General features: G+C 33.7%; 4 protein-coding genes across 4 annotated transcripts in view; 3 read left to right on the top strand and 1 right to left on the bottom strand.

Moving 5' to 3' along the window:
* The window catches only part of LOC133318465 (transcription factor MYC2-like), a 3512-nt gene extending 1941 nt beyond the window's left edge, over positions 1-1571 (top strand). The window contains exons 2-4 of the mRNA XM_061520472.1: positions 1-150; positions 652-1224; positions 1319-1571. The exon at positions 1-150 is cut by the window's left edge and continues 81 nt beyond it. Coding sequence (XP_061376456.1) covers positions 1-150; positions 652-655 — 154 coding nt within the window. The 3' untranslated portion in view covers positions 656-1224; positions 1319-1571. The remainder of the gene's footprint in view (positions 151-651; positions 1225-1318) is intronic.
* A 17769-nt stretch (positions 1572-19340) lies between these two features.
* LOC133318433 (transcription factor MYC2-like) lies at positions 19341-19904 on the top strand. Its single transcript, XM_061520430.1, has one exon. The coding sequence runs from the start codon at positions 19341-19343 to the stop codon at positions 19902-19904; it is 564 nt and encodes a 187-aa protein (XP_061376414.1).
* A 12202-nt stretch (positions 19905-32106) lies between these two features.
* LOC133318428 (cellulose synthase A catalytic subunit 1 [UDP-forming]-like) lies at positions 32107-38919 on the bottom strand. The gene is made up of 14 exons (XM_061520424.1): positions 38773-38919; positions 37797-37992; positions 37530-37708; positions 36811-36928; positions 36538-36724; positions 35908-36174; positions 35460-35805; positions 35119-35256; positions 34910-35035; positions 34384-34596; positions 33979-34243; positions 33566-33762; positions 33131-33481; positions 32107-32998 (listed from the first exon to the last, which is right to left on the bottom strand). The coding sequence occupies exons 1-14, from the start codon at positions 38851-38853 to the stop codon at positions 32414-32416; spliced, it is 3249 nt and encodes a 1082-aa protein (XP_061376408.1). The 5' UTR covers positions 38854-38919; the 3' UTR covers positions 32107-32413.
* A 5643-nt stretch (positions 38920-44562) lies between these two features.
* On the top strand, positions 44563-47240 carry LOC133318458 (uncharacterized). Its single transcript, XM_061520461.1, has 3 exons — positions 44563-44828; positions 45949-46180; positions 46691-47240. The coding sequence occupies exons 1-3, from the start codon at positions 44695-44697 to the stop codon at positions 46991-46993; spliced, it is 669 nt and encodes a 222-aa protein (XP_061376445.1). The 5' UTR covers positions 44563-44694; the 3' UTR covers positions 46994-47240.
* The last annotated feature ends 4145 nt before the right edge of the window (positions 47241-51385 follow it).

The raw sequence follows: 51385 nt of genomic DNA, 5'->3' as shown, positions 1-51385 counted from the left end.
ACCACTACGAGGCAAAGAGAAGATAAGTGATTTAAAATGGTCATGGCCATTATTGACATACAGTTCTGACAAAAGCACTGATAAAACGTCATATTCATGTTCATACGATTATTCTGGCTCGTCCAGAATTTCTTATTCAGTTCATAATATGTAAGTTTGTGGAATTCTGTATTTGAGTTCTATGCACACGATAACTGAACTTATCAATGAGATCAAGCATAAGACTAGTTAAATATTTGGACTGTGGAGTATTTAAGTGTGATCTTCATAATGTTGTATGAGTTAGAAAAAGAAAATCTCATTCACATTTTATCTTGTAAATATTATCGGCAAAAAAATTTATTTATTGCTTTATTTGTAATAGTTTTTGAAATAATGAAGATATACTATACAATGTGACGCCCCAATTAGACGTCACACCAATGAGGGTGACGCCTAATTGGGGCGTCACATGTGCGGCCCTATATATTCTCCTTGCACTCTTTTCACTCTTCACACCTCTTCTCTCACTCTTCATACCTCTTCCCTATATATTCCCCTTCCACTCTTTAATTTAGTATTTTCATTTTATTTCTTATTCTATTTAAGAATGAGTTCACATCCTAATTTTGTTCGTGTTGTGTTATATTACAATGGGTGTCATGTTTGAAGGTGAAAAAAGGCCGACACGTATCCAACGCAACGCAACCATTGGCAAACTGCATAAGAGAATTCGGCAGAAGTTAAGTCTTCAAGGCAACCAATGTATCACTCAGATCACGACAATGTTATGGCAATGTGATAAATACATTAGTTTACAAGTGGTTGACGATAAAGACGTGGAGATGACAATGGAAGAATTTTTCAACCAGTAAAGGAAAGATTTTTTGGAGTTGTATGTCGACATCGCCACAGCGGATAATGTTCCATTACTGGTGAGGTCAGTTGATTTAAATTCTCCCCGTCTTCAATTAACGTCTGCCACTCATGCGTCTCCAGTTGGTAACCTTTCTGAGGGAGATGAAAATGATTCGACTTGGGAAATGCATGACGAAGAAGACGACGATGATGATGAAAATATCGCAATGGAAGAACGTCTTCTGGCGGAGGATGCTAGTGCTTCAGAAGGAGATGAAGGTGGTGAGATGGGTGCGTCTCAAATCCCAGTCTACCATGAACCAGTGGTCGCGCAAATGCCGCAATTACATGACGTTGCCTCTGCCCCATTAGGAAATCATTATGAAGGTAATTGATATAATTTGTATATACCTAAATTGATACCTGATTTAATACCTGATTTAGGAAGTTTGTATTAAAAAGTTGTAATTATCATATGCAGGTGACGAAGCTGTTATTCCTTTTTGGGAAGTAATTTCGCATTATTCGTACATTGATTGGAGTTATCGGAGCGAATAAGAATCATGCACTGATGGTACGGTTTCAGGATCGGGTTCAATAAAAGGTCCGTGGCTACTGGGTGACAAGTTATTTGTGAACCAAGAATTTGCAACAAAAAAAGATGTCCAAATGGAACTTAAGCACAACCTCATTAGGGAACATCAAGAAGCAATTGTAATTGCGAGCAATGCTCTAATTTATTATCAAAAATATTAAGCATAGACCCTACGTTTTTACTACAATCGTAATTAATGAAATAATATTAATACGTAGTACAATAATTTATTTGTAATTAAATAATAATAAAACGTCAGACACAAATTAAATCATACTGACATAAACCTTAAACCCTAAGTCACTCATAATTTCATAAATATGTACTAATAATAACACCTAAGTGACTAGAAATTTATCAATACACTCCCGCATTCATAACATCATACAAAATTTACGAAGTTACTATCACTACTTTTTAAATCACTAATTAATACGCTAAACCCCAATGCATAAATAAATAATAATAATAATAACTACGTAACAAAAAAATTACTAAATCAATTCAACATTCATAGCATGGTACAAAATTTCTAAGTGACTATCCTTATGTTCTAAGTCTCTAATATACGATAAATCCTAACATGTTCGCAAGGTAGCACTGTAATTTAAATGTATACATAGCAAGTATTACGAACTTACCTAAGTGTGCAGAGCTTCACTACAAAAATTTCTGCGTTCGATTGAGAGCACAATCCGTGGTTAGAGAGAGGTTAGAGAGAGGTAAGAGTAAGAGTGAAAAGTGAAATGATAAAAATGAGGGTATTTATAGGGCTCAAGTGTGACGCCCCATTGAGGCGTCTCCCCTTAGGGTGTAACGCCTGAAAGGGGCGTCTCATGTGACGCCCAAAAGGGACGTCACATTGTGTAATAAATATGTACATTTTTTGAAGAGTGTAATAAATACGTAAATATTTTATTAAAAAGCAATAAATAAATTTTTTTGCCAAATATTACCATCAAGATTAAAAAGTTTACCAAGACAAAAGCCTATAAGGCATTAAGGCCTCATGAGCTACGTCTTATTTACTAAATTAGAAGAAAAGAAAAAATATTAGCCCACAAGGCTAGATCATGGAAAACTTTTTTTTCTCTATAAAACTGCAGGTAAAAAATTAGTTCTAAATTTTCAAATTAGAACCAATCTGGTCTTGATGTCATTTAGGTAATTATGGACAGGCTTGTCAAGTCTGAACATTTTGTAATAAGATCAGCATACATTTTGGATAGGCTAACAAAGCTATACATCCATGAACTAACATAATTTCTTACAAATTAATTTCTAGATTTTTTTTTTGTCCGAGCATTTTATACTGGGGTGATTCACCCAACAACACCATTTTCTCTAACAACTCTTTGGAATTAAGTTATGTGTTACTTTAATCAAATGAGTAGACATAAAATCATACAAACCTTGTTGGAGGGAGTTCAGATAGGTATTTACTCTTCATAGAGTTCACTAAGTATGACAAAACAATAGTCACTATTTTAGAGCTTGCTTTTTAAGTGTAAATTTATTTTTAAGTTGAAGTTAAACATAAGAATTTATTAAGTTAAAACTTATTTGATAATTACACAAATTTTCTAGTTTTAAAATTATTTTAAAGTTCCAAGTTAAAAATAAATTATGTAATGTAGTAAATTATAACTTTAAAAAATGGTGTAAATATTAAAAAAAAATTCCTCTAAGAGCTTCTGTTTTTTTTGTATGAATCATAAAATTATTTTTTTTATAATATGAATTTTTATAAAATATTTGGCTAAACTTCTCTTTAAGAAAAAGAAACTAAAAATAATTAAAAGCCATCTACGGATAATATGTATGTTTGAAGCGAGGGAAAGACCAATCTACGACCTAAGTTAGATCATAAAATCTAAGGTTAAGTTGATTATATATTAGTAGATTAAAAAATAAAAGTAAATAAACTAAGGGCTTTGCAACTCTTCTGTTACTGCAAAATTTTGGAGTTTGCGGCTGACCCAAAAATTTGGTGGGTCCCACCATTTTAAAAAATAAAATAAAGATAAAAATAAAGAAAAAATATCAATGAGTGTGTGGCAGTAGAAAATCACTTATGCATTCACAGCAGAAGTAATTTCCCCTTAAACTAATGCTTTCACGAATTCAATAACACGGAACTTTGCAAAGAGGCACCCAATGGCACCTTCCTTTCTTTGAATTAAGTTCACAAATCATTGATACTACATGGACAACGTATAATAAAGGCACACATTTTTCTTTAAAAAAAAACATTGGTAAGGAGGCACCCAATTGAACTGTCAGAAAGAATATATCTTTTGTATATCTGTAATATTTATTTTCTTATTTCTTTAGGATTTGTATCAGGTCTGGGCTAAGTCCATTAGTGTGTCTATATATTGTACATCGTATATCAGTTCAATACACACAGTTTTATTTCAATGTTTCTCTCTTCTCTTGTTATTTAACATGGTATCAAGAGCCGAAGGAACCTTGAATTTTTTTTTCTGGTGAACCCACTGTTCATCGTCTTTTAAATGTATTTTTTTTCCGGAACTGTCTCGTGGTCAGTTTCCGGACGTTTCTTTCCGCATTCAAGCCTCTGCTCCGTCAACCACCACCGTCTGATAGATTTTTTCGGCGACCCACATACCTGCGTGCTCGTCTCGGCAGCGCGGTCACAACGGCACCGGTCGCACCTCCAAACAACGTCACACGCGCCCTCACGCGTGTGCGAAAGCTACGGCACTCTCTCCAAATAGGTGGCGCGTGGCAGCGCATGGAGCCTCCTCTCCGGCCGTGGCTGGTTGCGATCTTCTCGTCTCACTGCGACGGTTCTAGATCTGGCCTTGTTTTTGTGTTTGGACCTCATTTTGCGTTGACGCACAGATCCCTCTTCTACCGGTTAGTTGTCTGTCTTTCTGATTATTTTCTTAATCTTGATTATGGATTCCCCTTTCTCTTCTGTTTCTGGGTCTCCGGCTGGCCAAAAGTCAGAGTCTACTATTTTTTCAAATTATATTCTTGCTTCGCTGAGTGTGAATAAATTGGATGGGTCCAACTATGATACTTGGTCGTCCGATCTGCGACTTTGGTTGGATGGGCAGGATTATACATCCCATCTCACTACTAAGGCTGAGTCTGTGGCGGCTAATGAGCGCATACGATGGAAGATGATTGATGCTCAGTTGTGTAGTCTCATTAAAGCTACTCTTCATCTGTCAATTAAGCAGATTTTTCGACCTGCCAATACCTGTGAAGCTATTTGGAGTCAGGCAAAGACATTGTACACCAATGATACACAACGAATCTATGGTGTATGTCAGAAATTGATGACTACCTTTGCTCCTCGGGACTTCAATTGTCCTATGACTGAATATTTGGGGAAAGCTCAGAGTTTGCTTCATGATCTTAACGAACTTCTGCCCCTCACTGGTGATGTTACTAAGGAACAGGAACAACGTAATACACTTTTTATGTTGTTCATTTTATATGGTTTACCTGACCATTTGTCTTCCAATCGGGATCAAATTTTGGGATCTTCTACAGTCCCTACGCTGGATTCTGTGATGTCTACCTTGCTTAGGATTTCACCTAAGCCCTCTACGTTACCAGCACCTCCTCTGACGCATATACCTCTAGTAGATATTGTTGACTCTTCTGCTCTTGCCGCTCAAGGTTATGGTCGTGGATGTAAATTCTCTAAGGGAAAGCTATTGTGCACTCATTGTCATCAGACCAATTATATTGTTGACTGTTGTTGGAAGCTTCATGGAAGGCCACCTTAACCTCCTTGGAATACTCATGTTGCTCAGGTTTCCTCTAGTATCTCTGCTCCAGGGTTACCTTCCACTACACAACCTTCAACTGCTTTTCTTAATGAATTTGTGACTTAGTGGTCTGAGAAGCAAACATCAGGTCCTACTGCATCCATTTCTCCCACTGGTAATTCTTTTGCTGGAATCTCTCAGTTACACTCTTTAGGCCCTTGGACTCTTGATTCCGGGGCTTCTGATCACATTTCTGGTAATAAGTCCCTATTCACTTCCATTTGTACCACTGGTTCTTTTCCCACTATTACTATGGCTAATGGGTCTCTGGTCCAATCACGTGGGATTGGCACGGTTCTTCTTTTACCTCATTTATCTTTGGATCATGTTCTCTATGTTCCAGATTCTCCTTTTAACTTACTTTCTGTTAGTCGTTTAATAAAATTCATTGACTGTGTTGTTTCTTTTACTAAAACCTCTGTCATCTTTCAGGATCGGAGTTCGGAGAAGGAGATTACTAAAGGATGTGAGTCTCAGGGCCTCTATCAACTATTTCCTTCTTCTTCAGCCTGCTCCACTATGGATTCTCCTCTTACTATACATGCTCGTCTGGGTCATCCTAGTCTTGTAAAGCTTCAGAAGATGGTTCTACATTTATCATCTCTTTCTAATTTAAATTGTGAGTCCTGTCAGTTTGGGAAACATACTCGTAGTACGTTTCCGAGTCGTCAAGTTGTCTCTCCTTTTTCTGTGGTCCACTCTGATATTTGGGGACCGAGTCGTCATTCTTCTACTTTAGGATTTAAGTATTTTGTTACTTTTATTGATGATTATTCCAGATGTACTTGGTTATTTTTAAAGAAAAATCGGTCTGAGTTATTTTCTATTTTTTAGTTATTCTACAATGAAATAAAAACTTAATTTGGTATTCTTATTCGTACTTTTCGTAGTGATAATGCATGTGAGTATTTATCTCATCACTTTCAACAATTCTTTTCATCTTATGGCATTCTTCATCAAACATCTTGCCTTCATACACCACAACAAAATAGTGTAGCCGAGCGCAAGAACTGTCATCTTGTTGAAACCACTCCTGCTTTGTTAATTGATGGCAATGTTCCATACACATTCTGGGGTGATGTTATACTTATTGCATGTTATCTCATTAATCGCATGCTATCATTTGTTCTTAATCATCAGGTACCTCACTCTATTTTATTTTCCCATCAAGTTTTATATCCTTTGACTCCACATGTGTTTGGTTCTACGTGTTTTGTTCATCACCTTGGTCCAGGTTTGGATAAATTAGCTCCCAAGTCTCATAAATGTGTTTTTCTGGGTTATCCTCGGTCTCAAATGGGTTGCCGTTGCTACTCTTCAACTTTACGTCGATACTTTATCTCGACAGATTTCCCTTTTTTTGAATTAGTTCCCTTTTTGGATCCTCTACTACTCCTGTGGACATTGATTCTTTTCAGTCATCTCTCCCAGTTGACTCTTTTGAATACCTTTCGCCTTTGCCAGTCCATATTTCTGACTCTCCTTCTATCACCTCTTCTCCTGATGAGATCCAACATAGTTCATCAGATGTTTATGTGGTCTCACATTCGAATGTATTTCCTCCCTCAGCTTCGGTCCCACCTTCGGATTGCTCTTCGTAAGGGTACTCGTGATACTCGCCCCCAGCCAGGTATACAGTTAATATTAGTTACTATCGTCTTTTTCCATCATATTATGCATGTCTTTCCTCTTTGTCCTCTGTGTCTATTCCTAAGACTACAGGTGACACACTTTCATATTTGGGATGGAGACTAGCTATGATTGATGAAATGAGTGCCCTTCATCATAATGGTACATGTGATCTGGTTCCTCTTCCATATGAAAAATCTGTGGTTGGTTGCAGATGGATTTATGCTGTTAAGGTTGGACTTGATGGTCAAGTGGATCGTCTTAAAGCTCGCTTGGTGGCAATGGATTTCACTAAAGTTTTGGATTGAACTTTGTTGATACTTTTTCTCCTGTGGCGAAAATGTCTATTGTTTGCCTCTTTATTGCCATGGCTGCTATTTGCCATTGGCCTATCTATCAACTTGATATTAAGAATGCTTTTCTTCATGGTGATCTTGAGGAGGAAATTTATATGGAGCAACCTCCTGGATTTGTTGCTCAAGGGGAGTCAGGTCTTGTTTGTTGTCTTTGCAAGTCTGTATATGGTCTAAAGCAATCCCCAAGAGCTTGGTTTGGTAAATTTAGCAGTGTTGTTCAACAATTTGGCATGACTCTGGTGAAGCTAATCATTCTCTCTTTTATCGTCATTCAGCTTCTGGATCTATTTACCTAGTGGTATATGTGGATGATATTGTCATCACAGGTAGTGCTAGTAATGAGATCACTCAGTTGAAACAACCTTTATGTCACCATTTTCAGACTAAGGATCTTGGGAAACTTCGATATTTTTTTGGAATCGAGGTGATCCAATCTAAAGGTGGAGTTGTAATATCTCAGAGGAAATATGCTCTAGATATTCTTGAAGAAACTGTTTTGTTAATTCTAAGTCTGTTGATACTCTTATGGATTCAAGTATCAAGCTTCTACCAAATCAGAGGGAGCCCTTTTCAGATCCCGTGCAGTATAGAAGATTGGTTGAAAAATTGAGCTATCTCACAGTCACTCAGCCTGATATTTCATTTGCAGTTAGTGTGGTAAGTATATTTCTTAATTCTCCATGTCAAGAACATTGGAATGCTGTCATTCGTATTCTTAAGTATATCAAGGCATCTCCAGGAAAAGGCCTTGAATATGAAGATAAAGGTCATGATAAAGTTGTTAGGTACTGTGATGCTGATTGGGCTGGTTGTCCAGCTGATAGGAGATCTACTTCTGGGTATTGTGTCTTGGTTGGAGGCAACTTGATTTCCTGGAAAAGTAAGAAACAAAATATAGTTGCCAGATCAAGTGCTGAAGCAGAATACCGCTCCATGGCGACTACTACTTGTGAGCTCATATGGCTTAAACAACTTCTCAGAGAGCTTAAGTTTGGAGACACTGGAGATGCAACTCTCATTTGTGATAACCAAGCTGCTCTGCACATTTCGTCAAATCCAGTGTTTCATGAAAGAACCAAGCATATAAAAATAGATTGTCACTTTGTTCGAGAAAAGGTTCTTGCTAATAAAATTACAACTAGTTTTGTACCCTCTAATGATCAATTAGCATATATATTTACAAAGTCTTTGAGGGGTCCTCGAATAGAATTTATATGTAACCAGTTTGGTGCATATGATCTATACGCTCCAGCTTGAAGGGGAGTGTTAGAAAGAATATATCTTTTGTATATCAGTAATATTTATTTCCTTATTTCTTTAGGATTTGTATTAAGTCTGGACTAAGCCCATTAGTGTGTTTATATATTGTACATCTTATATTAGTTCAATACACACAGTTTTATTTCAATTTTCATCTCTTCTCTTGTTATTTAACAAGAACCTTGTTTGCTTTCATCAATTTAATCCAATAAATCATTAATATTTCATACTATGTGGGCATAAGTAAAAATATCACACAAAAATACCGCTCAACAAAACTGTTCTGGTATGGACCAACATGAAACAATAAATAAATAATAGACACGACACAGGTACGAGCTGCATGAAGTTGGTACGAGCTGCATGAATCCCTTTCATGTGCTATGAAGTGCAGGAGAATTCTGGTGGAGAATGATGATGCGGAATAGGATGAGTCTACCTAAGTGCTGGTACCTCCATCGGTGCTTAAGAGGCAGATGCATACTTAGTTTTCTGCAAATTCGGTTAAATATTTTTGGATTTGTTTTTGGTTGCTGGTATTTTTTTATACCCTATTCACTTTTGACAAGGAATTGAGAATTGAATAATGGTCTTGGTTTTTATGAATCTCTTGCCAATTGGCACTCCTCTTATTAATATCTCGTCGCTTAACTCTGCTCATTGTTAAGGTGAAAACAAACCATTATTGTTACAGATCAAAACAAAACTCCTACTCTTTTGACACTCAAATTTCGTGACAGATCAAAAACATGTCAAGTTTTCAATGGGAAGCTATGATGACATAAATCGCGGGTAGTAAAGCTGACTATTCCACTCTTAAAAAGAATTGTTACAAAATTAACAGAAAGAATCAACAAGCTAAAATCCAAAACACTGGTCCTTGACTTGACCCTGCTCATCATAATCAAAGGAAGGAATCTTCACTGCCAGTAATCAACTAATCATAGACTCATCAAAGATAAAAATAAGTGGGCAATTACCTTGGCTTTCTGAACAGGTCTGAATCCTGATTCAATGACAAGGGTCAACGGTAGAGGTCAATGATCCCAAAAATTACTAGCATGACAATTTTTCATACTTAGTAAAGGCGAAGACTCACTCTTCTAGACAGCCGATATTTTTTCAAACACAGGTCCGCTTGACTTGTCTCTGCTCATCATAATCAAAGGAATCTTCAGTACCAGTGCAGTAATCATTGACTCATCAAAGATAAAATAAGTATACCCTTGTAATATGGGTTTCTCTTTTCTCATTCCACATAACATCTCTCATGCTATAGACACAACAAGTAATAGGTCCCACCACTTGTTAAAAAAATAAAAAAATAAAAAGAAGATAGCACGAATTTCGATGCCTCACAACATGAGAAAACAATCTCCAACGACATGAGAAAATGATTTCTCATATATAATATACCTATTTAAATTAGAAATCTATGAATTCACGTCACATTAAAAATAAAAAATTACCAATAAAATATGGGTGCAAATGCAATTATGTGAATCTATTTATTTTCTTTAAACTTTTTTACAGATAACACTCAATGTGTTTCGATTTAAGTGGGTGTAATATGTGAAGTACTAAAAATCTATATTCTTTACCGACATGAATGTGGTTCCCATTTCCTTGATGGTTCACACAGTGCATGAAACTTAAAATTCAACTTGCACTCCACGGAAAAGTTCATAAACCCAATATGATTTATTTTTTTTATCACTTATATTTTTATATTTTTTTATCAATTTCTTTTTGTAATTTTTTTTAATCCAAATTCACCTTTTATCACTGTTAGTAATTAAATTAAGGGAAAATTTCAAAAGAAATATGTTGTATTGCTTTGAATCACTTACACCTTTGTGTTTTGTTTAATCATTTAATCCTCTATGGTTTTCTCCATTCGTACCTCTCTTTAACATTGTTGGAAAATTAACTAAATATACATTTTCTACCCTTCTTAGAAAAAAAAATCAAGGGAAGTGATTGGATTAGGATTTTAAAAGATTTTTTTAAGATAAAAAATCTTATATATTTTAAAAAACTATTCAGAATTGGAGAGACTTTAAAAACTTTTTTAAAAGACTCTTTTTACAATCAATATTTCATAAGATTGGATTAAAAGGATTTTAATAGAATTTATAAGATTTGAAAGGACAATATAGATTTATAAGATTTTAGAAAACCATATGAATTTTTAACAAATATTCAATATTACAAGAGTTAATAAAAAGAGTTAACAAAGAAATGCAATGATATTAATAAAAAAAAGTAAAACGTAATATAATTTTCTCAATTAGTAAAATTCATGATAAATTTTTGTTTGAAATTTTTTGCAATTGATCTTGTAAACCTTTAGGTTTTTGTTCTACGTAATGAGAGTTTTCTAACCATATATCATATGCATATTTTCATTGAGTATTCCAAAAAAATTTGGAATCTGAATTTCTGGGTTTTATTACATGAAAGTTTAGAAAATTTCTCAAATTATTTTAAATCGATACATTGAAATATTAAATTATTTTGGAGGTTTTGAAAAACAAGTTTTTAGTGATCTATTGACACAAATTGTTTGAAATCGTTTCTTATAGTGAATGAATTTCGTTTATGAATGTATTATTATGAAACATAGGGTTCATATTATGATAGTTTCAATTTTTATTTAAATCGATCTTATTTCATTGATGTAAAATGAAAATTGGTTTGGGGGGAATTTGTTCCTCTATTGTTTTTCCATTGTTTTATGTTGTTTTTAATACAAAAATCACAAAATTTCGTACCAAGAAAAATCATGACCAATAGCTTGAAAAATCATTTTTAAACTTTCAAAAATTCTAAAATATTTCTCCAAAATATGCTGTTGTTGTTTCTAGGTTGTTTTGTGATGAAAATCGCTCAAAAATCTTTTGTTTCTGAGCTCTGACGAAGCTCCTATGGCAAAACTCGGTTCGAGCGGGTCAACCCACCAAAGGAAGAAGAAGACACTCCAATAGAGAAATCTCAAGAAATCTTAGGGGTCAGGGTGAGATTGTGAGAGAGACGTCCTATTTATATTTCTCACTAAAAAGTCTCACGAAATCGACATCAATAGAAAATCCATTAAAATCGTAAGATTTTTGAATAAAACAAGATTGTTTTTCCTTTGTTTAAAATCTTGATTGAATACCAACGGATTTGGACGGACTCTAAAATAATCTTTTAAAATTCTTATCGAATACCACAAGACTTTTTTTCAATCCTTTAAAATCCTAATTGAATACAAATGGATTTTTTTATCTAAAGATAATCCATTAAAATCCTTTGAAATCTCTATCCAATACACCCCCCTAAAGTGATAAAAAAAACAAATGTTATGAAAATTTAGAAGACTTAATAAAAACTAAAAGAAAAAATAGTAAAAAAAATTAGATGTGTCAATAAAAAAAGAAAGAAAATAAATGTATAAAAAAAAAACAGAAGAAAAACAAAGAAATAGAAGAAACCAAATGATAGTAGTTCATTTAGCACATTGGAACTAAGTAGGTGATGGTGAGAGCAAGTGTTTGATCCTTCCCAATATCATATTTATAAGTGGTTTAAAGCTTTAATCCTGGATCCACCCCGAAAAGAATTGTCTCCCTAGGAGGATACGTGTGCTTTATCCAAAAAAATAGAAGAAAAACTAAGACCAAATGTATTAAAAATCACAACAGTGACAAAAAAAACTAAAATTAAAATAAAAAATAAACAGTCCAAATGAAGAAAAAAAATATCGAAGACAAAAAACTAGAAGAAAAAATTAAGATAAAAAAGAGATAGAATAAAAAGAATCACATTTATGAGTTTCCAACATATTTAGTTTTCTTTTTTCTTTTTTTGTCCTTGGTCTATTTTATTTAGATATGTTTGGTATTTTTCTATTTATTTATTTTTTCATTTTTTGTCTATTTTATTGTAATTTTTTTCTCGATTTTTTTAGTCTTTTGCCACCTCATCTACTAAAGATTTTCGTAAAAAAAATTAAAAAGAAAAGAGAGAATAAAATAGAGATATAGAAAAGATCAAACATATCTAAATAAAAATAATAAATAGACCAATGACAAAAAAATAGAAAAAAAACAAATATAATGAAAATCATAACTGTGATTTCTTTATCTTTTGTTACCACACATTTAATTTTTTTTACTATTTTTTTTGTCTTTTATTAAGTATTCTAATTTTTCATAATATTTAGTTTTATTTTTCTTTTTTTGTATCACTTTATTTTCTTTTTCTAAGAATGGTAGAATAGATATACTTAGTTAATTTTCTAACGGTATTAAAGAGGGGTGCAGACGAAAAAAACTACAAGCGATTAACTGTTTAAAAGAAATCACATAGGTGTAACTAATTCAAAGTAATACCACCCAAGTGATTTTGAACTTTTCCCTTAAATTAACTTGTTAATTTTACACTTATTTTGTTTGAGAGTAAATACCTTTTTTTGGTCCTTAACAAAAAATATAAAACCCATTTTAATCCGTGATAAAAAATGTCAATTCATGATCCTTAGTAAATCCAAATTAAACTCACGTCAGTCCTTTTATCAGTCAAGCTCGAATGGCGTTAGTAATGTTGCTCACGTGTAACGTTATATTATCTGGTGAGTCGATAAAACGACGTGGTCGAGTGTTGAATTTTCTTTTATTAAATATTCAGTAACTCATCAAAACGACGTCGTTGAACCCTACAACATCATCCCCCTCTACAGCCATATCGACCACCCTTCCCTCTGTTTCCCTAAGGTCCGAGCCGCCACCTCCGCCCTGCACTCCGTCGGCGACAACGTCCGCAACCAACGCAAGCACCTCATTGACAGGAATATTTGATCCAGTTGGAATATTTGAAATAGAAAGGTTATTTATGCTACTATAAGCCACATTCAAACGCGAGCACTATGATTCTTTTAGACAAGGATGCTTGGAACTAAGATTAGATTCGCTACTACAGAGATTCCCTTAGAGCTGAAAAAAGGAAAATAAATAGGAAGAAAGTATCCAAACTTGGGAATTTATTGATACACAAACAAATTTTGTGGTTGATGCTAATGCAATGAACAGAAAAGTTGCATAAGGTGTTTGCAGAAATATGGGGCAATAGTTACCTGTGTGGAGAGTGGCAGGGCTGCTCTAAAGATGCTCAAACCACCACATAATTTTGATGCTTGTTTCATGGATCTCCAAATGCCTGAAATGGATGGGTAACTGATCTTATTATTCTATATTTTTTAAGTTTGTTTCTGACTTTTGAATGTGTTCTGTCTTGGAGACAGAGATGTCTAGCCCAATGGATTGGTATGTTGATCTTTGATCTAGTGCCCTCTCCAAGGTATCTATGAAGGAGATACCCTTGAGTCAAGCAAATCATTGTGCACAATGAATGAATAACGGCTTTGCCAATGGGAGTGTGTGTGCGCGCACAATGACAACATAACAGTAAGAGAGAGCATAATGTACCTTTTGGTTTTACCACTTATTTATAGGATTTACCTGTGGGTCGTAGAATATGGACCCTTGATACCTCTGATAAGGGTCCAAGCCCATATGTCATGTTGTCGTATTAGGATTAGCATCCTTGATGGATTCCTTGCCATAGTTATGTTTAATTTAAATCTTAGATTGCCCCTTGTTGGGCCTGTCAATCTATGGGCCTTTTATACGGGTCCATAACAGTTGCCCCTCAGCCAGGCTACCTGGGTGTCCAGGTTGCCGGGGTGAACTCCTTTGTGCATTAGTTCAGGTTTTCTGTTGAAAACGTTTGAGTTTTTGTGAATTCTTTGCGCATATGCTCCTTGTATCTTAGGATTTTTTCAACCGGGGGTCTCATTGCCCCTTATCTCGACGGGTTGAACGCGACCCGGCAAGATGTCGTACATATTCCTTGCCCCGAGTTGGGAATGAGCTTGAGTTGTTGTGATCCAATTGGCGAGTTGCCCCCAACCATCATTCCTTATGCATATGCCCTAACATATGTTCTGAGCTTATAACTTTCTTATGGAACCAGGAATGATTTCTCTCGGTCCCTTATCTTGGCGGGTTAAGCATGAACCCAACGAGATACTGTGTACATACCAGAGGATGATGCATGAGCTTGAGTTATTCGGATCCAACTGGCAGGTTGCCTCCAAGCGCATCATCTTTTTAACTCGGCAAACATCATCGTTGTAACCTTGTTAAACATCGTTGTGTCTAGATGTCCATTTCTTGAATCTCGGAAGTTTTCAGTTCTCCTTACCGACTTTATTGTCATCGATCATTTTATTCTGACACGTGGTGCTTGTCGCATTTGTTAGAGTGCGGTAGCCGTTTTGTGCCATTTTCGCATTTCGTGCGCATTTATTGAATGTGTCGTTTCAGACGTCTAATCATTACTTTTTGGGTGTAATGACATCAGTGCCCCTAACCCTTGCCATCCGTAATCGTTGCGGTTACTATTGTGGCTATATAAGCATATGCCCTTTCCTTTCTTTGTTTTTTACTTTGGTTATTCTGGAGAAGTTCTTCTTTGCACAAATTTCTTGAGTGCTAACGTCTGCAAGTGCATTTTTGCATATTCTTGCAAGTTCATCTCCTTTATTCAAGTATTCTTGTTTTCCTTCGAACTTCTCTTATTTTCTTCTTCAGTAGTCTGCGTTTGGTCGTTTGCTTTTGGGACATTCATCATTTCTGTTTTAGATTTGTTGTTCTTCACATGTTATTTTGGTAAATCGCTTGTTGATTGCTTTTTCTTCTTGCTATGTCAGTATTTGTGTTTCTGGAGTGATGCATGTTGTTTAAACTTTTGGCATTTTAGCATATGTCACCCTCCATTGTCGTTTTTCTTTGTTATTTTGAACTTGGTGTCGTTTGAACATTTACGAAAATAAGGGGGGAAAGCCTCATTCTTCAGTTTTGCACTGTGAGGGAAAGAAGGAGGAAGGTTCCGAGTTTTTGAAGAAGGTTCCTCCTAGTGTTCTTTTTTGGCTGTGGGGGATTCCGAGGACTGAAGAAGAGGAACGCGAAGCCATGCTTCGCAGTTGTCGTGGTGGTAGATCCATAAGGAGATCTAGGTTGTCTAGTCGGGGTCTAGGTCAAAGCCGGGGTAGTGGTTCTTCCAGACGGGGTAGGAGTCATCTTTTTGCAAGTAGACATGTCTTCCAGTATTTTCCCCAAACTGGTCCTAAACCTTTCAGTGTTTCATCTATAACAAATCTTGAACCTCTATCAATCAACAGGGGTCTTCCACTGTCTTCCCACGACAAGAAAGTCGGTTCTTCCTATTCTTGTATCTTTCTAAGTTCCAAACTCATTGAACAAGGATGTGACTCTTTAGCCGAGTCTACTTTAACTAGTTGCCAGCATGGAGATGTTTCAGGATCTACCTCCGCTTCTGGTGAGGCAGATTATCCAATCACAATCTTAGACAAACCAACCTCTTCATCCTCTAGCGACTCTTCATCTAGTAGCTTTTTTGATTCAGGTATGCCACTGATCACATTGCAATCGAACTCAGCTTCTGGGAATTCGTCATAATTGAAATCATCTCTTCGATTTCTATCCTCTTGCTTTTTATTTTCAGGCACTGGACTCTTGCTTCTCTTCTGGTTTACAGGCTTCCTCTTATTACTTTTGGAACCCTGAGTTTTAATAACGTATTGGCGTAATTTCCTTTCTCTGACAAATTTTTCCACAGCATCCTTGAGATCCCAGCACTCATCAGTGGTATGCCCCGATCCATCATGGAAGGCACAGTATTTGGACTTATCCAAGCCTCCTATGTCAAATATGGGTCGGGATCTATCTTCCTTTTTCATCTTCGTCATTGCCACTTCCCTCCAAATTTGAGAGCATGAGGCATTCAAAGGTGTGTATTTTTCATACCTTCCAACCCGGTCTCTATCATCCGGTTTTTGCCTTAGGGATCTCTCTTTTTATTACTGGTTCACTATTTTTCTCTTGGGGTCGGGCTCCTCCTTCTCGGACTCGTTCTTTTACCCTATTCAGATTGCGCATTTGCTATCTCTATTTGTTCGAGTTCCGGGTACTTCTTCGAACGGGTTCTGAATTCCTCCAATGTCCTCACAGGGTTTTTATAAACCGATTTGGCCAGTCTAGATGATCCATCCAGGCCGGCCACAATGAGGTTGACGTGGACATTTTCCTGCAAACCCGACACTTGAAAGGCCGCATCTTTAAATCGGTTGAGATACCTCTGTAGGGTTTCTCCAAGTTGCTGTCGTATCTTCCCTAGTGCGAACTCGGACTTTGGGTGTTTTTTGCTTGTTGCAAAATTCAATAGAAATTTTTCTCCGAATTCTTCGAAATATCCAATGGAGTTAGCAGGCAGGGTTGAGAGCCATGTCTGTGCAGCCCCAGTCAACGTTATGGCAAATATCCCGGATATGATGGGTTCATCAATTCTGGGGATATACATGTCTGTGTCAAATGCATCTATATGGACCTGTGGATCCTGACTTCCACCATATTTCGGCAGGCGTGCCAAATCGAAGTCCTCCGTGAGTGGATCATTCAGTATTTCCCCGGTGAAGGGGCTGTTATTTTATTGCCCCCTGCTGTATTTCCTCCTGTAACCACCGGGTTCCACGTGTCCTCTGGCGGGTAGGGCATCTTGGTTAAGATGTGTCTCATCCCTATTTATCTGTACAATCGCTCCTGCTGAAGCATTCTGGACCAGAGGTTGTGTGTTCGTATTCTGGTTATTCATTCCTTGGCCTCTGGGGTTTGGGACCCCAGCAATTCCCATATTTGATGTTCCTTGGTTCTCAGTTACGACAATCCAGCCTGCGTATCCGGGTTGTGATTCCCATCTCGGCCTTAGATCCTCGTTGGTCCAGGTCCTCTCATCCCTAACAATCGTTGCTCCAGATCCTGCATTCTCCTCCTGAATTCTCTTGAAATCGTTCTGTCGTTGGAGGTTGTTACGATTCTCCATATCTTCCATCCTTCGCAAAATTACAGCGAAGGTGTTTTGAGCAAGGCGAGAATCAGGTCTGCAGCCTGTGCTCCACGGACGGCAATGTCGGCAGTATGCTGAGGGGGAGGAGGGTTATTCAGTGCTGGATCTGGATCTGCAACTCGGTTACGGGGGGCTGTCGTAGAGGCTGTGTCTGATACATCCTCGCTGACATGGACCGCATCATAGTCCACCTCGGTTTCTTGTTGTTGGAGAGGCTGATTCACCTCTTCCAAAACGGGATCCAGCGGGTGATTTGGAAGTTGTGGTTGCTGGCTATTGCTGCTTGTACGGACTGCCATCTTTAATCAGGATTGTGGGAATATCAAATTTGTCGATTTCCCACAAACGGCGCTAATGTTCTTTCTTGGAGACAGAGATATCCAGCCCAATGGACTGGTATGTTGATCTTGGATCTAATGCCCTCTCCAAGGTATCTTATGTAGGAGATACCCTTGAGTCAAGCAGATCACTGTGCACAATGAATGAATAACGGCTTTGCCAATGGGCGCACAGTGACATCATAACAGTAAGAGAGAGAACGTAACGTACCTTTAGGTTTTACCTCTTAATTATAGGATTTACCTGTGGGTCGTAGAATATGAACCCTTGATACCTTTGATAAGTGTCCAAGCCCATCTGTCATGTTGTCGTATTAGGATTAGCATACTTGATGGATTCCTTTCCATAGTTATGTTTGATTTAAATCTTAGATTGCCCCTTGTTGGACCTGTCAATTTATAAGCCCCTTATACAGGTCCATAACTTAATGCAAACGGAGGGCACCCAAGTTGCCTAAAATAATAGAACCAAGGATCAGTGACGGAACAGTGACATTTTGCCACGTTTGGACAAAAAAATTACCAGACTGCCGCGCCAATAATAAATTTTGTCAAAATGCCACGCGGCACAATTCGCTACACAGTGTAGCGAATTATGCATGCAAGTAATTCGCTACACAGTGTAGCGAAATATGCCACGTCAGAACCAAAAATGCCACATGTCAAATTTTGAGAAATTCGCTACACTATGTAGCGAATTTCTCAAAATTTACTGTTGGCGTGACAGTCTAGTAATTTTTTTGTCCAAGCGTGACACTTTGATCACTGTCCCGGTCACTGGTCCAATAAAGTTTATTTCATACTAGAGAAAGCATATGTAAAACAAGGCATAATAATTAAAAGAAAATGGTGCCAAAAATCAGGCCACTATCCTTATTTACTTTTGCTAATAACCTACTACCTAGAATATTTGAACTGACACTGATTTTCCTGGGTCCTATCCTATGGTTGCATTGTTGAACTGTCTACTCAATCTTTAACAATAGCTAAGTAATTAACAACTTCTTCTGATTTTTCTGGATCTAATTAATGGCAGCAATGTTGACCTGTAAAGGTTCGGATTTTAACCATTTTCTTCACATGGAGTGCTATGAGGTTTCTGCAATCTTTGCTTGATATTGGGATGCAATGCAGGTTGGTTAGGGAGACACCGTGGCTTGGAGTGAGGATGTTGCTGAAAACCATCGTTGCTAGTGCGGGATGCATGGTTCTTTGTCTTTGCCGTGTTTCATGGGAAGGTATGGTTGCGGAGAAACCATGATAGGAAGTGGAGTAAAGAGAAAGTTGCTCACCAAAGCTGTTATTAACGCCGTTCGAAGCTGTTATCAACGCCGTTCGAGTTTGACTCACGGAAGGACTTAACTTGGGTTTAATTTGAATTTAGTAAGGAGTTTTGTTTATCACGTACCTTTGTGATCGAAGCCCTTACATCATGTGAGGCTCGCGCTACATGTCGACATCCTGTGCTCAAACAAAACATGAGAAAATATTTTCACATAAATTAAACACTAACGAATGGAATGAGAGAGATTTTGGGTTGCCGCCAAAAATGACAGAAGACAACACTCTCTCCCTGACCCTGAGTCTTCAGCTGTTGCATGGGTCCCACCTTAAGGCGCTGATTGAGGACACCACAGACACACAGACCTGGACCTACGCTATCCTCTGGCGCTCCTCCTCTAACAGCTCCCTCTTGAATTTCCACGATGGCCACTACAACCCCAAAGCGTCGTCGTTTAAGCAGCTTCGCATTTTCGGGTCGTCTGTCACGGTCACGGTCAGCGACGAGGAGTGGTTCTTTAAGATATCGATGAGTCAATCCTTCACCGACACAGAGGACTTGCCCGGACACGCTTTCTTCAATTCGAGTCCCGTTTGGGTAACAGGCACAGATCAGTTATTGGGTTCCACGTGGCAGAGGACCAAGAGGGCCCACCACTTTGGGATTCGAACCTTCGTTGCCATACCCTCCGAGAATGGGGTTCTGGAGCTGGGCTCCACCGAGCTCATATTCTTCAACACTGCACGGCTGAACACGTTGTTCGGTTTCCTCGTTCGGACTCGGTTACTTGGCCACATTCCCCTACATCGTCTTCGGGAACAAATCCGGTAACCCCACTTTTCTCCATTTTTATATCCATTTTCTTTTATTTTCCAATGTTTAGTTCACTCTTTATATTCTTCTCTTTCTTAATTATTTTTGGCTTATTCTTGTCTTACAAGTTACAACAAACTCAAATATAAAAAAGAAATTATTTTATTTTATTTTATCTCTTATACATATATTACTGGATAATATGAAAAAAGAAAGATAAAAGTGTCATATAATTTTATATATGTATTGTAGATAAATTATTTTCTATAATATGAAAAATATTAATTTTCTATCAAGATTATTTTTAAGTACCGAAAATGTACTTATAGTTTTTGGTAAATAATCATGTGCTGATAATTTAAGTAGGTAGAATATGGCCCGTTTGAATGCTTCTAAAAAAATATTTTTTATATTTTACTTATTTTAGAAAAAATATTACAGAAAATAAAGTTATTTAAATTTTTTTAAAAAAATTATTTTGAAAAAAAAATGACTTTTAAATTTTTTTTTAAGCTAAAATTTTAGCTTAAAAATAAAACAGATTTTTTTGTTTTTTTTTTTATTTCTTCTTTTTTTGGAGCAGATATACAAAGAAACTTTTGTGAGAAGTAATTTTTTTCTAAAAAAAAAATTCAAAACAGAACATAAAGAGTACTGAAAATTTAGGGACAAGAACCAAATACCATATTTTGGCATTTTAATAGTTGAAATGACACAATTCATAAACAAAATGGTATGTTTCATGTCGCTTGGAGAGAGACCTGCTGTCACCCTACAAACCCACCCGTCCAATTGGAATATTTATTAGAGTAAATATTCTTTTTGGTCCTCCACAAATTTCACGATGCTCGCTTTAGTCCCTAGCAAATATAAAGGCACATCGTGGTCCCTCAAAAATTCAAAATGGACCCATTTTAGTCCTTTTGAAGACTAATATGGGTCTTTTTTGAATTTATGAGGGACCACAATTTCAACTAAATGGGTCCATTTTGAATTTCTTAGGGACCACGATGGGCCTTTTTATTTGTTAGGGACTAAAGCGGGTATCGTGAAATTTGCTGAGCACCAAAAAGAATATTTATTCTATTTATTATTATAAATTATTTTGTTTGATCTCTTGATATTGAATTAACAAGTTGACTTTTTTATTTATTTTTTATATTAAGATAACAAGTTGACTTTTATATTAAGTTAACAAGTTGACTTTTTATTTATTTTTTATATTAAGTTAACAAGTTGACTTAAACAGCGTGCTGTTTAAGAGTGCTGAAAGCTGGCTTCAAAGAACAGATAATGAGATAGAGAATTGTGAACACGACAGCTCATATAAGTCGTTCCGAGGCAAAGAGAAGATAAGTGATTTAAAATGGTCATGGCCATTATTGACAGATAGTTCTGACAAAAGCACCGATAGAACATCATATTCATGTTCACACGATTATTCTGGCCCGTCCAGAATTTCTTATTCAGTTCATAACATGTAAGTTTGTGGGATTATGTATTTGAGTTCTATGCACACGATAACTAAACTTATCAAGGAACAGCGATCAGATTTTCACCTCTGTGGCATTTTTTTACCAATGTGTCATGCTAACAGTGTTATTTTTCTATATGCCACGTGTTTAAATTCGCTACAGTGCACTTGGTTTGCTAATCTGGCGTATTTCTGGTGCTCACCAAGTTCACTACCGGGTGTAGCGAACTAGGTGACAATTAATGCCACCTGCCACGCCACTTGGTAGACTCATAGGAGTTTGTTGTCCATGTCAGCGAACTTCGTCCAACGGTAATTAAAAAAAGTAGTCGATGGGCCACGTGTCTAACGTGGACAAGTTCGTTGGGTGGGTAGCGAACTTGGTCCAACGGCTACTCAGCCCCAATCTATATAAACCCCATCCTGCGTGGCCCAATGACTACTTTTTTTATTACCGTTGGACATAGTTTGCTGGCATAGATAAGTTCGCTGGGTGGGTAGCGAACTTGGTCCAACGGCTACCCAGCCCCAGCCTATAAACCCCCTCCCCCACACACCTCTCCCTCTCCCTATCTCTCTCTCTCATTTACACTCTCTCTTCCTCTTCCTCTCTCACTTACACTTTCTCTCACTCTCTCTCGCGTGGAAGGGGGGATGGTGTATAAACAACTTTGAGTCTGCTATTATATATAGCAAACTATAACTGTCGGCAGCTAGTTCGTTGGCCCATGCAACAAACTTGTAGTGAGCTACCACTTGGCACCTAGTTCGCTGGCCTTTGCAGCTGAGATGTTGCCACATGGCACACCCAGTTCGCTAGCATAGGCAGCAAACTTTACCACGTGTCCTGCGAACTCGTTAGAGCATAAGGGCATTAATTGTCACCTAATTCGCTGCACTCAGTAGCGAACTTGGTGGCCACTAGAAACATATCACATCAGCAAATCAAGTTCGCTACCTACTATAGCAAACTATTGAAAAATAACATTGTTAGTGTGACATGGTAAAAAAAAAGCCACAAAAGTGGCAATCTGGTCATTGTTCCACTTATCAATGAGAGCAAATAAAACACTAGCTAAATATTTGGACTGTGGAGTATTTAAGTATGATATTTTTAATGTTTTATGAGTGAGAAAAAGAAAATCTCATTCACATTTCATCTTGTGAATATTGCCGTCAAGATTAAAAAGTTTACCAATACAAAAGCCTATATTAAGGCCTCATGAGCTACGTCCTATTCACTAAATTAAAAGAAAAAAAATATTAGGCCATAGGCTAGATCATGGAACATTTGTTTTTTTTTTTTCTATAAAACTACAGGGAAGGGTTATATTGACAAACTTTTTTTCTCACAAACTTACAAAATACACTATGTCAAGAGTGTATGACTGGTTAGACTTCGTGTATTTTGTAAACAAAAAATTTGTAAATATAACATTCCTCAAAACGGCAGGATAAAAAATTAGTTCTAAATTTTCAAATTAGAACCAATCTAGTCTTGATGTCATTTAGGTAATTATGGACAGGCTTGTCAAGTCTGCACATTTTATAATAAGACCAGCATACATTTTGAATAGGTTAACAAAATTATACATCCATGAACTAACATAATTTCTTACAGATTAATTTCTATATTTTTTTCTATCCGAGCATTGTCAGAATTATATAGGGTGATATACCCAACACCACCATTTTCTCTAACAACTCTTTGGAACTAAGTTATGTGCTACTTCAATCAAATGAATAGACATAAAATCATACAAACCTTGTTGGAGGGAATTTGGGTACGTATTTACTCTTCGTAGAGTTCACCTATAAGTATGACAACAGTCACCATTTTAGAGCTTGTTTGGAGAGGTGTTTTTAAGTGTAAACTTATTTTTTAAGTTGAAGTTAAACATAAGAACTTAATTTACCAAAAAAAAAAACATAAATACCAATAATAAAAAAAAAAGAACTTAAAAAATAAAGTTAAAATTATTTGGTAACTATATAAATTTTCTAGTTTAAAAATTATTTTAAAGTTCAAGTTAAAACTAAATTATTTAATTTAGTAAATTATAACTCTTTAAAAAAAATTGGTGTACAGAATACCAAAAAAAATGGTGTACATATTGTTGTTTACCAAAAAAAATGGTGTATATATTAAAAACATTTCTCTCAGAGCTTCTAACTTTTTTTTATGAATTTATAATAAAAAAATTTATAAAAATATATTTGGCTAAAGATGAAGATAACTAAAAATAAATATCACCTACGGAGAATATCACTGTTGTAAAACCCGGCCCGACCCGGCTGGGTCAACCCAGAACCCGGTGAACCAGTCATCAGACCGATTCGGGTCTAGCATTGGACCGGTAATGCATTGATCCGGTCAAACCCGGCCAAACTCGATGACTCGTCGACCCGATGACCCGGTCGGGTCATGCATTTAAAACAAAAAACAAAATTGTTTCATCTTATAAAAAAAAAATGTAAAACTCATTTTAAAAACTTTTTGTAATTTTATTTGCTAGTATACTCTTCTACAATGACCTCTTAGTTTTCGATACTAAAGCAATTTGTGGAATAATAAATTAGAGAATGTGAAATTGAGAGGTATGTTTATGGAGATTCTGAGTTACAATTTAAATTGACATAGTAATAGCACGAACTTTTATTTATTTATGCTTATGTTTTTGAACTTATTTAGTGAACCTTTTTTAATTCATTTTAGATATGAAAAATATAATTGAATTTATATGTTCATATTTATATATATTTTTATATATCTATATATATCCGAGTCAACCGGTCTGACCAGTTACCCAGTACCCCGACCGGGTCAATGCCCGGGTCGGGTTTAACAACACCGGAGAATATGTATATTTGAAGCGAGGGAAAGGCCAATCTACAATCTAAGTTCGGAATAAAACTTTGGTGCATTAGATGTACTCAGCTGGGTACATTTATTTTTTTTCATATTTGAAAATTTTTCATCACTTTTCCAAAAAATATTCCTTTTACATTAAATTTTTTTCTCCTTTTTAAAAAATGATGTACCTAGTTAGGTGCATCTAATGGACCAAAATTTTGTTCATAAGTTAGATCATAAAAGCTAAGGTTAAGTTGATTATATATTCGTAGATTAAAAAAAAAAAAAATTGAATTAATGCTTTCACAAATTCAATAACACAGAACTTTGCAAAGAAGCACCAAATGGCACCTTCCTTTCTTTGAATTAATTCTACAAATCATTGATACTACATGACAATGTATAATAAACGCACACATTTTTTCTTAAAAAAAAAAAAAAAAAAACATTGGTAATGAGGCACCCAATAGAACCTTGTTTGCTTTCATCAATTTAATCCAGTAAATCATTCATACTATGTGGGCATAAGTAAAACTATCACACAAAAATAACGCTCAACAAAACTGTTCTGGTATGGACCAACATGCAACAATAAATAAATAATAGACAAAACACACGCTACAAAGGTTTTTTTTTTTCATCTTTGCCATATGCATAAAACCTTTCTTTACTTGGTTCCTTGGGACAACTTTGATAGACTGAATTCTTGCTATATACACTATTGCAACCTTGAGTCTCCAATCAGAAACAATGGAGAAGAAGGTGGGAAAAGGAAAAGAAGGGGGTCAATCATTTTATACGTGTAAGAGATAAAATTATTTCCTTCAACACAAAAAACATTAATCCCATATAAAAACTGAGTTATATTTCTCTCATTTCACGTAAGAGAAATCAAGTTCCTACAGGTACATCGAAAATAATTTCCCTACTTTCACCCTACAACCCACCCTTCCAATTGGAAATTATTATTATTTATAAATTATTTTGTTTGATCTTTCGATATTGAATTAACAAGTTGGCTTTTTTATTTATTTTTAATATTAAATTAACAAGTTGACTTAAACAGCCTGCAGTCCAAGAGTGCTGAAAGCTTACCTGAAAGAACAGACAATGAGATTGAGAGCTCTGGGCACGACAGCTCATATAAGCCATTCTGAGGCAAAGAGAAGATAAGTGATTTAAAATGCTCATGGCCAGTATTGACGGACAGTTCTCACAAAAGCACTGATAGAATGTTATAATCGAGCTCATTTTCGATGTACAACGAATACATACATCTTTGTCAAAAAAAAAGGGGGAAAATAAAATATATAAGTGAAAATAATTATAAAAACAAGTGTAAAAGTATTTTTTTTTGTCATATTTAGCAAATAATATATCAAATACTTGATAGAATGGGAGTATCGAAAATATTTTCGTCAAAATTATGTTCACACGATTATTCTGGCCTGTCTAGAATTTCTTATTCAGTTCATAACATTAAGTTTGTGGAATTTTGTATTTGAGTTCTATGCACACGATAACTGAACTTATCAATGAGAGCAAACATAAGACTAGCTAAATATTGGGACTGTGGAGTATTTAAGTATAATCTTTCTAATGTTGTATGAGTTAGAAAATGAAAATCTCATTCATATTTCATGTAAATATTGCCCTCAAGATTAAAAAGTTTAAGAAGACAAATGCCTATAAGGCACTAAGGCCTCATGAGTTACGTCCTATTTACTAAATTAAAAGAAGAAGAAAATTAGCCCATTGGGCTACATCATGGAACATTTTTTTTTTCCATAAAACTAGAGGGTAAAAAATGAGTTCTAAATTTTCAAATTAGAACCAATCGGGTCTTGATGTCATTTAGGTAATTATGGATAGCCTTCCCAAGTTTGCACATTTTGTAATAAGACTAGCATACATCTTGGATGAGTAAACGAAAGTATACGTCCATGAACTAACATAATTTCTTACAGATTAATTTCTAGATTTTTTTTTTATCCAAGCATTGTCAGATTTATATCGGGGTGATTCTCCCAACACCACCATTTTCTCTAACAACTCTTTGGAACTAAGTTATGTGTTACTTTAAGGGAAAAATATTTGTCCTTTTAAATGACACAACTTATGTCATTTTATTCTCACAAAGAAACGAGACCCACACCTTTATATTTTTTTGTTCACTCTCTCTTTCTTTTATCTATCTCTTTATCTCACTTAAAATGACACAATTTTACATCCTTTAGAATGATACACATTTTTTCCTTACTTCAATCAAATGAATAGACATAAAATCATACAAACCTTGTTGGAGGGAGTTCGGGTAGGTATTTACTTTTCGTTAAGTTCACCTATAAGTATGACAAAACAATAGTCACAACTTTAGAGCTTGCTTGGAGGAGGTGTTTTTAAGTGTAAATTTATTTTTTAAGTTGAAGTTAAAACATAAGAACTCAGTTTACCAAAAAAAAAAAATTATTTAATTTAGTAAATTATAACGTTTAAAAAAAAATGATGTACAAAATAAAATATTTCCCCTTAGAGCTTCTGACTCTTTTTATGAATTTATAAAAAAAATTATAATAAAACTTTATATAAAAATATATTTGGCTAAAGAAAAATATAACTAAAAATAAAGACCAAATATGTATGTTTCGAAGCAAGGGAAAGGCCAAACGAAAAGTTAGATCATAAAACCTAAGGTTAAGTCGATTATATATTCGTAGATTAAAAAACAAATTGAACTAATGCTTTTACAATTTCAGTAACACCGAACTTTGCAAATTAGAGGCACCAAATGGCACCTTCCTTTCTTTGAATTAATTCCACAAATCATTGATACTACACGGACAATGTATAATAAACGCACACATTTGTTTCTTTCTTTTTTTATTAAAAAAAAAAAGAGAGAAACATTGGTAATGAGGCACCCAATAGAACCTTGTTTGCTTTCATCAAATTAATCCAATAAATCATTCATACTATGTGGCCATACGTAAAACTATCACACAAAAATAACGCTCAACAAAACTGTTCTGGTATGGACCAACATGCAACAATAAATAAATAATAGACAAAACACACGCTACAAAGGTTTTTTTTTTTCATCTTTGCCATATGCATGAAACCTTTCTTTACTTAGTTCCTTGGGACAACTTTGATAGACTGAATTCTTGCTATATACACTATTGCAACCTTGAGTCTCCAATCAGAAACAATGGAGAAGAAGGTGGGAAAAGGAAAAGAAGGGGGTCAATCATTTTATACGTGTAAGAGATAAAATTATTTCCTTCAACACAAAAAACATTAATCCCATATAAAAACTGAGTTATATTTCTCTCATTTCACGTAAGAGAAAGTTCCTACAGGTACATCGAAAATAATTTCCCTACTTTCACCCTACAACCCACCCTTCCAATTGGAAATTATTATTATTTATAAATTATTTTGTTTGATCTTTCGATATTGAATTAACAAGTTGGCTTTTTTATTTACTTTTAATATTAAATTAACAAGTTGACTTAAACAGCCTGCAGTCCAAGAGTGCTGAAAGCTTACCTGAAAGAACAGACAATGAGATTGAGAGCTCTGGGCACGATAGCTCATATAAGCCATTCTGAGGCAAAGAGAAGATAAGTGATTTAAAATGCTCATGGCCAGTATTGACGGACAGTTCTCACAAAAGCACTGATAGAATGTTATAATCGAGCTCATTTTCGATGTACAACGAATACATACATCTTTGTCAAAAAAAAAAAAGGGGGAAAATAAAATATATAAGTGAAAATAATTATAAAAACAAGTGTAAAAGTATTTTTTTTTGTCATATTTAGCAAATAATATATCAAATACTTGATAGAATGGGAGTATCGAAAATATTTTCGTCAAAATTATGTTCACACGATTATTCTGGCCTGTCTAGAATTTCTTATTCAGTTCATAACATTAAGTTTGTGGAATTTTGTATTTGAGTTCTATGCACACGATAACTGAACTTATCAATGAGAGCAAACATAAGACTAGCTAAATATTGGGACTGTGGAGTATTTAAGTATAATCTTTCTAATGTTGTATGAGTTAGAAAATGAAAATCTCATTCATATTTCATGTAAATATTGCCCTCAAGATTAAAAAGTTTAAGAAGACAAATGCCTATAAGGCACTAAGGCCTCATGAGTTACGTCCTATTTACTAAATTAAAAGAAGAAGAAAATTAGCCCATTGGGCTACATCATGGAACATTTTTTTTTTCCATAAAACTAGAGGGTAAAAAATGAGTTCTAAATTTTCAAATTAGAACCAATCGGGTCTTGATGTCATTTAGGTAATTATGGATAGCCTTCCCAAGTTTGCACATTTTGTAATAAGACTAGCATACATCTTGGATGAGTAAACGAAAGTATACGTCCATGAACTAACATAATTTCTTACAGATTAATTTCTAGATTTTTTTTTTATCCAAGCATTGTCAGATTTATATCGGGGTGATTCTCCCAACACCACCATTTTCTCTAACAACTCTTTGGAACTAAGTTATGTGTTACTTTAAGGGAAAAATGTTTGTCCTTTTAAATGACACAACTTATGTCATTTTATTCTCACAAAGAAACGAGACCCACACCTTTATATTTTTTTGTTCACTCTCTCTTTCTTTTATCTATCTCTTTATCTCACTTAAAATGACACAATTTTACATCCTTTAGAATGATACACATTTTTCCCTTACTTCAATCAAATGAATAGACATAAAATCATACAAACCTTGTTGGAGGGAGTTCGGGTAGGTATTTACTTTTCATTAAGTTCACCTATAAGTATGACAAAACAATAGTCACAACTTTAGAGCTTGCTTGGAGGAGGTGTTTTTAAGTGTAAATTTATTTTTTAAGTTGAAGTTAAAACATAAGAACTCAGTTTACCAAAAAAAAAAATTTATTTAATTTAGTAAATTATAACGTTTAAAAAAAAATGATGTACAAAATAAAATATTTCCCCTTAGAGCTTCTGACTCTTTTTATGAATTTATAAAAAAAATTATAATAAAACTTTATATAAAAATATATTTGGCTAAAGAAAAATATAACTAAAAATAAAGACCAAATATGTATGTTTCGAAGCAAGGGAAAGGCCAAACGAAAAGTTAGATCATAAAACCTAAGGTTAAGTCGATTATATATTCGTAGATTAAAAAACAAATTGAACTAATGCTTTTACAATTTCAGTAACACCGAACTTTGCAAATTAGAGGCACCAAATGGCACCTTCCTTTCTTTGAATTAATTCCACAAATCATTGATACTACACGGACAATGTATAATAAACGCACACATTTGTTTCTTTCTTTTTTTATTAAAAAAAAAAGAGAGAAACATTGGTAATGAGGCACCCAATAGAACCTTGTTTGCTTTCATCAAATTAATCCAATAAATCATTCATACTATGTGGCCATACGTAAAACTATCACACAAAAATAACGCTCAACAAAACTGTTCTGGTATGGACCAACATGCAACAATAAATAAATAATAGACAAAACACACGCTACAAAGGTTTTTTTTTTTCATCTTTGCCATATGCATGAAACCTTTCTTTACTTAGTTCCTTGGGACAACTTTGATAGACTGAATTCTTGCTATATACACTATTGCAACCTTGAGTCTCCAATCAGAAACAATGGAGAAGAAGGTGGGAAAAGGAAAAGAAGGGGGTCAATCATTTTATACGTGTAAGAGATAAAATTATTTCCTTCAACACAAAAAACATTAATCCCATATAAAAACTGAGTTATATTTCTCTCATTTCACGTAAGAGAAAGTTCCTACAGGTACATCGAAAATAATTTCCCTACTTTCACCCTACAACCCACCCTTCCAATTGGAAATTATTATTATTTATAAATTATTTTGTTTGATCTTTCGATATTGAATTAACAAGTTGGCTTTTTTATTTACTTTTAATATTAAATTAACAAGTTGACTTAAACAGCCTGCAGTCCAAGAGTGCTGAAAGCTTACCTGAAAGAACAGACAATGAGATTGAGAGCTCTGGGCACGATAGCTCATATAAGCCATTCTGAGGCAAAGAGAAGATAAGTGATTTAAAATGCTCATGGCCAGTATTGACGGACAGTTCTCACAAAAGCACTGATAGAATGTTATAATCGAGCTCATTTTCGATGTACAACGAATACATACATCTTTGTCAAAAAAAAAAAAGGGGAAAATAAAATATATAAGTGAAAATAATTATAAAAACAAGTGTAAAAGTATTTTTTTTTGTCATATTTAGCAAATAATATATCAAATACTTGATAGAATGGGAGTATCGAAAATATTTTCGTCAAAATTATGTTCACACGATTATTCTGGCCTGTCTAGAATTTCTTATTCAGTTCATAACATTAAGTTTGTGGAATTTTGTATTTGAGTTCTATGCACACGATAACTGAACTTATCAATGAGAGCAAACATAAGACTAGCTAAATATTGGGACTGTGGAGTATTTAAGTATAATCTTTCTAATGTTGTATGAGTTAGAAAATGAAAATCTCATTCATATTTCATGTAAATATTGCCCTCAAGATTAAAAAGTTTAAGAAGACAAATGCCTATAAGGCACTAAGACCTCATGAGCTACGTCCTATTTACTAAATTAAAAGAAGAAGAAAATTAGCCCATTGGGCTACATCATGGAACATTTTTTTTTTCCATAAAACTAGAGGGTAAAAAATGAGTTCTAAATTTTCAAATTAGAACCAATCGGGTCTTGATGTCATTTAGGTAATTATGGATAGCCTTCCCAAGTTTGCACATTTTGTAATAAGACTAGCATACATCTTGGATGAGTAAACGAAAGTATACGTCCATGAACTAACATAATTTCTTACAGATTAATTTCTAGATTTTTTTTTTATCCAAGCATTGTCAGATTTATATCGGGGTGATTCTCCCAACACCACCATTTTCTCTAACAACTCTTTGGAACTAAGTTATGTGTTACTTTAAGGGAAAAATGTTTGTCCTTTTAAATGACACAACTTATGTCATTTTATTCTCACAAAGAAACAAGACCCACACCTTTATATTTTTTTGTTCACTCTCTCTTTCTTTTATCTATCTCTTTATCTCACTTAAAATGACACAATTTTACATCCTTTAGAATGATACACATTTTTCCCTTACTTCAATCAAATGAATAGACATAAAAAACCTTGTTGGAGGGAGTTCGGGTAGGTATTTACTTTTCGTTAAGTTCACCTATAAGTATGACAAAACAACAGTCACAACTTTAGAGCTTGCTTGGAGGAGGTGTTTTTAAGTGTAAATTTATTTTTTAAGTTGAAGTTAAAACATAAGAACTTAGTTTACCAAAAAAAAATTTATTTAATTTAGTAAATTATAACTTTTAAAAAAAAAAATGATGTACAAAATAAAATATTTCCCCTTAGAGCTTCTGACTCTTTTTATGAATTTATAAAAAAAAAATTATAATAAAACTTTATATAAAAATATATTTGGCTAAAGAAAAATATAACTAAAAATAAAGACCAAATATGTATTTTTCGAAGCAAGGGAAAGGCCAAACGAAAAGTTAGATCATAAAACCTAAGGTTAAGTTGATTATATATTCGTAGATTAAAAAAAAAATTGAACTAATGCTTTTACAATTTCAGTAACACCGAACTTTGCAAATTAGAGGCACCAAATGGCACCTTCCTTTCTTTGAATTAATTCCACAAATCATTGATACTACACGGACAATGTATAATAAACGCACACATTTGTTTCTTTCTTTTTTTATTAAAAAAAAAAAAAAAAAAAAAAACATTGGTAATGAGGCACCCAATAGAACCTTGTTTGCTTTCATCAATTTAATCCAATAAATCATTCATACTATGTGGCCATAAGTAAAACTATCACACAAAAATACCGCTCAACAAAACTGATCTGGTATGGACCAACATGCAACAATAAATAATTAATTAATTAATAGACACAACACAGGCTACAAAGGTTTTTTTTTTTTCCATCTGTCATGTGCATAAAACCTTTCTTCACTTGGTTCCTCCAGACAACTTTGATAAACTGAATTCTTGCTATATACACTACTGCAACCTTGAGTCTCCAAACAGAAACAGTGGAGAAAGAAAGGGGGAAAAGGAAAAGGAATGGGGGGAAGTGTCAATCCTTACCCACAGCTTGAAATGAACTAGCAGTTTATGCCACATTGACCATTGGTAGCAGTTGTGGTGCCATTGATGAAAGGGTCAATCCTCACCCACAGCAATGAGAATATGGAAGCAAGAAGTATGGACCAAACAATAACAATGGTTGGGGTACGATTTTGCCTACCCAATAGACCCTTCAAGAATGGGTATAGATGAGCAATGACCCAGATAGCAAAAAACAGCTTGCCAAATAATGGACCCCAAGACTGGTAACCACTGTTTATGGCATATGACACACCAGCCACAATCCCTACCAAATTCACAATAAGCACTGTTGTAGGGGGGATAAGAAGTGATGTCCATTTGAACACATAGAGCTCAGCAAAGTCTCCATCTTCATCAGATGCTTTTGATGTGACTGTAAAATTTGTATCAATCCCAGCAAGCACTTTTAGAAGCCCTTGGAATACAGCAAAAAGATGAGCAGATGTACCACCAATAACCCAGAACTGTTCATTCCTCCACCAGTCTTCTATACTGACCCCACTCCACCTAAGCTCAAGAATTGAAGTAGTAAAAATTGAGACAAAGAGGAGAATGAACCACATGCTAGCAAAGTTGCTTATCTGCACAAAATCAACCAAATGTTATCACTTGTTAGATTTCCAATATGTAAAAAACTCAACCCAACAATCAGACTGCATGAGGATTGATAAATCTTTCAACCAGAATTGAAGCTAACAGAAGCAATGACTTACCTCAGGAATAATAAATTTATTTGTGAGAAGACAAAAGGCAGGAAGTATACAGTAGGCAAGAAGTGGGATTGAAGTAAGAGGGTAGACAATAGTGTTAATATAAGCCAGCCTTTGAAGAGGCTTCAATCTTCCATTGTAGCCGTACCACAAGGGACAATGCCTGCTTAGAAAGATCTCAATTGAACCCAAAGCCCAACGAAGCACCTGATTAAGACGATCAGAAAGATTGATGGGAGCAGAACCCTTAAATGCTGGGCGAGGTGGCATGCAATAGATGGATATCCAACCGCGAGCATGCATCTTAAACCCAGTCAAGATATCTTCAGTCACAGAACCATAGATCCATCCAATCTGGCAGAGTCACCAAAGGTTTAATTAATAAACTAAACATAAGCTGATTCAGAAGCACAATGATAAATAGCTATCCATGCTCACCTCTTTGCCCCATTCTGTCTTATCTTCATAACCACAGCTGATAACATGGATTGCTTCCTTCAGAAGAGTTGCGGGATTGGTCGAAGGAGGAATGCCACCCTGCTCCATGAAGGTGGCAGCTATAAAAACTGGGGACTGACCAAAACGCTTCTCTAAGCTCTTTTGAGACATAAGAAGTGACCTTTCATCTTCATACCCTGCAAAAGGAAAATAATGTATTAAATATCATAAAGGATACACACATTCTGTCATCAAATCTTTCGGGCTATTCTGTCTCCCATCTGGCAATCTATAGCAAATTAGTGTAAATTTCTTGTGGAAAAGGGAATGTAATCACAAAATATTTAATATACAAAAGAAATAGTAAATGTAAACAAGGGAGTTAAGGGGAAGAAATTTTAATAATAGCAGACCTTCAACACCCTCCTCTATGTCTTCCACATTAAAGATGGGAATGGTGGATTCAGTTCTTTTTACAGCCCTCTTCTTGTCAATGTACTTCTTATTCCCACCCCTTCCCTTCTTTCTAGAACCCCAACAACTCTTCACAATAATGTTAGGCTCTAAATCTTCCTCAGTCAAAACAGGATCATAACCATATAGAGCCTGCCTATTGAAACAACACCCGGTTCCCACATAGACTGGGCCCTGAATACCATCCAGACCTTTCAAGTTGATCTGATAGGCAGAAAAAAAAAATTAAATTTAGCCAAAAGCAACTGAGAGTAATTCAAGGAAAGAAAACAAAAAATCAACTTTACAAATAAAAAAAATAAAAAAAGGAAACAGAAGACAAGAATACAAAAGATGAGATCTACATCAAAGAACACAATATTGCGATTGGCATATCGATCATGCAAGTCAATGCCATCAAACCGCTGGGGGAATTGCACATAGCATGTCTTCTTTCCAAGAACAGGATCCATCATGAAACACATGGCTTCTTTAAGAGCTTTGCTATTATTGAAATAGTGGTCACAGTCAACATTCAAAAGATATGCACCATTTGTCAAGACAGCAGAAACTCGAATCTACATCACACAAGAAAAATCATAGTTAGATATGCTCAAATGCATTTTGCTCAGAACAGACCATTTTTGTAAAAGCAGATCCAAAGAACCAATATGTCATAACAAACTATGGCTCAGTAAGGAAATGATAAAGTGATTTGCTGAAAGGAAGAACTTAAAAAACTGTCACCCACATGGTACCAGCATCACCATGTGGTACACAATGGCCATAAATTCAATAAGAGCAAAAAATAAGGCAACCATTCAAAAAATAAACGTATGAATGAGGCAAAACCATAAAACAAATTAAATAAGAAGCTTCAGCATTACAAACCAAAGCATTCATAGCTCCAGCTTTCTTGTGGTGTTGGAAGCCTGGTCGCTTTTCACGAGAAACATAAACAAGTCTAGGTAGCTCATTTCCATCAGTATCATAGCCTCCACTATGACCTAAAAACACCTACACACAATAACATCTAATTAGTAACTTGAAAATAATACAAACGACAAATATAGTGTGCATTTAGGAGGAAACAGTAATACCTGAATCATTCCAGGATGATCCCTAGGATTATTTCCAGGCCATGGAGTTCCATCCTGCATTGTCCAGCCTTCTTCTGGCGTCTTCTGAGCTTTGGCTACAAGGGCATTGATCCGTACTTTGAATTCTTCATATTCTCTCTGTTAAACAAGACGACTAATATTTAATTTTTTATATCCATGTATGAAAGGGGGGGTCATAACAGATTTATAAAGCTAAATTTTAACAGTGTGCTCTGCTGTCACCAAGAAAAATTTCTTGGCATGTTAAACGTGCTGACCAAATATAATATTATTGAAAATCCAAATACGCAAAAATCACATTCTGCATTCTCAAGAACAACCTTCATTGTTCGGCGTTCCTTTACAAAAGAAGGTTGAATCTTGTCCTTCAGGTAATCGATCTTCTGGGCAAAATAAAACTCAGGCGCTCTAGGCTCAATATTGTGCTTTTTGCAAAAAGGCACCCACTTCTTTGCAAATTCAGCTGTTTCTGAAAGGCCTTCAAAGGTCAACATGGCTGAACCATCATCTGATACATAGCATGAAACCTTGTCCACTGGGTAATCAACAGCAAGTATGGACAAAACAGTGTTTGCAGTTACAAGTGGAGGCTCTTTGAGGGGATCCACTGTACTAACAAAAACATCAACAGGGGCCAACTGTGATGGTTCTCCTTCACGATCATATCTAAGCAAGACAAACTAAGAATAGTCAAAAAAGAAAGTCCCATGTCATAGTTAAACAAAATGCAAAGCCCAAACTAACATAGACAAAATGAGATATTCTGACCTTAATGCAAGCCTGTCAAGGTATGTCTCACGATTAACGGGAAACCATTTTGGAAACTGATCCAAGATCCAGGATAAGGCAAACCAAATCTCACAAATAACTGATGTCAACCACAGGGGGTATGCATCCTTCACAGGGTGAGTTACACGGTATTGTAAGAAAAAACCTAGAATAATCAACCGGAGTATGATCACAACACGATAAGGAGTCAAGTGAGATGAAGAAATAGGCACCACACGACTCAAAGGTTGTCGAGCATCATCAACCCTGTCATGAACAAAAACAACAAACCTTAAGAAAATGATATTTAAACTGCTTAAGAATTTAAAGCATTCATATTATTTCCGTAAGTTATGAAATATAATAAAATATTAGTTCGAGACTCCTCTCTTAGCAAAAGAGGATGATACAATTTAACCATGAATAACTAACAATCTATAATCACAGCGAAAGAAAATGCAATTCAGAAATCAGAATGAAAATTGTGTGTAAGTTACCTCAAATGAATTTGAATGCAATTCAAAGAAAAACATTTTAACTGTGCAATTTAAATAAGTAAAGATTGCTACAATACTTCCAGATGTGATATCTAGTCATTAAACATCGATTCAAATGGCATAGGTGGCATACATTTGAAGTTCTTCTCCATTGGAACCAGTCCCTTCAATCTCTCCCTTCCCTTCAGAGTATCTACCAGTCATATGCACAATATTTTTCTCCTGCTTGAGTTTCCAACCTTCAACCCTTTCTTTCCAGTCAACATTTCCCAGACCATAAGAATTTAAGTCTTTCGATGGGTCGACAATTCTTACTGGAACTGTAATAAGAAAGATATGATCAAATAAGAATTCATAATAACCTTGAAATACAATATGGTAGCATCATTTCAAGTGAAATCCGTACCTGGTTGCCTAGGATCAATGTATGCAAGTGAGTGAACCTTTTCCGATGGGCCCAAAGGACCAGATGTAGTTCGAATAGATTGAGTATCCGGAGTAGCACATGGAATCTCACCAGACATCTGACCATACAAAAAAACGAGTGTCAACAGTATTACAAAATGAAGTACTAAATATGAGCAGAGGATTGTTGACTAACTGAACAATCAATATAGTCTATGAATAACATGTACGCATTATTTCATGTAATATTCTCCTACATGAGGACAACTACTGCTACAACTTTGTGGATAAAGTTGCAAATCCTCCAAGAACGAAACTTTTGAGGACAAAGTTGCAAACCCCCTCTACCAATGCAATTTTTTATGTCAAAGTTGTAAACCCTCCACTGCAACAAGACCCACAATTTCTTCTCTTTCATTCTCATGCCTTAAACAATTCCTTAATACAAGTATTTATATCCCATGAGAACTTGCTTAACAAGCAACCACTCCGACACAGTCTTTATGACTTCCTAGTTTCCTACTTAATTCAAGTCCCACACATCTTGCATATATCTTTTACATATCTTGATATTAATTACAAGATCTGCATATGATAATAAAACAAGAAACTATTGGCTTAAGTTCGGAATTTGAGTTAAAACCCAACAAGAAATAATATAAAGTAAGATCCAAGGACAAAAATTACAGTTAGAAGTTAAAATTCAGTTTAATATATTACCGGCTGCCCATTGGTGAGAAGGGGGATAGGTTGTTGAGAATCATGTCTAGAAGATGAAGAGAGGTCAACATCTTCTTCCCGCTGCCGCCTTGCCTTGACCTTTCCTTGGCCATAATTGAACTCATTGTCCAAATCATCAATATCATCCTCCTCATCATCTCCCTCCACTCGTGGGCTTCCTGAAATCAAGATTCATCTTGTTCACCTCAAAATTAAGATACCGGACCAAACCAAAACCAGAAAAGAAACACAGATGATCAAGCTAACCTATGTGCCTTTTGTATCTAGTCTTGCACTGGGGGCAAGACTTGTTCCCATCCTTTCTCTCATACTCATAACAAGGACGACAAACTGGGAAGGCACACTCATTACAAGCAACAAAGACATCACCAGTGTCTGTTAATCCAACAGTATCACCACATATTTGACAGATTTGGCCATTCAGATCCTTCAAGGGTTTAGGCTGCAGGGTAAACGCATTACACAAGTAAGATTTACAGAAAGGAAAAAATAACCCTGGATTATCCACATCGATTTCTTATAAGATGATAAAGAAAAATAGACATGCCCCATCCACAGTAATGTTTGAGCAGGACAAATCAGAATGGCAAACAAGTTTGATTTTATTATAGCCTTGATGTTTAACAAAATTAGTGATGGAACGCATCGGGATCAAGAAAAATAAATAAATTATAGTAATTAAGTGAATTTCACTAATATTCCAAGCTTTATATCTAAATTCATATCGATTAAGCACATGAAATCAAAAGTTCAAAATTGTATGTCATGGATTTCACGACACTAAACTAAAGCATCAAATCCCTTTGAATGCACCATCAAGAGAAACATCAGGTTGAAGCATCAACAGCAACACATGAGGTACACACACAACGGACACTAGCAATGGAACTAAACTAAATATAGCAATCCAAAAAGCATAGGAAGTGGACAGATTTACCACCGATAAATTGACCAAAAAAAAGGATTTAAATGTTTGGGAAAATGAAAAATAACCAAAGTCAAGAGGACAAGGACTGACACTGACACAGATTAGCGTTCAAAAAGTATAACGTATGAATAATCTCTAAACTCGAACGACCCATTTGCATAAAAACACAAAAGAATCAAACTTTGAGGTCAAGTAACAAAAGCACTCAACAGTTAAGACCCAGATCTGTAGTAGAAAGTGGTAAGAAGTGAAAGTATTCAAAAGGGATATGTAAGAAAAGAAACAGTGACTAACCCCACTATCAGAATCGTGGCGAATTCGAACAAGCTCGTTCCTTTTGTGCGACCCAGCAACCATTCCAGCAGTTGCTTCCATCTTGACACAGATCAATGCAATGAGAAGAGGCAAAGCATGAAAACCTCTCTCTCTCTCTTCAAGCGATCACATTCACTTCTCTTCTGTCTGTTTTTATTACCACTTTGCTTATTATTTTATTAAGGAGTAAGGTATTTTTACCAGATCCACCGGTTCCCGGTACCATTCTGCAACCTCCAGCTGGTCCTGCTCATAGTAAAGTCATCGTTAGGTGCATTTTGGTTTCATGACAAACTTTTATATAAGATATGAGAGTGAAAAACCTTTGTCATTCTAAATGAAAAAAGTTATTTTTTTTTAATAATATTGTCTCTTTTTTATCTCTAATTCTTAAAATAATACAAAATTATGTTATTTAAAGTATAATTTTATTTGATTTTGGATATCATTAAAAATTAAAATTTGGATAAATAGAAATATCAAGACCCAAATAATATAATACACATGTGACGCATAGGGATTGGATGATGTTAATAAATATTTTGAGAGAATTTTTTTTTTTTTTTGGTAGGCGAGAATTTTATTTATTAATGTGTTATGAAGTATTACAAAAGAAAAAATTTAATACATATTTATATTAATAGTATATTCTTAAAATAAGAAAATAAATCATAACATATAAGGAAATACAAAATCAAATATTTTAGAGGATATTAAGAGATCCTCTGAAATATTTTAAAATATCTTCAAGATACAATTAAAATATTATATGATATTTTTCAGATATTTAAACAATATAATTTCATATAATATATAATATATAATTTATACTATACTATCAAATTAATATTATTAGGCTTGTACTAATAAGTTTTATGATGCATGATGAAATAAACAAAACCTCAATCTAGATTCATGCTCAAAGCCATAGTTAGCAAAGTATAGAAAATTGCATACTAATTTTCTTTTATAAGTAAATAAATAATTGAAGGTAGAAATTTTATTTTTTGGTAGTTGTTATTGATAAGTTTAAATAATTTCTCAATGGTAAACTAAATTTTATTTAATAATTTTATTAAAAATTATTCAACACTAAATGCAATTTTTGTACACAGCCCATACACCAATTTAATTCTTACTGTGAAATTAAATTTTCTTTTGAGTACATTGCTAATGAATCAATTTAATTATATTATACACATTGAATACCAGTACCATATTTTTATTTTAAAGAGGTTGATGCATCACTGTCATATTACAAAACAACTTCTGTTGAAACTGAAAGAGACAAAAAGCTATGTATCATTTTTCATTCCAAATAAATATTTCGGACCGGTAACAGGCTGTCCACGAATTACCGGTTGTTGCCGGTTTGCTTTTTGACCGGCTGTCGGTGGCACGTGCATTAATTGGAAATGCACCCTATCATTCTTCTAATTACAACACTGCCACATTCGGTGAACCGTTAAGTAATTTTTTTTACACCATTTTTAATTTTCTCCTTTCCTTTAAAAAACGTTTGATACGAGAAATATATTTTTTTTAGTGAGAAAAAAAAATTGTTAGGAATTTGATAAGAATCTTTTTATCTTAGATAAGTTACAAAAAAACATATTTGGTTGATCAAAATTTTGCAGGAAAAGTTGAATTAATTTTACTAATGCTATATTTGATTAATGTAAAATATTGATAGAAATATGAATGAAATTATCAAAATACCTTTAATTTTTTCAATATGCCAAGTGAGTCATAATCAAATGTTGCTTTTTTTTTTTGAAAAAAAGTGAATCAAATGTGACTTTTTAAGAATTCAAGATCGAGGAAAAAAAAATACCAAAGATTAACTGAGAAAAAAATTGTCTGTGTAGTTCAAAAGAAAAATATCGAGTAAAAAAAATTGTTGGCATTTTGTTCACAATATTCGTATCAAACATGGTAAATAAATATTTCCCACCCAACTTCCTCATTATTTCATACCAAATACTCGTACCAAACACCCCCTTCGTTCAAACACATAGTTAATCAAATTCTTTATGGAAAAGTGATTATGTTATTTGATTACAATAATTCATTTTCAGTTATTGATAATGAGATAAAAGAAAAAATAATAATTTTTAAATAAATAATTGTGATTAAATAATATGATCACATCACTATTTTTTCACATGAAATAATCTAAATTCATCAAATTCAGACCCAATTTGATGTGGATTATTTTTACTAAATTATGTCCTTGTATATCAATATCATGATGTACATTAAAATACATTGCCTGAAAATAGAATTCAATGAAGCTGTTATTAGAAAGAAAAAAAATAGTTATAATATTATAATATTAAAAATGTTATAACAATAGGACATTATTAATTTGCTCATAACTATGTTCTTTATTTCAAATATTACATTAATCTCTCTTTAAATTTTATAGTTCAAATATGAATTGTCTCTTCTATTCAATAGAGACATGTTAAATAAATAAATAAATAAAGACTATGAAATGATGAGTGTAATAATATCCATCTTCGATTGCCATCGGCTCTGTTTCACTTCGTGCCAAAGGCAAAACATCTGTGGTGGCTTCCGCAAGACGTAATAGTAAAAGGGTGTGGTTGACCCAACAGAAGTGGATGAAATTTTTCTTTTTTCTTTTGATTTTTAAACATAAAATGATGCTTTGATTGGGTTGTTTTGTATAGTAGGAAGATCAGCTATTCCTAGAAACTTTGTGTTTGTATTGTCTTATATTTTGCGTTTGATTTCACTGTTAGTATTAGTTCTATCCCAAACAAAAGTAGGGATATGGTTATTTTCATCAAAAACCCAATCTCAACTTTATTCAACAAATAAACAACTCGAAAATCAAACTTACGCATTCCACAAACTTAATATGAGTTTTGGATCATTTCAGTTACAATCATAGAAATGGGTGAGGTCACTTACAAAGAAAATTAATAGTCATATAATTATTAAGAGAAAAATATTTGTCATTTATAATATTTAGTCAAGTAAAAAATTAAATAAAAAGTAAATTCTGATAAATAAAAAGATAATTGGTTAAATATTATAGTGAAATACGATAATTTTACTTACCCCTAATCTTCTCGGATAGTTATACTTATAATTTTTTTTCTTATAACTTTTTTATAATTATTTTTTTATCCTTAAGTCAAAATCAAATCAATGATTATAAAATAATATCGAATAAGAGTCATTAATTTAATTTTAATCTATACGATAACAAAGTGATTGTAAGGAAAAAAAATTATAAATATAAGCTACCTTATTTTCTTAATACTTAATGAAAATATTTAATAATTTGAAAATATAAAAAGTTCAATGCTTTATTCATTCGATAATTGTGATATTTATTAAGAATATTAATTAAAAAATATAATTATTCTTACCAATACATCACCTCTATCACTACTTGAAGTAATTCACTTAAGCTATCACTCAATAAATCAAGAGATGTAAAAAGTATAAATTATTAAAAATGATCGTAAAAAAATTTATTTAGAAAGATGAATCGTTTTATTTTATTTTTTTATTTTTTATTTTTTCGTAATAATCGTTTTATTTTATTACTGACTAAAAATATAAGGGAAAATAATTTTATTTTGAACCATTAATTTTTTTCTATCATACGTAAAAGTGAGTAAGTTTTATTATAAAAAGAATAGAGAGAAAATATTAATATAACTTATTCATTTTATGTGAATATAATAAAAAAAAAATGTATAGTAAAGCAGAAACATTAAATCTAATAACATAATAGCCACTCGAGAACAAATTAACCAATCTTTATCAAGCAAAAGTCATTTGCATTTTTGTTTACGGAATAATATTTCTAGTATTTTAAAAAATAAATTTATCTCTTATACATACATAAAAGTAGGGGTGGTAAACGAGCCAGGGGCCTTTGGCTCGGCTCATAAAGGCCTGAGCTCGTTTAATAAAAGCTCGTGTTGAAACCAGACTTGAACTTGTATAAAAGCTCGTTTAATAAAAAGGCCTCAGGCTCTAATTCAGAAGCTCGGCCTTAGAGCCTCCCAGGCTAGCCTAGTATATAAATATTTATTTATACTTTTTATACTACTTGTAGTAACTCTTTCTCATCAATTTATTTCACCCCATTTTATTGGTTTAACAGACTTTTTAAATGATTTTGTTCTATATTATGCTATTTGGATATATATTGAATTTATGTATATTTATGGAATTACTAGTGTTGTTTTATATCATCCTTCATCCTCCTTCACACAAACAAACACACAAAAACTCATTCGTTCCATTGTGCACAGCTCGTTTGTGTCAATTTATTTTTTATTTTATTTATTTTATTTTTATTTTTGTTGGCACTTTTTTTATAATGGGCTAAGATAATATAACTTGTTATCTACCTTCTCTCACTTTAATTTTATTTATTTATTGTAGACTTTGTAAATTATTGCTGCAAATTGGAAGCTAAGGTTTCTATCTGGAAATTAATTTTTTGTGGAATTATGTTCTCTTATTTTTATTCTTTAACATGCTAACAGGCTAAGACAAGCTTCACACAGGCTTTTATTTTTTGTAAATAAACCAGACCACAGGCCAATATTATATTCGTAACAGGTAACAGGCTAAGGCCAGTCGGACACGCTTAATATAGGCTTGGCCCATTAAGATCAAAGCTCGGCACGGCTCGGCCCGTTAACACCCCTACATAAAAGTATATGAGTTCAGATTATCAGGAAAAAAAAGTGTACGAGTTCATGTGTGGTCACGTGAAGAAAAAAAAGAGAAAAAAAAATATAGATTCTATATACTTTTGTATATGTAAGAGATAAAATGATCTCATACAACAAGATAAACACTTTATTAAAGCCACTAGGTTGAGTTTAGTGACGAGGGATTTGAGTAAATTATATTAGCTTACCAAAAAAAAAAATTATATTAGGTTATATATTCAATTTTCTATTTATATAAAAAACACTTTATTATTTAATTTTATTTGTTGAGGTTAGACATTGAGTGAAAACAAGTAATTACTAAATTAGAAACAACGGTCATTTGTGAAATCTTTATATGTCATATAAACTAAGTGGAAATGGATCCAAACTAAGTACTCTTTCAGTTGACAGTTGTCCTCAATATTATTTTCCCCCAAACTCACCGACAAAGCACGAAGTTGGTGGAATTTTTTTTTCAATGCACTTTAAAAATTTCTCAGAAATTAAAGAAAAAAAAAACAAAGAATCTTCAAACATTTTTGCAACAAAGCGTCGGTAAGGACTGCAACTCCCTTTGTCGATACGTTTCTTCAAGCCATTTAAACAACTCTTTAGCAAGAGTGGGTCACATGCATTATTATACTTATCATTGCATTGTGTGCATTATTAGATTAAGACACCTTACTTATTTTTTATTTTATTTTTTAGGGCTTAAGACCTGATGAGGATTTTATCATCGTGAAAATTAAAAAAATAGAGTAAATGAAATCACAAAGAACATCATGTTCAACTTAACAAGAGCCAAGCTCGATCACCATTAAGACTTTTAATTTCATTTGAGAAAATTGAGTGGAAATTAAAAAAAAAAAAAAAGAGAAAAAATAATCTGACGGTAAAAAGCAGTAATTATCGATAAATAAGAATGTTGAACATTACAATCATTATGCAATAAAGATAAATAGAAATGTAAGTAGTACAATTTTTAATTATTTTATAATTATTGAGTGAAATTATGCGCGAATCTCAACAATGTGATGGACTGATGGTAGCCTTCACAGAAAATTATTGATAATCTATGAATGATTTATATAGTGTTGTTGTATAAAAATAATAAAAATAATTATAAATTCAACGTTATTGTCGGAAATCAAAATCATCTACATCTTCATCCGTGCAATTCAATTCTAACATGGCAACTTCAACGGTATCGTCGAAATCGTCTTCATCTTCATCGACTTCTTCGAAGCGATGGACCCAGAATATTTCGTCAATAGCAGCTCGCATCTACTTCTGCCTCATCTTCTTTCAGATCCCTCTCTTCAGGTACTTCCAAAACCCTTCATTCTCTCTCTCTCTCTCTCTCTCTCTCTCTTAAAAATAATAATAATTGGTTTTCTCTCGTATGTTGGATGAGTATTATAGTTTTCTTTACCAAATTAGGGAATAAATTTATGTTTCATCGAGTAATTTATGTATATTGCAATTTGGTAAAGATTTCAATAATAATTAACTGAATTGAGGGTCACATCGTTTGGTGCTCTTATGATATGTGTTAATTGCAAGAACGGCACAAGGTACCATTTTGATTTAAGCTTCCGTTACAAATGTGATACACGTTATTTTAATTTTTATATACCCCATTTTTTTTATTTTTTTTTTGAAAAAATGATTTTGTAACTAAGTGTAGATTGCTGGGATTCTCTGTTTTCTAAATTAAATGAGCTCAAAGTCTTAGTTTGGCAATGAATTTACGCTTTAATTTGACGTGATTATGTTTATAACCTTTGGACTTAAGTTTGTTGAACTTCGAAACTGTATTTTGAATTTTCTCCATCTGGTCATGTCATGATATTGTCATGCCATATAAGATAAAATGTTATGTAGCATTCTTCATGCTGTATTGTTTGTAATGGATTTTTTTGTTTAATTCAAATTCTAATGTCTGTTTTTCTTATAATTTGGTTATTATTATGGGTGTTTGGGTAGCAGCTGACTGGAAAAAAAAAAAAGAGTCTCTGAAAGTGGAAGAGCATATTATCAGAAATTGTTATACATTTGTAGTTTCTTCTGATTCCCATTGCCTAAGTGTGTAAAACCTTTCAACTGAAACTATCTGAAATCTGTAACACCTAATCCCACATAATGAAACAATTGCCTTGTCCCTGTGGAGCATGTTGTAATAGAAAGGAGCATTTGTGACTTTCATGAATGGGGATGTTATCATGCTTCTGAATGCAGTTTATATTATCCTGTACTTGGCATGATAAACATGCATCATATCTGCTACCAATTTTACTTAGTTCCTAATGTCTTGATATGTATTGGCTAATTTGGCTTTCTTCTGCAATAGATCCCCATTATATATATTTTTACACTGTAGTTAAAAGTATAAGTGGTAGCATTTAGAACATCTGGGACTTGTCTTCTTTTGTTTCTGTTACAGGGTGACTTGCAGATCTGGTGTGTGTAAAACCCCTTTGCACGTCACATCGTCACAGTTAATCGCAAGTGAGATCTTCCCGGTTCCTGTTATTAAGGGCCTTTTGTATCCTGGGGCTGCTGTAAATGGCCTCATCCACAACATGACTATCCCAAGCTGGGATAATTTATTAGACATATATAATTTAACCAGTATAAAAGAAGCTTCTGCAGTAACTGATCTTCAACGCCTAGAGGTTAGGCCATTTAACTGATCTTGTGTTATATGGGCTTCTTCTCATTTGTCAGCAAGAGTCTGCGTTAATTTAAGCTTTCCAGTTCCATTGTGTGGATCTTTCCTATTTGGAGGCTTAGTCTTGTCAAGGATTTACAGTGTCATATTTACTTCAAATAGTTCATACCTTTTCTAAGTTTGAATTGTTAAATAAAAATTGACTATGAATTTTGAGTTTACTATTTCAAGAAATATTTTCCAAGGAATCAGGTAAATGAGAATGCTCTCTTGATCAACTTAGGAGGCCTTATTTCTTAAAATCTGCGTATGATTTGTTGTATATTTCAGATGAGTGCTGGTCCCTTAATTGTTCTTACTATTATTGCATATTTGCAATTTGATATACCTTCGTCTGTCCTAATGCAAGTCCCTGTGGATTTTTTAATTTTCGTTATAGCACTTGATTCCATTAAGCTTCTGTTTCTCTGTGTATGTTCATACTTTTCATATCAATACATCAATTGTTTACCAGGTGCTTGCGGGAAGCTACTTCTCAGTGGCAGGCGCACTTGTAGGTCTGCTTAAACCAGGGAGAATGACCATTTTTGGGTCACTTCTTGTAATTTGGGGACTAGTCAAGGAAGGGATTTTAGGGAAGCCAGTAAATTCTGATCCTTCAAAAGCTGTGTATGTCTACCCAACAATGGTGATTGCCTTGATATGTGCCTTATCATCTGTTAAGTATGACGTAAACAAGGTTGCTAGAACAGCTCCTGTCCGGACCAGTGCTACACCTCTTCAAAGCTCATCAAAGTCTAAGCTGAAATATAAGTAATTCTCATACTGACACTAGTTAAGTGGTACACATTCATCTGAAATTCATTTTGGAACATATTGTTCAGTTGTTCAAGAATTATTACTTTTCCTTTTACATATTGCAAATAGTTGAGCTTGTTGACCACTAGAATGGGAGAAAAAAAAGAAAGAAAGAAAGATCTGAAAGAGCATGGATCACCTCATTTGCTTGTTTATTGATTGCTCAACTTTATTAGGGTCGATTGTTAGACAATTTGACTTTATGAAGATCCCAATTTCTAACATATTTGGCTCTATTAAGATCATTCTCAACTGTTAGGATTATGGGGTTTAGGTAGTTAAGGAGGAAAAGAGAAAAACATGACTCTCAATAGTATTATATGAGTGTCACGGTATGATACAAAATACCTACACAAGGATAAATTAGGAGCAAATAAAGATGAGAAAACAAAAACACAAAATAGGAGTTTGGTGATAATCGGGTTCTATGAACTCAAAACAACAAAAGAAGAAGCTATTCTAAAGGCGGATATCATGTAACGATTATTTGGCTCTAGATTAAGGAGGAGGCAAAAAGAGAGAAACAAGACTTTCAATATTATAATGTGAAATAGATACGTTGTGCAATGGTTTGATATAAAATACCAACACAGTGGTGCTACTTATACTAATCATAGGTTGTTTTCATCTTTATATAACTTACTATTTTCACTAAAAATTCTAATGATATATTGATATGCTAATATATTCCAAGATACATTGAGGTTATTATGATGTATTTTTAACACCAACATAGGCTTGGCAAAACTATACTTTTCGTTTCTTTAACTCTAAGCTAGGTGTGTATTTTTCATTTCAAAACAATATTTCATTTCATTTTCATCCCAAGTCTTTCTAAAACCCATCAAATTAATCATAAATACTAGCACTATAATGAATGCTAATGGAATTTTGGCACAATTGGCATTCTACTATCTCTAATTAGGATTTCTTTTTGATGTTGGTGATTGATAAAAATTTATATAAAAAAATATATTGAAATAAGTTGAAGTGCTTCTATTTTTTTTAAATGCAAAATGTTGGCAAAGTGTGCAACCACTCCTGAACGAGCGTTGTTAATGGTAAGATCTCTCCTCAAATAGGTGATTTCAAGTATCTAACGTTTCCCACTTCACTGACAGAGATACGTCTTGTGGCCTAGCCAACCACTGCTAGGCCAACCCATGTTGAGTAAGTTGACGTGCTTCTTTCTTAAAAGGAGCATAAACAATTTACATCAATATAAATATCACACCAAATTTTCGTGGTTAAATTTATTCATAATTAACTTATTAATTATATGAATCATTGGTATAAATGAAATCAAAGTTAAAATAATAAATAAGATGTATTATTTGTATACCAATAGTAACAAACTTATTTAAAGCTGGCCCCAAACATAAATTTGCAGTGTAATATTCTCCTTTTCCAATTTTGAAAGTGTCTAGTATCCTAAAGGTGGTGTAAAGGGTTCTATTAAAGCAAAATATTTTTAGTGCAAGAAGAGTATCGATCATTCAGGATATCTTTTATTAAATATGATAAAAAAACAACTCATTTATACTATCATTATCTTTATAATTATTTCTTTCCATGTTCTCTTTTTTGTAAGAAAATATCTACTCCCGTTGTATAAAAAATATGCTCATATTGAACCCACTAATATGAGTTAATTTTGGTACTCCATCTAAAATATATATATTACTCTTTTGAAGTTACATATTAGTCACTTGTAAATTTCACTACTCAGCTTTTAATTTAAAGGGATTTTTTTTTTTTTTGCTAAAAAAAAAAAATTCTATCACGTAAAAGTGAGTGAGTCCTGCAAACTTTTTCCTTCTCTTATCTTTATAATGGACCTACTCGTGAGTGTGGCAAATTTTTTTTCAAAAACATAAACATTAAACCCAAATCTCTTTTTTTTTTTTTTGGTAATCGTTCATCCAATGTTTTAGTTACGACCGAATAGTAATTTTCGTATAATTTATGTTTAACTGATGCATTTAAATTTAGATTGAGATATACAAAAGAAAATAGTTAGTGCCTGAAATTATTTGAGAAATACTATAACTTTTAAACTTTGGATATATAAATTTATGGCTCGTTTGGTGGCCAGGATATGATAAGGGTATGATATGATATAGAGCTGATAAGGGTATGATATGATATAAAGCTGATAAGAGTAGGATGTGATATGAGGCTGATAAGCCTATATCATGTCCTGTGTTTGTTGAGCACCTGATTAGCAATTTGATAAGATTATGTAGAAGGATAAAAGAGAAAGAAAAACAAAATACAATGCAATAAATACAAATATATTGGGTAGCGTGAGGATATATTGGATAATGTGGGGATATATTGGGTATCAAATATTGGTATCTTATCATATTGAATCCTAACCCAGCTCCCCCAATAGGTAAAGAAATCATGTATTGGATAGGATAAAATGAGACAATAGAATAAGTTAATCATATCCTATTGACCCACCAAACAAGAGATGAAAGTAGGATATGATAAGTTATCATATCCTATCTTCTTTATCAGGTGCTCCAAACAGGCCCTTAGTTAGGGGTGTTCGCGGTCTGGATTGGATCGGTTTTGTAAGCAAAATTCATCCGATCCAATCCCTTCGGTTTGAATTTTTTTTCAAATCCGATCCGATTCAATCCAATTTTTTTCGGTTTGGATTGGATCGGTTTTTAGTTTTTGAAAATCCTAAAATTTATTTTATGATTATTATGCAAATAACGTCTTTTGTATTTATTGTATATATTGGCTTTGTAATTTTTTTTTTTTGAAATACAAAAGCATTAGTAGACTATAATATAGTTTTTTTTTTTGACAATGAGATATGAAGTTCTATAAAAATAAAATTGTGTTGATAAGATATGACTAGATTTTTTCTTGGGTTTAGTTGATGGGTTAATGTGTCTTTGATTTAAAAATTTTAGGCTATGATTAAGGAAAAACCCAAGTAGGTAGAGGGGAATTAATATATTGGATCGGTTTTCATCAACCCATCCAAAAATCAATCCAATCCAATTAAAATTTGCGGTTTTTTTCGGTTATCGATTTTTCGGTTCGGTTACCGGAGTTTGAATCGGTTTGGATCGGTTGATGAACACCCCTACCCTTAGTGTTAAAAAAATATACAAATCTTAAACCTAATTTGTTTTTTGAAGTTATTTATTTGGGTTAAAGACTTCTCATGGCACACGAGAAGAATTTCTTCTCCTACACACAGAACAAATATGTGGGTCTCTTTGTTTTTTTTTCTCTTTTCTCTTTTCAATTGAACCCCATGCTTTTTGTGTATATATGAGAAAAAATTCTTTTCGTATAACATAAGAAGTCTTTAACCTATTTAAATTCGTAGAATTCTTGCACATATAAAATGTGTAAAACTAATTTTATTATAATATGTGTAACTTATAATAAAAATAACATTTGTTGAAGACAACTGCCCAATGTTTTGATATCAAAATCACAACTCACAACTTACAGGAATATTAATTATCACAAAAAATCTAAACCTTTCACGTATAATATAACTGGTAAAATATGACAACAAAATGGCCGGATAATAGTGCCTAAAATTTTCACCCACACGAGTCAATTTTCAATAAAACTAATACACTCAAGGAAAATAAAATTTAAAATATTTATTTAATATATTTTCGCCCCACGACATTTATTTTCTCAATCAGTTCCTACCTGGTTTCTGACCGGCTAAAGTGGCTGATCACTCTGTTGAGTCTGAACTTTTTAATTTTTTTTTTTTTTGGGTTGTTAATGCAGCAAAATTCAGTTACTTACAGATAATCTTCTTATAGGCATATTTACAAACACTATGAAGTGTTGACATTAAGATAAACATAACTCTACTTTTTGAATTTGAATTTGTATTGTTTCTGTAACCTAATACCTTGTTCAATTATCCTTGTTAGATATTTTTTAAACAATATTGACATCAAGATAAACATAGCTCAAATTTTTGAATTTGAATTTAAATTGTTTCTGTAACCTAATATCTTGTTCACTTATCCTTGTTACAGTTTTTAAACAATTAATAGCTAAGTATCCTTATTGTTCTAGGCCCACTTTTAAGATATAATAGATCAGGATAATCCCAATTCAAATATCCAAACACCTTATCTATTAAGAGTTTAAATCCTACTGAAACTTGTACATTTCTACGTAAATCTACAAGTTATATATTTTTCAAGCTTTTATTGAATATAATTCTGTTTGAGCCGAAAACATTTTATCGTGTATAAGTAACTCTTCCTAAAATTTCACGCGGAATCAAGTTTATTGAGCCTCTTCTCTTTTTGCCAAGTAATCTCTTACTCGTGGCTATTTCTTCCTTAGA

Source organism: Gastrolobium bilobum, unplaced genomic scaffold, assembly GCF_033153095.1.
Source record: "Gastrolobium bilobum isolate Gb01-03AN ecotype WA unplaced genomic scaffold, APGP_CSIRO_Gbil_v1 utg14936, whole genome shotgun sequence".
Taxonomy (NCBI): domain Eukaryota; kingdom Viridiplantae; phylum Streptophyta; class Magnoliopsida; order Fabales; family Fabaceae; genus Gastrolobium; species Gastrolobium bilobum.
Note: the sequence above shows the minus strand (reverse complement) of the source record. Positions and strands in the feature narration are given on the sequence as shown.

Excerpts from the sequence above, each read along its gene's own strand:
- LOC133318433 (XM_061520430.1), top strand. The coding sequence starts at position 19,341 with ATGACAGAAGACAACACTCTCTCCCTGACCCTGAGTCTTCAGCTGTTG.
- LOC133318428 (XM_061520424.1), bottom strand. The coding sequence starts at position 38,853 with ATGGAAGCAACTGCTGGAATGGTTGCTGGGTCGCACAAAAGGAACGAG. Across the intron at positions 36,929-37,529 it reads TTCTCACCAATGGGCAGCCG|ATGTCTGGTGAGATTCCATG; the intron begins GTAATATATTAA and ends TTGTATGGTCAG. Across the intron at positions 36,175-36,537 it reads AATGGAGAAGAACTTCAAAT|GGTTGATGATGCTCGACAAC; the intron begins GTATGCCACCTA and ends TGTTCATGACAG.
- LOC133318458 (XM_061520461.1), top strand. The coding sequence starts at position 44,695 with ATGGCAACTTCAACGGTATCGTCGAAATCGTCTTCATCTTCATCGACT. Across the intron at positions 44,829-45,948 it reads TTTCAGATCCCTCTCTTCAG|GGTGACTTGCAGATCTGGTG; the intron begins GTACTTCCAAAA and ends TTTCTGTTACAG. Across the intron at positions 46,181-46,690 it reads CTGATCTTCAACGCCTAGAG|GTGCTTGCGGGAAGCTACTT; the intron begins GTTAGGCCATTT and ends ATTGTTTACCAG.